Raw genomic sequence first — 62686 nt, 5'->3', positions numbered from 1 at the left:
TGCATCATATCAAGTCAACACCCAAAAAGGACATTTATTTTATTGAAAATCTTGCAAAAATGAATAAAGAACCTTACTCAAAGTTTCTTTTGAAATTAATCTAGCAAAATTAGGGATGTCAATAGATTAGGTCATGATGGATTTTTGTTTGCTTTGAATTCAATCCGTTTTATATCCATAAAACTCAAACTCGACCCGATTCGAAGATTTTTTATTTTTTAATACCAAAACTCGATTCGATCCAATATTATATAAATCGTATCTGATTCAATCAGACTCGAAATTAATAAAATATTATTTTATAAAATATAAAATATTATTTTTTAATATAAATATATATAATTAAATAATTAATTAAAAAATATTTTTTTTATATATATCAAGTCGGTAAGCAAACCAGACCCTGAACCTTTTCTTATTATTATTCGACTCAAAACCTAATTTTTTTAAAAAAAAAAACTTGATCATATAAAATCATATCAAATCGAAACCCACCAGAGATGAGTTGAGCTACCAACCCTAAGCAAAATACATTTTTTAACTTCAAATAATAATTCTTTTCTTTTGATGAATGAGATCATTTATTTTTAAGCATATGATATTTTGATTTATGAAATTTAACAAAAAAAACATTAAAAAAAATTTTGCATTATGATACATCTTGCTTTCTTAGATTAAAAATCTCCCACAATAAAGGCTTTAGTTTATTTCTTTAGAGTTTTAATTAGACAAATGCTTTCCACAACATGTTAATTGAACATGATGAACACAATACTACACCACACTTTTAGCTAATTTTTATTTTATGATAGATTTCTAACTTAATGATTTTTTTTTTAAATTGAAAGTATCAAAATTTTTCTCTAGTTTAAACTGAACTTTGAAGTTTTTCTTTTCTAAGAATATAAGATGTGATGGAGATTTTTGAATTTACAAACATTTAGAATATTATCGTGTGACTTTTATTTATCATATTAATCTATTAATTATTATCAGATGTTATGGAAGAGATAATTTATTAATTATTATTAATATTTCATAATAAAATATGTAATAATCATCTCACTCCCTTAGCTATGTTTAATATTTGCTTAATATGTTTGTAAATGGTGAGGAGGATTGTTTTTATAATGCATTAACATATGAAATTTTGAAATTTTAAAAAATTTTAAAATGCTAGCATTTAAAAATGTATCAATTTAAGATAACATAATTTATAATTGTATTGTTTGAATAATTACTTTTTAGAAAAAAAAAAATTAAATATTGAAATTTGATAAAATAAAAAAATAATTATAATAGATAAATAACAATGATATTACAAATAGAAAAAGTAAAATATTAAAATAATAAAAAATTATTTGATATACTAACAGTGTTTTTTTTATCTCTATAAATGAAATTAAAATGGTGACATATGTCTACTTCTTTTTCAAATTAATTTTTTAAATTTTTTAAATGATATGTGCCGCCATTTTTAATCAACTTGTAAAGTTAAAAAACTTCACTGGTAGTGTATTTGACAATTTCTCTAAAAAAAAATAATATGGGTGTCATTAGATTTGTAAAAATATATAAATATTACTAACAATATAAAAATAAAAAAATTATATAATGAGTTTTTTAGTTAAAATTGAAGAAAATGAAACATAATAAATATTGACTTCTTATCATAAAATCAAGGAATTTCACAAATTCCACCTCCTTAATGGAATTTGAAAAGAGAATTTCATAAATTTTTACTATAAAATCAATAAATTTCATAAAATTCACCTCATTTGGTGGAATTTGAGAAAAGAATTTAAGCTATCCAAAATTCTAATTTTTTAAATTTGAGCTATTCAAATTTTAAGAATTTTGACAATTCTAATTTTTAATTTTTCAAATAGAATAATTTCATTTTAAAATTTTAAAAGTCTATCTATAAATAAAATCCCTCATCAAAATTTTTCATCTAAATACACTCTGATAAGATAATTAATTCACTCATAAAATCATAGTTTTGATACATGACAAGACAATTATCTTAAGTATATTTGGTAAACTAAAAACTATTTATATAAGAAAAATAAGATTAAAAATAAAAACTAATAGATTAGTAACATAAAATATAAAAAAAAAAAATTAACAAGTTTTATGTTATTGCTTTTCAATCAAGTTTTATTGATCTATCAATTTTTATTTTCAATTTTGCTTTTCTTTTAATACATTTTTTTATTATGAACTTCACAAATTGACATAAAAATTTACATGAATGATAAGCACTAAAATATTATTAAACTCAACTGTGAATTTTTTAAAATATTATTCATATATAATAATATAAACATGACACTTGCATTATAGAGGTGATTTTTTTATGTAGAAATCTTAGGCAGGAAGGAAGGGAAAAAAAAAAAGCAAATGAAGAAAACAAGAAATTATTCTCCCAACTCTCCAAAATGTTGAAACCAAATAGGGCACAGTGATTAGACCAAAAGAGATGAAAAAGTTTGATTTCTATTGTTGCACGAATGTCATGGAAAGAGCCGCACAATTGTCGAAGCCAAAGACAAAAGTGGAAAGTGGTGACACAAATTCATGGGCTTTGGATTAGGATGACACATGTATTTTTCCTTTTGTACAATCAGCTTCTCTTTTCAATATTTCATTTTTTTAATTAAATGCAAGGTATAGCAAAATCAATGTTTAATATTAATCTTAAGTTTAATCCAAGATTCATAAATGAATATTAAAATATTATAATTAAATAAATTGATTGACATAATTATTCAGACAGATATAATTAATAAACGACAGCAATCATAATCTTATAGATAGATTAAGTTTTTTTTTTTTTATAAACGATTTTCAATAGATAGATACCATTAATTAGAAGTGAAAAGAAGATCTTAGTCAATTTTATTAAAAAACCTAAAAGCCTTTTCGTCATAAATTTATTAGGCCAAAGATCTACATAATCGTCAAACCACACAAACTTAATAAGATGACAATGTCTACACATAAGTGATCATAATTATATTACTTGGTCTCTCTTACATGTCTCGTATCGGGACTAAATTTATTGGTCAATTTTATTAAACTATAAAATCACTAATTAATAGTAACTCACTTATTAAAAAATTCTTATATTTTCTCACTTGAATAATATTAATTAGGTTATTTGATTTTAAGAAAACATAATTTAGAAAACAAAACTTTAGCCTAATTAGCTTTACTTTGATGTGGCCATAGTTAAAAAAATAATTTGGCCCTTGATATAATATCTTAATAATTCTTTCCAAAAAAATCATCCAATATCAAATCATAACAACCATTATGCATCTTGTTGACATAAGACCAATCAATAATAATAAGTACCAAAATTCTATCGATAATGGATCTCAATATGGTTATATAAAAAGAAAATAACACTTAAATATGACTTCAATATATTATTTTTATTGCTAGTTCTCTTGCCAATTTCTCTAAACTTGTTGAGAAATCTTTATGGCATCCAAATGTACATGTATGTCTCTTTCTTATCCTCGAATTTACTTGATGGTACTATTTATGAGACATATCTAAGTGACAACATAATTATACTTAAGATAGACACCAAATCTTAAAATTTTATAATATGACATGTCAATATGAGACGTACACATGCAATTATATATATACATTAAAAACAATTATAATGAATGTATAAAAAAAATTATGTCCATTTAACTTTATGGTATCTTATGGACTAATTCATTTCGAGCTATATCTTATAAGAAAGTAATCACATGTGATGTGTTTGATAAAGTAAAGAAACCTAAGACAATAGTTGTTTCAAAATCAAATTTACAATGCATCTATTACCATAACTAACCCAAAACCTTAACAAGTTGTATCTTTCATACCTACAGATATTCATATTACAAACTAAGTAATACCATAATCCTTACAAAGATAAAATATGTCATCATATAATCAAATCACAATGACTCCCACTAATCTAATGAATCATAAACATGCTCCAATCAAATCTTGAATAATGAACAATAAGCACAATAACAAATGGAGTCATAACAAAATTATGTATTATTTGCCATCATACCAAATATGATAACTACTACATTCTTAGATTTTCATAATATCACTTTAATAAACCACTAACAAAATTACAAACATATTATGAACAAAATTTTATATTCATATGCTCATATAATTCAAAATGCTTAATATCTCAACATGAAAACATTTTCAACTAATTTGAATTTCGCGTATTATCAAACTTTTATGTCCAAAATGTGCCCAATCAATAACTTATTAGTTTTCACTGACCTTAACATATATGATATTTCCAAAACAATAACTTTAAAGCATTTATGAGTTCTCACTACTTGAAAATATATACGCAAAAGAACTTCCACTAATTTTTTATTTCCTTTAAATGATTACTTTTGACTTTAATAATAATAATAATAATTCAAAACCTTTATATTATTATTCATTGTAATAACTTTCGAAATTACTTCATATATAGTTCAAAACAAAGAAAGTGAAATAAGAAAAAATTATAAAATTCTTATTCTCTCTCAAAAGTAAACCAACAAAATTCGAGAAAAATTAAAGAAAAAATTAAACTAATAAAAACAAAACAAATACTTTTCTTACTTACACAAAATTTATTCCTTGAAACTTTCACACATATGGTAAGTATAAACAATATTCTCCACCTTACTTGTGAGTTACTTAAAAGAAAATATTTAATTTCTTTTAAAACATATTGTCAATAAAAATAATAATATTTTTTTAAAAATTGATAACTACTAGATTTGATAATATTAACTACGATGATCAAACCAATATCTTAATTGAGAGTTAAACCACCAAAATAAATATTTGTCAAATGAAATTATATTTCAACAACTTCAATTTTACTTAAAATAAATTAAGATATCATAACAAGTCTAAATCTTTCTTATGTGGAAGCTAACTATCTTAATTATCATAAGACATTATACAACAAATATATATCTAGATATAATAAATTAAAATGATTAATAATTAATACATTTATTATATTGTACTAAACTATAAGGACTTATCACTAATAGCAGACATTAACTTATGATAACAATTATCTAAATAAATTGAAATTAGGAAAAAAAAAATACTCATTGACCCAAACAGATGATATTATAATTAAGTTAGTATCTATATTAGTCTTATTAATAATAACCAATGTGCCATATCAAAAATTATTCTTAGACCCTCTTTTCATTTCATAAAAATGGTTTATAATTATTTCTAAATTAAAAATATGTAACCACCCCTTTAAGCAAATAATCGTATATAGCAACTTAGAGATAACCCCATAACAACATAAGAAATTTTATAATATTTATTGTTCTATTGATTTTCTTATATCCATTGATATATATGATCACTCCAAGTAATAAATTAATCTAAATGTACCTTTATGGATCACTAAAAGTTATTACTTATATGTTTAATACCATTTTAAACACCTTAAAAAATTTTAAGTCATGTTTTATAATCATGCTATCAATCAACAAAAACATTTAGGATACCATATTACCAAATAGATTATCTTAGCAATTAATAATATTCTTATTATGGCATCATAATATTTAAAGCATGATTACAAAAAATTTCTAAGTTAAAATATGATTAGCCTCAAAATATCTACCAATATAAATACTTTATACTTACATGAGATTTAACAAATTTCATAATTTATACCATAAATCCCAACATAATAGCATATGATGAATATCAATAACACATATTTGCAAGACAATCATATACACATAATAATTATGTGTAAACCAATTTCATATTCATAATCATATTTATATGAGGAATACAACGTTTTCATTATCACCAAACATAAGTTGTTGTTATTAATTAAACAGTGATAAGTCTTTGTAGTTTAGTAAGCCTTAATAACAATACATTTTAATCAAAATCTTGAAATTTGTAAACTAATTTTTTTTTTTACTCTTATAAACTAAAACTTTTACTCATAACCATTTTACTTTCACAACTCATTTTCTTTATTTATTACCCAGAATCTTTATGATAATATTGATCAAGTTTCATGATACCAAAAACATGTCATAAATATTTACTAAGAAATAAATTTTTACTTGTTGCTCTCTCTAAATATTATATTATCATAATTATAAAACAATGAATATCTTATGAAAGAATACTTGATCTAGTAAGTATTTTGTAAAAGTTAAAAGATTTTGAAATCTAGTATAACAATTTATATGAAACAAAATCACTATACAATTATTTAATACATGTTATTTCCATTAACCTAATTGTATCATTTTAACAGTAAAACTCTTTCACTATTTCAACAGACAGTATAAAATCTAAATGCCTTTTATGAATCATTATAACCAATATATATTGTTTCATAAGTCCATGAAAAATAAGTTTCTAAAATATATCATACTATGCATTTTATTAGGCTTCAAACTCGATGTCTAAAATTCCATATCATAATTATGTTAAATATATATATAATTATGTTAGCTTAAGTATAGATAATAATATGAGAGGGAGTGAATTAGATTATCTCCAAATTTTTTCCTAAAATTAGGTTTCAATTAAATTGAATGGAAAATTAAAATCAATATAATAATTAATGAAAATATGATGCAATAAACAATAATTAATGAATTTGAAACAAATATAAACAACAATGAAACTAAAATGAGTAGGGATAAAGAAATCAAATAATAATTTATAGAGGTTCAACCATTTTTCAAAGGTACCTACATCTTTTCCCTTAGTTATCTTAGCCAAGCATAATTCCCTATATGTTAAATCTTACAAATAACATATCCAAGGCTAAAAGTATAACAAACCAAAAACCTTCAATGGTTTTTTCTCAAAATCTCACAAATATACTCAAGGGTTTCACTTCCCTTGAGCCTATAATCTCAAATAAGATACAAGTATTTTTGCAAACTAAATAATCTCATAAAGGTTGGGTGTTTGCCAAGTAAGTGTAAGAAGAGATTAAATGGATAAAAATGGATATTGAATACAAGGATAAAGAATTTAAGCTCTAAACACTTTATTTTTCTTGAATTGCTTGAAAAAATTGAATGATGCTTTTTGGATATTGTCTCTTAACTTGCATGTGTTGAAAGAGTCCTTTTTATAAAGAAAATATATTTGGAGCCTACGGGGATTGTTTAGAAAAGAAAAATGCAAGTTTATCTTTTAAAAAACTATCTATTGAATGCTATTAGAGATGAAAGTATCGATCAGGTACATTAATGGATCACTTTGATATTGAATTTCATTTAAATTTCAATTGTTACAGGATAATGGATTGATCCTTTTTTATAAGGGATCAATCTATTTTCGTAATGATCATTGTTTATTGCTGATCTTTAATTAGAGGTGATTCTAGATAAATAATGCAGTCGACTACCTTAAACTACATTATATTTTGCATTCCATTTACTAATTTTATCATATTTTAAGTTATACAACTCCAAATCAAGATTCGTTTAAAGATTTAGAAATTAAACTTAAAAGGTTTTCTATTAATATAAAATTCATAATCTAACTCATTATATAAAAATTATAGTAATTTCTAAAATATACCCCTTATGCAGTTATTGGACAACTTGCATAGTCATTAGTAAAAATTCAACTTTTTTTCTTATAAACTTTGGATTTTAATTTTGTTTGATCCATTAGAAAGTAAACTCAAATAGGTTTCCAACAATATGTAATTCAAATATTAAAACTTTGTAAATCAATACAAAAAAAAAAAAACAAATTCAATATTAGAAAGTCTTATTCTTATAAAGCATCTTTCTCTAGTTAATCCATTTTTAAAAACTAATATTATTAAAATTATATTGATTCCAAGATGAATGAATTCACTTTAAAAACAACAATTAGAATCTTATTTAAACTCAAATAAATAATCTTTAAAGAGTATTTTTTGTTTGAGAAATACAAAACATAAAGTAAGGTTTTAAACTTTATAAAAACATTTTTCAAATCAAATAATATTTTTGAAAGACATAATTTTATTTAATATCAAAATAATAAATCATAAGAATTATGTTTTCATAATACATAAATCATAAGAATCATAATACATAAATCTTTTCAAAATCCAAAACTTTTTTCAAAATATTTCTCATTTCAAATATCACAAGTGTTTATTTAGTACTTAAAACAATACAATTTAAGAACATTTACTAAATAAATTTTTGCTAAAATCTTAATCAAGCTTATTTAGCTTAATGTTTTATCATTTTAAAATAAGAATCAATTTGAAGCTAACAAATTAAAACATTTTAAGTGCGTTATATATATTTATGCTTAAGAGAATTGTTCATCAATATCAGAGTAATAGCATTGGAATTTAAAAATTTTTCAATTCTCTGAAGTCAAAATCAATCAACAAGATCATGCAAATATGATAAGTAAGTTTTCTTTTACCAATTTTTTATCACTAAGCAAGAGATCATCAATTATGTTTGTGTCAAGCTAAGAGCTGTCCAATCATCCAATCTCTAATGGTGATTCATACTAATAAGTATGAAAAAGCTTTCTCAAGGAATGGAAAAAATTAAATCGATCTCTAGCCAGTGAGTATTATGAAACCTCTTTTTTTTTCTCTTAAGTTTGTTCTCAACAAATGAGATGAAAGTATATATATTATCTTTTTCATGAGAGAGTTGGCTTGTGTTTCTTATATAAAGAAAAGGTTGGCCACTTTAGAGTTAGCATAGAGCAACTCAATTTTTAATTAGTTCTTATACATGTCAATTACTATTACAATGAGATGTTGAATCCTTGTTAATTCCCCTACCTTTGGGCTTAACCTAATCCAAATTAAGTCCAACTTAATTTGTCCTAATTTTAGTCTTTCATAATTGTCCTATTGTGTGTGACTTATTAGATTTTCTCCAACATCTTGGCAATAAACACAAATGTTGTAATCATTTAGTTTGGATTTAAATGAATCAAACCTTTTGATTTCATCACTAATTCTCTACTTAACCAACCTCATGTTTATAGATCATGGTCAATGCTAGTTATATTGTGATGACCCCTAACTGCTTAAGAAAGTCAATAGCTTGATAACCTATCTATGAATGATCTTGATGCATAACTAATATCCTTTCATCACCAAGCATCTTAGTTTAACATTGAGTATAGATTAATATCTACTTAATCATGTTTAATTATATTAAGTTTTATTGTTTACATTAACTCACAAATAAGCTTTAGAATAATTTTGAACTCTTATTTCACTTTGGCCAATGATTTCTTAAGTTAATTCAATCAATATTAATTGAGATACTCTCTTGATCACATAAGGTGGTAATTTTATCTTAATTACTTCATGCATCTTCATACGCTTCATGTTAAAACCAACTATCCTTGATTGAGCAATAATGATTAGAACCATGAGTAACAAAAGTAAAAGTATAACACTTATCATATATGATCATAAGTATTCTCAACTCAAATGATCATTTATATAATAGTCATATGAGAATATTGCTATAGATATTATATGAACTACCATATAGTATTCTCATATCGAGTCATGTTTAGTTACCTTGTTACTATAACAAGTACCTACATGTTAGCTTAAGTTTAACCTAACTTCAACCTATGAGATCAGTTACTTATTTAATGAGAAAAACCATAATCATGTGCTAATCTCAACAGCTTTTATTAATGTCTTTTTATTGATAAAGCATTAATTTTAAACATTTAGGAATATAGCTTTTATTAATTACAATCTCATTATATATTTTTATATTTCAAAGATTTTCTCATGTAAGCATCAATAACAATTATATATATAAGTTCAATGATAAAATAATTATGATCTTTATAAGATATCAAATATTACAATATGTCAATGTTTTCACTAAAATCGATTTGGCTTGTAGGGCATAAACAATCTCTCACTTGCATTAAAACCAATCACTTATATATCTAACACCATATTTGACTACACATCTATCATATTTCTACTAGGACAGTGGCTTAGTTAGAAGATTAGCAATATTATTCTTAATGAGTGCTTGTTCAATTTTAACATCACTTTTAAAAATAAAATCCCTAATGAGATCACATCGCCTAAATACATGTTTGAATTTCTAATGAGATCTTAATTCCTTGGCTTGAGCTATTGCCTTATTATTGTCACAATAGATGATTATTGAATCAATAATGTTAGGAATAACACTTAGTTTAATTAAGAACTTCTTGATCCAAATAGCCTTTTTTGCAACCTTAATTGTAAAGATATATTCGACTTTCATTGTAGAATCAATAGTTGTGCTCTGTTTGAAATTTGTTAACTTATTACTCCATCATTCATAATAAAAATATAACCACTTTGAGATTTGCTATCATTTTTATCAAATTAAAAGCTTACATCACAATAACTCTTAATTTAGAGTTCACCTCCACCACAGGCATGAAACATATCCTTAGCTCTTCTCAAGTACTTAAAGATTATTTTCATAGCCTTCTAATGGCATTCACTTGATTTGTTTGATATCTATTTGTTATACTCAAGGCATATAAGACATTAGATCTTATGTAAAACATTGCATACATGACAGATTCCATTGCATATGGTATCTTATCCATGCAATCTTTCTCAATTTGTATTTAAATCACATGTTTTTAAAAAATTTTATGCCATGCAACATTAGTAAGAATCATCTTTTAAAATCTTTTATGCTAAACCTTTTTAGCATTTTGTCTATATATCCAAAATGTAAGAGACTAAGCAATCTTTTTATTTTTCTTTCTGGATTTTTATTCCTAACACATGTTATTTTTCCTAAATCTTTCATTGAGAACTTCTTTGATAATAACATCTTAATAGATTGTAACATAAGTATAGCATTTCCTATAAGCAATATGTCATCAATATATAGCACTATGAAAATGATTGTACTCTCATTAGTCTTCTTGAATACATAAAGTTTATTTATATTTTTTTACGAAACTTAATTCTTTAATTACTTCATCAAAAAGTATGTTTCAACTTCTTGATGCTTGCTTGAGTCCATAGATGAAACTTTAAAACTTGCACACTTTGTTGGCATTATCTTTGGATTCAAAACCCTCAGGTTGTTTTATATACATTTTCTCTCACAAATTCCTATTAAAGAATGCAGTTTTGACATCCATTTTTCATATATCATAGCCATGGCATGCAACTATTGTAGGTAAAATCTTAATGAATTTTATCATGGTTACAAGTGAAAAATTTTCATTAAAATCAACTCTTTATTTTTTATTATATCATTTTGTAATTAACCTGGCTTTGTACGTTTGTACATTGCCCTCCATGTCTATTTTTTTCTTGAAAATACATTTGCACCCTTTGAGTTTTATCCCTTTGGGCAGTTTTACCAAACTTTAAACTTGGTTTGAATACATGAATTTTATTTCGAATTTTATAACTTCATGCTATTTTTCAAAATTAGCCTAACATTATTTCTTGATAGGTGGTAAGATTATCATCTATGATCAACTCATCCAAATCCATGAGAAATTCATACTCTCAATAGTTTATTGAGTCCTACTTGACCTACAAAGTTCTTGTGTATTTTGAGCTTTGGGCTATGCATTTGTTACTTTAAGCCACTGGTTTAAGTTCCCTGCTTGTGTCAATTTGTGTTTTTTGAACTTCTTTAAGTTTTACTTTACTATTATTATTTTCTTTAAGTATAGACTCATTTTCAAAAAAAATAACATGTCTAAAAATAAGCACATTTTGTTCCTTAGAATTGTAGAAGTAATATCCTTTTGTTTCTTTTGGATATCCCATAAATTTATAGTTGATTGGTTAAGTTCTAAGCTTATTACCTAATACATGTTTTTTATAAGCATCACAACCTAAAATCCTTATGTGTGATAAGTTAGGTTTTTTATCTTTTCATATCTCATATGTTTTCTTCTTCATGGATTTAAATGAAACTCGATTAAGAAGATAAGTGGTTGTTTTAAATGCGTAACCCCATAAAGATATAAGAATATTTAAATTGCTCATCATAGATCGAACTATGTCTAACAAGGCTCTGTTTCTCCGTTCAAAAACTCCATTGTGTTATGGTGTTCATGGTGGAGTCTATTGTGTGAAAATCCCATTTTCTTTTAAATAACCTTAAAACTTATAACTCAAGTATTTTCCTCCTCTATCAGATTTGAGTGTCAAGATACTCTTACCAGTTTGCTTTGTAATCTTTCTTCTAAATTCTTTGAACTTTTCAAATTATTCAAATTTTATGTTTCATTAGATACACATAACCATATCTTAAATGATTATCAGTGAATGTAATAAAATAAGAGTACCCTTTTTTAACATTTGTATTTATTGAACCACATACATCTGAATACACAAATCAAAGAGCTACATTGGCTCTTTCTTTTTTTCCAATAAAAAGTGATTTGGTATTTTTACCAAGTAAATATGATTCACAAGTCCCATAATTCATAATCAAAAAGATCAAAGTATCATTATTTATATAACTTGATGACTCTTCCTATAATGCCACAAGTAAGATTAATTTGGTTTATCTAATTTAAGTTTCTTAACATTTATGTTGAGAACATCATTATTTAATATAAGAACATAAAAACCATTATCAATCATTCCCATGCCATAAAAGATATCATTTAAATAAAAATGAGCAACTATTGCCCTTAATATTAAATTAAAAATTATCATTTATACTTAAACAAGAAATTAAAATGATATTTCTAGTAATAATTGGAACATAAAAATAATATTTGAATTCTAAAATTAAGCTAGAAGGTAAAGGCAAATAATAAATACCCACAGCATAGGCAACAACACTTGCTCCATTTCTAACCCGTAATGAGACATCTCGTTTCTTTAAGGATTTACTTTTCTTTAGCTCATGTATTTCATTACATAAGCGATAACCACATCCAGTATCTAATACCCATGAAGATTTGATAAAAAAATATAGATTGATCTCAATCATAAACATTCTCAAAGTAAAAATCTTTTTAGACTTTTTGTCCTTCAAGCTTGCCAAGTAGACCTTACAATTCCTCTTTCAATAACCTTCCTTACCACTGTGGTGACAAGCACCTTTATCCTTCTTGATGTTGCCAGTAAGCTTGATAGTCTTGTTTAATTCCCTTTCTTATCAAGCCTTTTACTTTTCTTTCTTTTAACCAATTTTTTCTTGGTTTTATATAAAGAACTTAAAAGAGCCTCAAGCTTTTTGATTCTTTATGAATTTTCTCATGAGTGTCTAACATATTCATCAATTATGGTAAAAATACTTTCATATGATGCATGTTAAAGTTCATCACAAATTGTGAAAAGCTACTAAAAAAAGATGATAAAATCAAGTCAACATTTAACTCATGATCCATCATAAAATCCTAATTGCCCAAATTTCTCAATCCAATTGATCATCTTGAGACAATGCACTGTAATCGAAGTGCTCTCAAACATCATTGTTCAGAATAATTTCTTAAACGTTTAAAACCTCTAAATCCACTATTGTTTGTCAGAAAATTCTTTAAGGTGCAGAATGATTGTTGGAGCATCCATATTCTCATACTACCTTTGCAATTTGGGAACCATGCCCTCACCATGATACATGCAACTTGATCAATATGGTCTTTATAGGTTTCATAAACTTGTCACACCGTCTTATCAGCACTAAAATCTGATTTTTTAGGAATCGACTCATCAAGAACATAAAACATTTTTTCTTGCCTCAGAAAAAGCTTAAAATTACGATACCAATCACTGAAGTTAAATCCTGTGAACTTATAAAAATAAGAAAAAAATTACCAGAATAAAAAACTCACTTTAGAACAATACCAAACAAATTTAAGTCCACATGCTTTTACGGCTTAATAAGAACAATGAAACAATTATTAGTTCTATTAAGTAGCAAATAAAATTCTATCTTTAACTTTTCATATATTACTAATTTGAAATGAGTAAAAAACTCATCTAACATCTTTTCTATACAGCTAAGTTAATTGATCAAATAACTTGGTCAGTCTGGCAAAAACAAAAAGAAATGGATGAATGACCACTCAAACTTATCATCATGCGGTGGTTTTGAGTATCATTGGTGACTTTTGGCATGATTATGAAACGTAAAAAGAGATATAAGTGCTTCTGGTAAAGGTATAGAGCTCAAGCGATAACAAGAGATGAGCAAGAAATAAAGTTTAAAAGAGAAGAAATGGGTTTTAAATTTTAAGGAAGAAAAGACATAAAAAATTGAAAAAGACATCTAGAAAGGATTAGTCAAATAAAAATTTTAGATTATAACCCTTCGTAAATAGATTCTAAAGTAAAGGTAAATGAATATTTTTATTAAACACTTAATTATTAAAAGTCTACTTTTTAGTTTAATCGATTTTTATATATATTTAAAATTGTCAATTATATATTAAATAGTATAAACCAACCCTTAAAATAAATTAATTAAACCCTTAAAATAAACTAATTAAACAATCTAAACTATATGATTTAATTAAAAATTCAATTTTAAATCGATTTAACCCAACTAATGCTCTCGCAAAGATATTTTAATGTTTGTGTACACACTTGACTGCCGAAAAGTGTTGGAACGCCGCCGTTTTTCTCCAATGCCCCTAGCATTCCTCTTTTATATACCCAAATAAAACCCTAAAAATTAAACAACTCATCAAAAACTCGAAAAGAAAAACCGAAAATTTTAGAGAAAAAAAGCATGGAAGGAACAGATGAGCTAAGCATAGAAGAGTTGGCTTCAAATCTTTCTACATACAAGGAACAGCTTCAGCAGGTTTCGATTTTTCTTTCTTTCTTTTGAGTTTTTAACTTAATATTCGCAATTAGCTTTAATTTGTAACCATTTTTTTGTCAAATCTCTCTACATGTTTTTCGATTGAATAATTTGGGTTTAGGGTTTTCTTGCTTGCTGAGAAAGTGGAGGAATTGTATGTTTTCTGGTTATTTCATTTAACAGGACTTGCAAAAATACGACTAATTAGTTGATTTTGGTGAAAATCAGGTTAGACAGCTTCTAGGTGATGATCCTGGAAACCTTGAATATGTGGACATGGAAAAGGAGCTCGCAGAGGTGATCCTTGATTACGATTATTTTCTTTGTGTTTATTCTTTCATGTTATTTTTCATTATTGCTTTTTCTTCGTTCCTTGTTTGCTCTTTTCTCTGGCTTGTCATGTCGTGGTTAAAATACGGTTATTCTGTTGAGAAATGGAACCAACCTATTACCCGGCACCAAAAAGTGATCAAAATATCAGTTTTAGTTTGTGGGTATTATTTTTTTTTCTAGATGTCAAATTTTTCGATAAGGTGATGAAGATATCATTTCTCTTCCTTCCCTCTTTTGAAGGAATCAACATGTTGCTCAAACAAGCAACATCAATTAACTGCTAATGGTAATGGCCCTGCTGGAAGTTTGTTTTCATTTCAGGGTTCAAAAGGTGAGGAACGGTTCATACATTAAAGAAGTTCACAGCTGCAAAAATGTGAACTATAGGGAGAAAAAGAAATTTTGTGAAAATATAGAGTTTTGGCAAGATGCCCATCACTTTGATCTTGATTCCTTTGCAGGTGTGCTATGTGTCGTGATGGCCAGCCTGCTTCTCATTCACCTGATTTGGATGTTCACCCTGAGACTCTAAGTTCGAAATATGATGACAATTCACCCTTTATTATTTTACTAAATGTATAGCTTTGTTTTAGATGTAGACTTGTGCTGAACTTTTGGGGTGCAGGTGATTGCTCTGACAGAGGAACTGCTTGCAGCTGCAAAGCAAAATGAGATTTCTGGATCAGCTATTGGAGCTAGTGTTAGTGCACCCCCTGCACAATCGAAGGTGATTAAAATGGATAATTAGATCTTTGATTTATTTTTGTTTGTCAGAATTGGTGCTTCAATCACAAAGGCAACATTCCGAATTGAAATGGGAAACTTTTACATTTTTTTTACAATTTTGTAGAAATTTATGCATATGAGATGTGGCAGCCTACATTGTTTCTTTTATCCAATTTGTCACATAACCCGCTGAGCCTGTCTTATGTATGTGTTTTAAATATTTGATGCAAGAAGTTCTTGCTCGGCATTATATTTTTAGCATATGATAAGGTAATTGGGGCAGGTAGTTAAATAACACAATTTTTTACTGCAATAATATTTTGTTTTCATAATCTCCAACTGTTGCCTTGGTTTAACTTTTATTCTTTTGTAAAAGTTGATAGGCAACATTAATCTTTTTCCTTTTGTTCATTGCATACTTACAATGGAAAATGCATTTTGGTAAAGCAGGAGATATGAATTGTTCTTTCAATGTGTATTTTTGTTGGTGCAGCTCTCTCTCATTATTCTTTTAGGTATTCACACTAATGTTTTTTTCTTATCTAGGAATCGGTGAAAGCATCAGATTATGGGGATAATTTTCCTGCTGGCACAAAAGTTCAGGCTGTTTGGAGTGAAGATGGAGAGTGGTATGTAAAGGAACAAGGATGTCTAATTTTAGCCATTTGTTTCTTTTCCCTCCCCATTTCTTTTACCTTCTTTTCCTTTGTGTGTTTGATTAGTTGAATATTCAGGTATGATGCAACTATTGAGGCAATTACTCCAAATGGGTATTATGTCTGCTTTGACGGATGGGGAAACAAGGAAGAGGTACCATTCTGGTTGCCACATGAGATTCTTATACAGATACATCTATCTACTACTTTTATTTTCTATTACTTCTGCTAAAATACTAGGTCTTTGCTTTTTTTAGCATTATGTGGCCTTTTCTATTGTTTGAAGATACATGCTGATGAGTTTTGATTTGAAAAAAGTAGAGAAGTTCAAATTATCATTGTAAATATATAATTCTCTTTCTTCATCTTTTCAAACTTCTATCTTTTGCTTTTCATCTTTGTATTCTTTCTATAAAAGAAAATTGAAAAACCCTAATTGCTTTTATGCACATATATTGTGTGTTTTCAGGTGTCTATATACACAAACATGCATATACTTGATTTGAAATTATTGAATGGGTTTGGCTCTTGAGTGGCAAGAGCTATGAGTGCTAGACCTCCTTAACAAAGGAAAGAGGGAAAAGGGGGAGGGGGAGCATAGAGGTGTAATGAACATAGCCAAGCCAAGCCTGGCTTTGATCCAACTCGACTCATTTTTATTGGAAACTGAGCTTGACTTTGACCCCATTCAAGTCTTCATTGTTTTGTTTGAGCTTGGCTTGATGGTAGCCCTTGAGCTAAGTTGGAACTTGTTTGCATCATACAAAATCATGAAGTCAAAATTATTACAAACAACAAAATTCAAAAATTTATTTGAAGCAAGAAAACATAGAAGAAATTGAAAAAAAAAAAAAGTTTTTGCTTGGAGATAAGGTAAAAAATGACTTGGGAGTGAAGGAAAGCTTGAAAGATGGGAATTGATTGCTTGAAAGTCTTGAAGAGAAAATGAAGAAAATTTGGCGCCAAGGAATGAGGCATTAAGGAATGGGTGAGAAAATATTCAAAAAGAAGCAAGAGTTGTGCATGGGGAAAATAAAAGCAAAATTTGTTGTGGTGATGATGTGTTTAGGTTGGAGTTACTGGTAGAGAAAAGAAGAATGTGAGAGAGAAGAGAGTGGGCAAGAAGTTGGCTACATTGTTGAGAAAGATAAAGGAAGAAAGCCAGAGACTGGAAGCTTAGGCTTTCAAAATGGAGTTTAAAATTTTGGATCCAATGTTAATAAATTAATCATTGAGTTAAAATGTCTCACATTGTTTGAGGTATAGTTGCAATTTTAAAAGATAGTGGCTTTTAATAAAAATTCTAGAAGATAGCTAAAATAAATTTGTGTATAAATTTAAAAAGCAAAAAAAATATAGAACAGATTGTTTATGAACATAAATGAGTTGAGCTCACCCATGTTCAAGCTTGGTTCGATGATTAAACAAGCTTGTAAATTTTGTTCAACCTTGTTTATTTAATTAGTAAACAAAAATAAACAAGCTTAAACTGAGCTCGTTCATGAGCTGTTCAGTGAAGTTTTAGTTCACTTACAACCTTAGTGTCAAGAAATGATTAGAATGTTTTTGGATGCTAAAAATGCCCTTGTAGGTTTTTTGAGACTCATGAAAAGTAAAGGATATTTTATTTCATTAAACTTGCATGTTGTGCTAATCTATATGTAGCTAACAACACAACACCTTCCCCACCCAAAAAAATGTCATTCTTCCCCTGCTTTACTTTAAATACTTTGAGGGGAGAGTAGTGTGCAAGATATATAAGTATCCATAAATGTAGTGTTTTAGTGTTTGGTGCAAGTTGATGTTGAAACTTTGCATTTTAGATTTAATGAAAATCATTAAGTTGGTGCTGTTTAGTATTTACTATTTAGGAATATGAACCACATCCCTTTGAATTTAGAAGATGGTAATGAGATACCCTTGCTTGGTATGCGACATTTCTACAGCTTTACCTCGGACATGTCATTCCCACCAGAGGAAGAATTGTTCTTTTCATGCAGTGAGATACCTAATAAGAGAAAAGAGAGATGCAGGAAAGTGGGAAAAAGAAAAGCAGAAGACATTCAGTGGGACAAAATGAGTGAAGTGCCCTCTGTGTCTGTTTTGTCAGTTGGGCGTTTGATCTTTTCATCTCAAAAGACTATTTTGCTTAGTCAATAAATGGTTTGATTAATAGGGCTTAACAATCAAGCAGGGAATGTGATAAGCGTTTACCACTGTCTCCTAGGGTTTTGCATTTGTTCAAGTTTGCTTCCCTGCAGTTTCTTTTTCTTTTCTTTCGGGTCTCATTTTACGTGATTAAGGTGGTATTTCTTGACAAGACATCATTTCATTTCAATGCTAAGCCAGCATCGCTGTTGCCACAGGTGCATTGCAGATTTTTATTTCCTTATCCCCGTTTCTATTAGGTGAATATATCCTAGAATACTGTTAAAGAACCCTTATTTGAGAGTCCTTTTTTCCTTGCGTTTCTGTTTGGCCATTGATAGAAATGTGTTCAGAGACAACTTATGTTTTCTGTGACTTGCTGTTAATCCCCTTTGGTGCCTGCTGAACTCCTTTCACCATATGAAATTTCAATCCCAGGTGGATCCTGCCAATGTCAGGGCGATTGAACACAATGCTTTGCTTGAAGCTGAAAAGGATGCTGAGGCTACAAAACAAGCTATCAAACGTAAGATTGCTCAAGCTGCTTCTGTTGACTTTCAATCTCGAAGTTTACCAGCAAAGCTTCGAATAGCTGATGATGACCCCGAGGATGTGGTAAGATGCTCTGTACAGCATTTCTTTAGAACTTTTAGATTTTTGCTGTGGGGAATCTGAACTTCATTTGATGTTCCTAAAACTAATGTCATCCCAGGTCCAATTAAGATGTAAGTTTATAGATGATGGTGCTTGGTTTTCCTATTTGGACTGATTTTAAACATATGGTTTGCATCTGAAATAGGACCTATAGTTGACACTTTTGAAAATTTCTCAGCTAGTAATGTATTTATTTTCTACTGGTGATTTTTCAATGTGTATTTTTTTAGTCAAATCCTTTTTCTTGTACAACTGCCAATTAATTTCTATTTTTTATTAGATAAAAATGTTGGTAGAAATTTGTTTTCTACTAATTTTGTGATTTGTTGCCTGTGATTCCACAGAAAGCTGCCAAGCGAAAGAAGATACATGCTTTCAAGTCAAAGATGCGACTTGAACAACTTGAAATGGCACAAAATAAGCGGCAGAATGCTTGGCAGCAGTTTCAGACGACCAAAGGCAAGACTAAAAAGGTCAGTCTAGCAAGCATTTTTTCACAATGTGCTTTTATAGTATTTCTCCAATTATAGACGACTATAATCAATGGCCTTTTTGGTAGATAAGGAAAAAAAAAAGGTAAAAATCGATAAAGGAGGCTTTTGTTTTTCCTCCGAAGGATGATACCCTTTTTCATGTCTCTTTTTGGTTTCTCATTTGGTAGTGTTTGAATGCATCAGTTATTGTTAAAAGCAATTAAGCATGATTTTCTTGATGATGGAAACTTAACGTGGGAATAGGATATAAATATTATCAGATGATGTATGATTATAGTATACCCTTCTCAACTTTACTTGCTTGCTGTGAATAGGAAGGCAATTGTTTAGAAGCATAGGAACTAGACTCGTACAAAATCTTAGCTTAGTTTATAACTTTTTTGCATTTACCGAGTTGTTATTTCTTCCTTTACAAGGTTGGTTTTTTCTCGGGGCGCAAGCGCGAGAGCATCTTCAAGTCTCCAGATGATCCTCATGGTAAGGTTGGTGTGACAGGAAGTGGAAAGGGCTTGACAGATTTCCAGAAAAGAGAGAAGCACTTGCATCTCAAAGGAGGAAATGTTGAGATAACTGATGACTAGGCTAGCCTGATATGTTTTGCTGGTTGTTTGAGCAGAGTTGTATTCAAGGGGTGTTGTAAACATGAAGTGTTGAAACATGAAAATTCCATTATGCTCCTTTGCAAGGATTTGCTACTTTTTTACACAAGTTATTAATGATATTACATTGGAAAAAAAAAAAAAACTCACAATCGATGTTACTGTACTTTTTCTTTTTTCATAGTTGAGGTTACTGAGATTTGATATCGAACTATTGAAATTGAGAATCTACTTTTCTACCAACAAATGTTTTATTACTCTTATTTGATTTTTTATTGGATTTAATAGTTTATAAACTGTTATTTAAGAATTTATTTTGCGTTTATATTGCTTTGTTTAGCAATAGTAGAATAATAATAGTTTTTTTCTTATAATTTAAATTGACTTTAAGAAAAGATATTATTAAAAATAATAATTTACTAAGAATATTTTATCAAATTATCCATTTCTTCTTTATGAATATTATTTATTCGTAAATTATTATTTATAATAACATATAAAATCAATTAAAATTATAAATTTAAATTTCTTTAAAATCACTATTATTATGTGTAGATAAAAAAAAGTTTACACAATGCAAAAAATATTAAACCCAGTATAGAAAATTAAAGTAAAAAAAAATTTATTAAATTAATATAAAAGAACCCTAAATGTAAAAAATAAAAATAAAAATTATTTATTTTGGTTAATAAGCCACCCATTTTTAGCATATGCGAGTCAAACTTTAAAAACAACAAATGCGGTAAAATTAGAAGATATTTTTTAACAAAATAGTTTTGTACATTTAAATTACCACGTCACCAACTTACAGTCGGCTTAGTTGATGTTAACTAATATAAAAGGGTTTTTTGGGATAATGTTGAAGATCTGTAGCTGCAGTATAGAAGACAATCTAATTGGTATAAATTGAATTATTAAATTTTTAAAGAAATTTTAAATTATGTCAAATAGACGAATTACGCAAAAGTGAAATTATAAAAACAATTTAAATCAAAGTAATATGCAAGTAAACTAAATGAAGCATAGGATAAGAAAAGCAATCAAATCGATATAAAGATTTGACCATTCTCCAATAAGATGTCTATATCCTTTCTCCCAACTTTTTTAACGGAGCCCAATTTGCTTCCGTTTTTTCCTTTTCTTTTTCTGTAACAAGTTTCGTTCAAAATTAAGGTATTGTACATAAAATTCTTCAAAGAGGTCCAACGACTCTAAACTTTCTTGAACAGTGTCAGTTATTCCAGCAAATTAAATGAATTGCGAATGTTTTAAAAGCCAAAGCCAAGCTATTGCATTTAAACAGCAGATCCACAAATCAAACCAGACTAATACATCCATTTTCACTGCATTTTTCAGTTGTAAGATTTCAAACATAAGGAATCAAGTGTTGAGAATTATGCATACACGTTGATCTATGTTAAGAGAGAGTTCGCCTGTTAAAAGACTCCACTGTGAGATTAGCAGTGAAAGCTGGGATCGAATTCAACTTCCGAACAAATATATCAACCTGCCGAAAACACAAGCACACATTAACGTTCCTTAATACAACTCATAACTCTCTTGGGAAACACCTCAAATACATTTATCAATTTTTCAGTGCAGTATCTATTCCAGCTGCATTAATCTGCTCGAGCTTGGCACCATATTGTGTTAGTTTGATTATTACCCCCTAGTTATGCACATGTTGTACATACTAGAGCCTCTAGCAATGTCACTATTCTCCTATTGGTCCTTGAATTCGAGATTCGCTAATCTTCCTAACATTGCACTCGTAAACATTTACTTGACAAGGCAAAAACATAAAGCCACATGTCCACACTTTTTCACAAGTTCCTTTCACTTCCTGTTCTAGTTTTCCTATACCCAGCACAAATCAAAGCATCGAAGGAAAAGTTTATACTTGTTACCTGATGGGATATCTCAGGCTGTGCGGTATAATCATTTGCCTGTGGGATCATTAAGCAACGTTAGTTTAAATATTTTTTCGTCGTCCTATGATCAATTTAAATAGAACATGAAGATGCATTTGCATGGCCTCTGGAAATGCAACTGCAATTTCTCCCTTTTAATGTCCTAAAGGAAGCAATCAATCCTTTTAACACAGTAAACTAAAGCTTAAAAGATATGTTCACGTGAAAGTGGAATGTGAAATAAAACTATCAGTATTCATATTTAGTTTTCACACCCCAATAATCCCATTCCACTACTCGGCTTACCAAAATGTTAGTATTCCCAGATTCATACTCAAATTCAAGCTTCTCATCATCACTTTGAGCATAAATTGATTGAAGGGTAAAATGAGTCACAGGGATTCCATTAGGACGCTGGTGCTCATCCATTACAATCTGCAGATCATCAAATGGAAACCATGAAGTAGTGTGATGCATAAAAACACACAATGATACAAATTAAGCTCAAATTGGTGAGGTTTTCAACCTTTCACAAATTAAAAATGATACCAAATCTAGTTGAATTGGTTTCTAAGCTAAAACCAAAGCAAACACTAACTTACAAAACTGATTCCATTTCCATTTGTTTTATCAGTTATGAAAAAAAATTCCAATTCTCTAATTAACCACTCCACACACTCAGATATGTTATATACCAAATTCTTGCAGATTGATTACATCTATTATTGAACACTTTATCAACCTTCAATCTTCTGAACAGAAATTTTAAGAGCTGATGATTCATATTTAAACCAAAAAAAAAATGAAAAATGAAAAACATCTTGGAATAAATATATGTAGTCAGATCAATAACCAAAATTCGGTTGCTGCAAGGAGTATTGGTGGCTATGAGAAGGAACCATGAGAGAGATAAGTGGATCACCCATTCAGCATAGAGCTTAGTACTTGGTTTTGGTGAGGAAAATTTGGTACACAACATGAATTTCACTCAATTATCTCATCTATCGAAAGACTAGCCAAAAGGCTTTAGAGAAACACATTATTTCAAAAACAGAGCCCCAAGCAGTAGTGCTAATAAGAATTGATGCAAAATCCAAATTGCTCAAACTCAAGTAAGCAATATCCCATACAATCTCTGGGGTGGTTTCATGTCAACACACAGGTGCAGGAAGTCTAAACGCAAAAACACACACAAACATAACCAACCAAACCAAAAATTTAGTATTTCAACATGTTAAAAATGTGAAAATCTAATCTTCATTATTACTTGATTAAATTGACTTTGTCTATTTTAGTCAAGTCTCTTATTTTTAGAATAAAGAATGATTTGGGTAATTACACCAAATCCATTAGATATTTTCCATTATGTGTAGAGAGTAAATTACTCCTTTGATGAGCTGTTTTTAACGCATGAAAATCTTAGGTTTTAAGGTTGAGAATATTCAATCTTTAGCCTATATATTTTCATGCAATTCTAGCATTGTAATGAAAAATATATATAGAAAAATAAAATAGTTTTATTCTAGAGATTTCTTCATGGTATCAAAGCACGATTTGAATTTTTGAAATTTTCACTCAAAGTCCAGCATAGCCAATGGAAGGAAGAGCCCGACATCGGAGGTTACCTCTAACCCTAGAGCTAGCATTTCCCAATCACTACAGAACATTACCACTCCTATTCGAACAGGTTCTTTTGCACAAAAAGGTAATTTTTAACGTGCCTTGAGTGTAAAACTAGAGAAATCAAATTCATGAATTGTAGATTCAGGAGCTTCAACCATATGACTGGGGATGCATCAGTGTTTAATAAATACAACCCATGTCATGAAAACTTCACAGTTCGAATTGTTGATGGGTCACTTTCAAAAGTAGCCGATACAAATTCTGTTATTATTTCCAAAAAGATAACACTTAATTCTATTCTGTTTGTCCCAAATCTAAGTTGCAATCTACTATCTATAAGCAAACTTACAAGAGACGTTAAGTGTGTTACTAAATTTCTTCCAAATATGTGTGAACTTCAGGATTTGGACTCAAAGAAGATAACTGGCAATGCTAAGATGTGTGCAAGACTCTATATCCTAAGAGCTAATTATTCTAAAAGACAATTTCAGAATACCCCTTGTGCAGTTTCATCCTCCAATAATAATAAAAATAGTACTATCATGTTGTGGCACTATCGGTTAGGTCATCCAAATTTTTTGTAACTTAAAAGGTTGTTTCACTCATTATTCAATAAAAATCATAGCAACTTTCAATGTGAAGTTTGACACCTATCCAAACATACTTGTACCACATATCCTAATCAGCCTTACAAATCATCTCATTCTTTTTCAATGATATACAGTGACATTTGGGTCCCTCCAAAGTAAATAACATTATTGGCTCCAAATGGTTTGTCACATTTATTGATGATCACACTAGGATTACTTAGGTATTCCTTATGAAGGAAAAATCAAAAGTGGGCCAGCTATTCCAAAACTTCAACAATATGATCCAAACTCAATTCAAAACCAAAATCCAAAAGTTGAGAATGACAATGGGAGAGAATACTACAATTCAATCCTCGAATCATATCTAATGAAGCATGGTATAATTCATCAAAGCTCATATGTCGATACTTCTCAACAAAATGGCGTTGTTGAAAGAAAGAATCGACACTTGTTAAAAGTTGCAAGATACCTTATGATGGCTGCATTTTTTGGGTGAGGTTGTTTTTACCGCAACATATCTTATAAACAAAATGCCTTCTCAAGCACTGAAATTTCAAAGCCATTGCCAATCCCTTCTCAGTTTCTATCCTCACCTTCGAATCATCTTGTCTATTCCCATTAAAGTGTTTGGATGCACTGCATTTGTTTTGACCAGCCAACAAAACCAAAGCAAATTAGATCCCAAATCCATCAAGTGCATATTTCTTGGATACTCCCCGAATAAAAAAGGATACAAGTGTTACTCACCAGTAACAAAGATATTCTACCATTCCATGAATGTTACCTTTTTTGAAAATCAAAACTACCATTCAAGGGGAGAACCCAACAACACGGGAATATTAGCTTTGGGAAAATCCTATTACTGAACCACCAAACATTTCTCAAACTCCCTTTTACATCCAAAACATCCAACTAAATCCTACAACTCCCTTTCAAGTCCAAAACATCCAACCAAATCCTTTAACTCCGTTTCAAGTCCAAAACATCCAATCATATCCTCCAAGCTCGAAGTCCACACAAGTATAAACAAACAAAGAATTGATTGTCTATTCAAGAAGACATAAAACTCAAAAGGATCTAGGAGAATGTACACCTTCAACGTGAAACCAACTCAAGAGATACTTGAAACCAACACAAGTAACACTCTTACTGAATCTAATTCGATTGAATCTTTTGGTGATCTTGATCAACCGATTGCTCTAAGGAAATATGTGAGATCATGTACTCAACACCCAACCTGTAATGTGATTTTTTATGAAGGTTTATCGCCTAGTAATCAGGCTTTTGTTACCACACTAAACAATATGCAAATTCCCAATAATATTCATGAAGCACTCATGCAACCAAAATGGAAGATGGTTGTTTTGGAATAAATCAAGGCCCTAGAAAAGAACAAAACATGGGAGATTTCAAAACTACTCAAAAGAAAAAATCTAATTGGGTGCAAATGGAATTTTACTACCACACACAATGCAAATGAAAGTATTAACAGATTCAAAACTCGCCTTGTTGCAAAAAGATTTACTCAATCTTATGGTGTTGACCATAAGGAGACATTTGCTTCGAGTGCTAAACTTAATTCAATCTAGGTGTTATTATCAAGGGCAACAAATCTAGATTGGCCACTCCACCAACTAGATGTCAAAAATACATTTCTTAATGACGACCTAGAAGAAGAAGTTTACATGGAAATCCCTCCAAGATTCAAAAACTAGGACAATTCTGGCAAAGTATGTAAACTTCAAAAGTCTTTATATGGTCTCAAACATTCCCTACGTGCATGGTTTGATAGACTAACAAAAGTGGTAAAGAAGTAAGGTTTTTCACAATGCTAGATCAATCACACCATATTTGTCAAACATTCACCTGAAGGAAAATAGCCATTCTTATTGTCTATGTGGATGACATTATTCTTACTGGAGACTATATCGAAGAAATTAGCAACCTTAAGAACATCCTAGCCAAAGAATTTGAAATCAAATATTTTGGACGCCTCATATTTTTCTTGGCGTGAAGGTAGCTCGCTCAAGAAATGGCATATCTGTTTCACAACATAAGCATGTCCTAGACTTACTAAAGGAAACTGGAATGCTTGGATGCGAACCTGCTAACACCCCTATGGACAGAATGAATAACGTAGGAATGGAAGCAGTCCACCACCAGAAAAGGGCAACTATCAAAGACTTATAGGGAAACTCATCTATCTCTCTCATACAAGACCAGATATCAGTTTTTCGGTTAGCATGGTAAGCAGATTCATGAACAATCAAATCGAGGAACACTTGAGAATTGTGTATTGAATCTTATAGTACCTAGAGAAGAATCCTCACAAAGGGTTATTTTTAAGAAGACATCAGGCCGAAATGTTGAAATTTACATTGATGTTGATTGGGCTAGATCCGTTACTGACCAAAGATCAACTACTAGTTATTATACTTATGTGTGGGGAAATTTGGTTACTTGGTGAAGCAAGAAGCAATCAGTGGTGGATAGAAGTAGAACGGAAGGTGGTGAATAGAAGTAGCATGAAAGCTAGCATATGGGAGGGAATTTGGCTGAAAAGGTTGGTAGGGGAGTTAAAGGTCTCTGTAGAAAAATCCATGAAGATATACTGAGACAACAAAGCTGCCATAAGTATAGCAAAAAATCCTATTCATCATGATAAGACTAAACATGTGGAGATTGATTGTCACTTCATCAAAAGGAAAATAAAGAAAGGCATTGTTGGATTAGTTTATACTCCCACATGCCTCCAAACTATAGACATACTCATTAAAGCTCTCTCTCGAAACAACTTCGAGAATCTAAAGTCCAAGCCGGGCATGATTGACATCTACCACCCAGCTTGACGGGAAGTGTGAAAATCTAATCTTTATTATTACTTGATTAATTGACTTTGTCTATTTTAGTTAAGTCTTTTATTTTTAGAATAAAGAGTAACTTGGGTAATTACACCAAATCCATTAGATATTTTCCCATTATGTGTAGAGAGTAAATTACTCCTTTGATTAGTTGTATTTAATGCATAAAAATCTTGAGTTTTAAGGCTGAAAATATCTAGTCTTTAGCCTATATATTTTCATACAATTCTAGCATTATAATAAAAAAAATATAGAAAAATAAAATAGTTTTGTTTTAGAGATTTCTTCACAAAACATAACATGGGTAAGAGATAGCTTAGGAAATTCTAAAATGTAAAATTCCATATATTATACCTTGTAACCGAAGAGCTCACAACATGCCCTCCTAAAAACTGAAATTCTATCTGCAAAAACAGTCTTGTATCTGTTTCAAGAGCACATTTTTATAATATCAGCAATAACAAATCCAAGTCATGAAAAATAAATAGAACTATAACAATGTTTCCACCACTCACCTCTCTTCACGTTTTTCAAGTGTTGCAATTTGTTCTTTTAGTCTCATTATCTTCTCAGATATAAAGGAGTCAACCAGCTTCCCAGTATCACCTATACAGTTAACTAGTCAGAGAATGGATAACCTCATTATGTCAATGCTGCATTTGAAACAATTGGCTATATGGATCAATAAATCACTCCCACAACCAAGCACCAGAGCTAGCACCTTGTTAGGTTTTATTACAATAGAGGAATTGATTCATAAAGAATAGAAGATATATTCCCCTAAATCCAACAAGTGTAGAAACTGTCACTTAGAAAGATCACAGCTCTTAAAAGAGAACCTCAAAAAATTTTGTACTTTTATGGGCCAGATGAGATAATGGCAGCAGATGAACGGGTCATGCAGGGCAGTGATTGATGAAGTGTCACATATATATGACATCAAGGTTTATATGCCTCTAATAAAGAAATTGCAAATGTTCTTAGGATCCAGGGAAATAGTATCCTATGTGTTCCTAGAGAACATATCCAGAATGAACTGCCATAAACTGCTTGCTGCTCTCTTCAATTTCTCACTTTTCATCTCTTCAACAGACTACAAAGATATGTTCAGCTCCAATCTGCATGTTTTAACTTATTTCATAGAAAATCATTTCGTAGTTTTTGAAAACTAAAGGGAATCTCTTCACTAAGATTTTCAAAAAGAAAAAAGCATGTTGATGCTATTGGGGTGATATTTGATTTAAAAAAAAAAAAACACTAAGAACCAACCAAGCCAATAAAATAAAATTCAGATAAAGTTGCTGGAAATCACATGAAACTCTGACACTAGTATAACCTAAACATAATACAAGTTCATTTCTACAAAATATAGTTTTACAGCGAACAGAAAGAAATCAAAGAAACAAAAAGGTTCAACTAGTAATCCCACAAATCAAATCTGAAATTTATAACAAGAAATTAGGGGGAAATTAAAAAAATAAAATAAAAGAGCTCAACTATAAAAAAATTTGCAACAAGAACCACAAGAAAGAAATGAAACATGTAACCACAATTATGAATCTAGAAATTTTGCAATCAAATAACAATGCTTGATACCTGATTGACTTTTCAATTCTTCAAGAGCTTGTAACTTCTCCTTTGTCTTTTGTAACTCAGTTTGTAAAGCCTCAATAGTTTGTTTTGCCTCGTTATCAACAGCAAGAGTATTTACCATTCGCAAAACTTTTGTATTTGCAGCAGAATAATCGCCATGACCCAGCTATGAAAAGAAAATGCATTGGTATTACCACTTTTCATGAACAAAAGAAAAATCAAGCATATTTAACAGTTGACCCTATATGTACAACATATTCAAAAAAATCACCCTCCTAATTTATTCATGTTGTTGAGAAACCAAGGCATGCAAGAGTTTGCATGTGTGTGGCTATACAAAGACTGCAAGGATATCTATGTAAGACAAACCAGAATAACAATAATGCATAAGTTGTTTTATTTTAGCTAAATTATGCATTGCCCCAATGAATAGAAATTAAATTGAAACTGTTTGAAATATCAAAAGATAATGAAACTGTTTGCACTGGTCAAATTCTGCAAAAGGTCCCTTTAATATGGTCAAATGTTTGCTCCCTCTTAAATAATATCATCAAGCAGAGGCCCCTTAATACTATGAACTGTGAAAACAAGGAAAGTTGGTAGCTCTAATTAAATGTAACTGATAAAACTTAACTCAACCTACATGTTATGTTTTTAATTATGCATGACATTTTTGCCTTGTGGTGACATGTGAGAAAATTGGTTGAACTTTAACCGCCATTCTTGCTACAGTGGTAAGCAATTAAAAGCAGACTTGGCAATTCGTGTTTCTGCGTTGTGTTTCGTGTGTATTTGACACGTGTAATGACATGAATTATTAAAATACGAACACGACACGAATTACGACACGAATTATAAAATGTGTTAAATGTTACATGCAATATGACACGATTAACACGTATGCAATTAATTCATTTAAACACGACACAAATAAACATAAATGATATAGATATACATAAATAAACACGACTAACACGAATATATACGAATAGACACGAGTAACACAAATATATACAATAATACGACTAAAATAATAAATAACTATAAACTATTCATCATTTATACCTTAATAAATTAACATATTAATAATATAAAAAAGTATTTACATATTAAAAAAAAATTAATACTCATTTAATATGTATTTAATATATATATATATATATACATTTAAATTTTAGTTTATATGACATAACTATATTAATTTTTAGTATCAAATTCAAAATAATAAATTATTAAAAATTAAAAAATAAACTAATAATGCATAAGACTAATATTAATATTTTATTGTATTTATATTATTAATATAAAAAAATAATTTTATAATAATTATTAAATGAGTATCATAATTAAATGTTTGAAATAATTTTTATATGATATTAAATAGCTAATTAAGTATTATAATTAAAAGATTAAAAATTAAAATAATCTTTATATGTTTATATTAAATTAAAATAAATATAAAAAATGTATTAAACGTGTTAAACATATTAAACATGTACTTGTTTGACAAGATTAAATTAAACGTGTTATTTGTGTCATGTCAGGTGTTTAGACAAGTCAACACATATACGATACGAATTGTATTTTGTAAAAATTCGTATCAACACAAATAAACATGAAATACATTTTTTAAAAAAACATACGATTTTTTTCGTATCATTTTCGTATCATATCATCATGTCGTATTTGAAATTATCAGGTCTTAAAAATTATAAATAAATAGATGATAGAGAAATATATATATATATATATAAATAAATAGATGATGGAGAAATATATAGAGATATTCATAGAGAGTTTCCAATGCAAAAAGGAGGATTCAACCTAAGTTTTTGGCTATGACAACAGCAGCAAACCCCACAAGATCAGATGAGATTCAAGGAGAAACAAGTCAGAGCTATAATGCATAATCAATTCTCCTATAGAAAATCTGATTCTGGCACTAAATATCTTAATAGAGTATTTGCTACCTAAAAATTACTAGGTTCTTCCAAACTACTTGCAAAACCATAACATATATAGGAAAAATACCATATGTGACCTAAATGCCTAAATAATTCCATTTATAGTTATATACTAACCAATTTACAATTGAAACCATAAAATTTTATAAAATTAACAAAACAAATCTCTAGCAATCAATTCCTTCTATAGGCATGATCTTGTCAAACATCAACACATAAGAGACATGGCCTAAATATTTAAAAAAAAACCTTGAACTAAAATTCAATAATCATCGTTTTATTATAATCAATTAGGCACTCAAACATCTGTTTTTACAAAATTGAGCCCTTAATTGGAAAGAACTTGGTTACGGACCGTCATAATCAAGTAGCCCAAGTGACCAATTTTTGTTGAGGGCTCAACTGAGTAAAAATGAATGTTTAAGGAGTCAATTAATTGCAATTCAATGATGGGAGCTTAGATGATCATTTAACTTTAGTTCAGGAGCGTTTTATATTTAAGCCCAAAAACATTCAAGCCAACCCCTTTTTTATAAAGCATCTAATTTTTTTCAAATGATTGAACAATAATAATAATAATAATAATAATAATAATAATAATAATAATAATAGAAATAAAAATAAAGAAGCAAAAGCATAATTGATCAATCATGGTTCCTAAAATCATTTAGAAATCTTAGCTACATACCTTTGATTCCAGTAGCGAAAGCTCTGAACGAAGTCGATCAGTCTCCCTTTCTAGTGATTTTATTCTTCTTGCTTCATTATTTAGCCTATCATGAAGCAATTTAATCTCATTATGTTGACGATCATTAACATCTTTTTGTTCATGTAAACTACTCTCTAATTCTTTAATACATGATTCCTTCTTTGCAAGAGATGATTCAAGCTCCTGCACATTAAAACCAGGGAACAAAAAGTCCAAAACAATCAGGAAAGACGAAACATTTAGGAGTGAAGGATAGTTTGTACATTTATTTTGGTTCTGGGAAGAAAGAGGGGGGGCTTGGCTTGAAAGTAATGAAACAGCATAGAATTTCAAGACCTGAACAACAGTTCCACTGGCCACTTCATCACCTGCTTCTCCATTCTTAGGCCTCTTTAATTCATTAATAACATTTCTCAACCTATCTCTCTCTTCAGTAACCATAGAAAGCTGCAATATAACAGTTTACCTTTTAAAAAATAAACAATAAATAAACCAAAGATTAAATGTGTTAGGCATCGGAATTAGTAGAAAAGCCCACATTCATCACCCCAGCAGGTCTTTGTTATGCAGGTACAACCAACAATTAATTCCATAAATATACATTTAGAATCATTTGCTTAATATCAATCACCCATACAACTATAAATGCCAATAAGCTATACTAGCTCAACTAATATAATCAAATCTAGACCTGGCGATTCATACATTTATGTCTTGTAAAATACTAACAATTCTTATATTCACGCTGTGTTTTGTACAAAAATTACATGTCACAATTCATGTTGACACGAAAACATATAAAACATTTTTTTGGTTTTTTTAAACCCATACATGGTTTTTGCTAAAATTTTAAACCATGTCTCCTTTATATCCTTTATTCGTATTATTTTCATGTCATATCACCGTATTGTGTTTTAGATTGCCAACTTTATTCAAAACCTATCTGTTCACTTATTTAAAAATGTATTCTCTTTGCATTTCTCGGATATGCTATATTTACCTGGTATCAGCAAAGAAGGAAGTTACAAGCATTGAAAGTTTATAAACATGATCAAAAGATCAATATTCAATGACAAAAGTTATATTAAACAACCAAATTTACTAAGCCTTCATTGTAGCCACATCATGCATCCTTACAAATTATCCTTACAAATTAAAAAACGGCAAATTGCATGCAACAACCATTCAACTTGTTCTACAGAAAGATTAAATCAAGGGAACTCATGGACTCTTCCCTACCCCTTAACCAAAATAGAAAATAAATAAATAAAATAACTAAACAAAAGGGACTGAGGGCAAATTTGCCACTATACTCTATCTCAATGTTGAATTTTGCCACTCTACTTTAATTTGATTAAATTTGCTACTAAAACTTTTATTTTTTATTGAATTTTGCCACTAAACTTTGATTTTGGATGATTTAAGAAAAATTTTAACAAAAAGAGTATTCTTTTTTAATAATTAACAATACTAAATTAATTAATGCAAAATATTAAAAAATAAAAAACTAACATAGAATTTTTATTTTATAAAAAGTAAAAAAATTTTCTCTTCTTCTTTTCTTTCTTTTTCCTTTTTTTTTTTTAATATTTTTCAAGCCATAGGTGACTAGTGATGGCATCAGTTAGTAGTGATGCTCTAAAGCCAAATTTGGCAGACCAAATCTAGTATATCTCTTCCATAATGTCATTTTTCTAAACTTTTTTATCATTTTTGTATTTTTCTTCTTTGCATATCATTTTTTAATTTTTAATTTGATACAAACAAAATATTTTGCATTTTCCTTCTTTGACACATCATTTTTTATTTTCTTAATTTTTAATTTGGTAAAATAAAGAGAATACTTTATTGAATATTCCATTCTTGTTAAATTTCAGAAAAACAAAACCAACATGAAAAAAATTAAACTAATGACATTGTAGAAGAGACATGTCAAATTTGGTGTTCGAAGACCAAATTTGACTTAGAGGATAACTACAAGCTACTGTCATTATTGCTTACCAGTGACTTGAAGAATAAAAGAAAGACTGAAAAAAAAAATTTAAGCTTTAGTTTTTCATAAAATTCTATGTAAGTTTTTTTATTTTCTAATATTTTTATTAATTAGTTTATTATTGTTAATTATTAAAAAGAAATATTTTGAAGGATTTTTTTTTTGTTAGATTTTGTCTTAAAATCATTCAAAATCAAAGTTTAAAGGCAAAATTCAATCAAAAATCAAAGGTTAGTAGTAAAATTCAATCAAAATAAAGTAGTGGCAGAATTCAATTTTGAGGTATAGGGGCAAATTTGCCCTTAACCCGTTAAAAAAATAATCCCTTCGTCTTGTAGTTAGTTTTACATGCTTCCAGGTGAAAAACAAAGTGAACTGCTCTACTGCAATTTGATTAGATCTTCATATGCTACTATCTTTTATTTTCTTAGCCATTTAAGCCATTATATTACTAGTGTTCTCAAGTTTAACCCCCTATAAATTAGGGTAACTATAATGAACCCCAAGTTACAAATGTAATTTCCCTCGGATTCTTGTCGTAGAAAGTGTTAGCAATCAATGGAAAGCCAAAGAATTATAACATCCAGAAAATGGCATCTATCTACCGCATATAACACTTACCATGAATTCAATCCGCTTGACCTCTGATTTCAAGACTTCTGCCTGCTCTTTAGCCAACACAGCATCAGCTTCAGCATTCGTTTTAGCAAGTTGTGCAGCATCCAGTCCTACCTCAATTTGCTTCAAGCGTGCATTTGCCTCACCTATCTTAATTGTACTGTCAATCACTTCCCTGCATGGAAAAGGAAATCTCAACATAAGCAAAATAAGACATAACTAACAAAACACAAGAAACAACAATAGCTTCATTGATAAAAGATTCAGGCATGAATACATAATATCTAAGTAACTTCAAAATTGCATAAGCATGTATTTCATTATATCGTTCTATAAGACACAGTGATTATAAAACTAAGAACCCCATGTATCAGATCCTTCCAAAAGGAATAGTAATGAGGAAAATAAACAAATAATTTCAGGGGAAAAGATCATAGCATAACTATTTTTAAGAAAATGGGCTGTTAAAAGGAAAGGGCAATTTCAAGTGGTCCCAGCCGGGACAGGAAAAAAAAATGAAAAGGAGGCAGATGAAGACATATTGCAAAATGATTATTACAACATGCTTTCACTCATCCTAGAGGACTCCAACCTACAACCAACAAGTAAAACTATCTTTCTGATTTCAGAAATCAAAAACTTACTAACAAAAAATAATAGAAAAATACTCTATTTCATCTCCTTCAGCAACACCCAACCTAATGCAATGGAGAAAGTTATAAGATCATATTAACAATTACACATTCAAAATTTAGGGGGAGCAAAAAAAAAAAAAAAAAAAAACCTCTAACAACTTTGTCACTGCTTTTGTATATTTGGCTAATCAGATAGGCCATAATATTTAAACCAAGAGAGTTCAAAATAAGCTGCTAGCATACTTTTGTAACGTTGCAAACTTGACAAGTATATCTTCAGGACATGACACGCCAGGTATGTCCATCATCATCAGCTTCCAAGATGACAACTCATTCTCCAAGTTGTTCAAAATTATCATTTGCTCTTGCAACCTAGATAGCTCTGATTCTACTCTCTCTCTGCGGCCTTTCTCTTCCAGTAATTTTGCCTTCAATAACTCAATGTCCTCATGAGATGATTTCAACTTTCTTGCCTCTCGTACTTCAGACTCCTGATGAAATTTGAACCCAAAAACAAAAGAGTAAGGAAAGCACTTGTGAAAAACTGTCACTTCACAACTAAATATGAAATCAACAATAGAAGTCATTTTCTGAAAATTTAACTTGCAATTTTCAATTCCAAACAACAAAAAGTACTTCATGATACCATTCAATCATCTTGCATATTCTGCAGTTGTAGTTGAGTTTGTCCCAAAATCTTTTATACTAAAGAAAAAAATAAAGACACTATATCCAATCAAACCAATACTTATAGCAATTATTTGTTACCCATACTGAACAAGAAGCTGCAGAATGTCGTGTATGTTGAACCATAAGAGTGACACAATATTAAAAATTGATGAAAAGAACAAAGAATTATTGACATGAGAACTATGTTAATGCAATATAATATTAATTACTGCTTGAGTTAAAATACAATCAATGTATAAATGAGAAAGAAATAAGGAATAATATGTACATAGTTTATTGGTTTATACTTTGACATGGACACAAATATGAAACGGGGTGGAAATGTTTTCTAACAAGAGTGAAACTGTCTTGCAGCAAGGCTTTGCAATAGGACCCCCAGTAATCAAGGTCGGAAACCTTCCCCTTGCCACTACCCCAGTTAAAGGCCCCTTTCTCCAGAATTTTGAAAAGAACTGGTCAGTTCTCTTTAGTTTTCTCCAAGGCATCAACATTTTAGTTGAATCACGAATCTAGGCAACTGCAAAAAGGCATATAAAGAGAGAACAATATGCCATACAGGAATTAAGACTATCATGCAAAAGTGATAAATGAAATGAGCAGTCTGAGTTAGCCTTTAGAAACATCGCTTATATTTACACTCCAAACCTTTTATACTACTTATTTTATTTAGCTTTTCCAAGATTAATTCAACAAAATTATCAGCAACAAAGGAGATAAGAACAAAGCCTTACGCAAATTGTGGACTAAGAGATCAAAGAGAAAATATACATGTATCAAGCAGTAGACAACCCAGAGCATCCTCCACTCATGCAAATGATCAGTAGAGAAGCAGAATTTCTCTGATTAATTCACAGACATACATGTACATGTTTTTGAATGTGAAATGCCAAACCACTCAGTACATTCAAATTTGCAGTGTGTGTATTTTAACATAGATATGGCTAAATTTGTACACAAATAAGAAAATTTATCATAAAGGATTTAAAAGAATGACAACGATCATTGAACAAGGACTAAAAAGTATGCCCGGAAAACAAAAACTTACATAGTTTCTAAGCTCCTCTTGCAAATGCTTAATCAAAATATTACTCTCGGTGGAAGAAACTTCTTGAAAGGTGAAACTTGACAACTTCTTCTCTACTTCACTCTTTTGATGTAAGCACTGCAAAACCACAAAATTGACAGGTTCATTAAAATAAATATAAAATAAAATAAATTTCCAAGCTACACCCAGCAGAATATGCACAGTTTGCATCTTGAATAATAAGACTTCACAAATCTAACATTCAATCATAAAATAAAGTCATGACAACAGCAACAATTTTAAGTAATTCACCAAAAACAAAAAAGAATAAAAAAGTTGAGTTATGACAATGGGAAACACAACAAGCTCTAAATTGCAAGAGGTGCATTCAAAGTCCAAGTACAAAAATCAATTAATGTGTAAAATTGTAAGTAATCAGGACACGAGAAAAACCTCATTAAATTGTTTCTTAAGATCCTCCAGCTGCTCTTTCAAAAGCTCTGATTCCTTCTCAGCATTATTAGCTCTAAATTCCATTCTTTCAAGCTACAAACCAGACAAAGTATGGATTAGACTAACATAAATGCTAATGATGTTCTTTTATCAATTAAATAAACAAGTTTAGGTAATGACATCAGCACTTATTCTGGAAACAGAAAGCTTTGATTCTCCTTTCAGCTGAGTAAGCTCATTGTGAAGTCGCTTTTTCTCCCTTTCTATGCTTTGAGAAAGTTGATTATGTTTTCCCTCTAAACCAGTTGCTTTCTCTTCGGCAGATGCTGCAGAGGACTCAGCTCTTTTGCGAAGGTTAATCTCATTTTGCAGCTTCCCCTGTTACATAAAACAAATGGTAAGAATATTGAGAACATGCCTTCAAAGACAGCAGACTTACACACTGAAAATAAATAAGCATAAACCATTTTTCAAAAATGAGAAAAACCAACAGCTATATATGAGGCAAGTGCAACAAAATACTAATACGCCAATACAAAAAAATTTTAAATCTTAGGAAATGACACTGCTGAGGAGGTCAATTGAAAATCTCACAATCAAACACAAAAACAATAGCTTTGCCTACGGCATCAACAACACACGCTAAGAATTCAGTTAGGACAAGTGAACCAATTAAAATGAGGTCAACTCATCTATGGTACAAACACACAATCAAGATAATAAAGCACGTTACTATAGTATCGATAAAGGTCATTCTAATATAATTAGTTTTTCTAATTTACAAAGCATTAACAAGTCACCCCTCATCCTCAAAAAACCTGGGCCCTAACTAGGCATATAAGGGTTACTTAGGCTTTTAAAGTCTACTAGCATTTTCTAGTAACTGGAATGAAAATGTAGAAAATAATACTCGGCGCGCTCATTTATGAATTAATACCTGGAAAGCCCATTTCGTAATTCAAAAAACAAAGGCTTGTTCAAATTTGGTTCTTTCTTGTTCCATTTGATTCTTTTCATAAATGGAAAGCATGACTATAGCTGCTTCTAGCAAGACCATGTAATCTTGCAAAAGGATGCCTTGTTAGCATACTTTTTAACTGCAAAAAACAGGTTATACCTGAATCACAATTAGCAACAGTATCGTAACTTGCTGTGCTTTCCAATCAGTAGATCGGTTTTATATGTTCTAAAAGGCTTCTTAGTTTATGTTATTCATAATTAAAGCAAAAGGTAATTAAACATTCAAAAAAGAATAGATATCTCAATCAGTCTCATAAAAGTAGGTAATTAAACATTCAAAAAGGAATCGATATCTCAATCATTCTCATAAAAGTAAGTTAAAAATGGAACCTGAAGCGCATTGTGCGATTCTAATTGTTTTTTGAATCTTTCTTGTGAATTATTGACTTCCTTCAAGAGCTGATCATGCAGCTTTTGCTCACGTCCTTTTGCAGCAGCTAGCTCTTGTTCTGCATAGAGGAATTGATCCCTAAACTTTTTCCTCTCTGCTTCTGTAAAGATTAGAATTACTTCAGCTAAAATTATGAAAACCAATACAAACATAAATTTAAAGGATTCAGACAATACCCGGGAAAATAATGCATCATGCCAGATTTAACATCAAATAATCAAACATCAATAATATATATCACAACAAGAAGCTCCACTTTTACCATTTTTCAAAGAGTATGGGCTCAAATAAGCTAAATTTCCATTAAAATTCAAAAGCAACACCTATAAAGAATTTGAACATAAATATAAGTAGATAAATCTGGGCAGAATTTAGTTGCTCATTACCGTATAACTTTTCAGAGTAAAGTTTTGAACCTTACCATAAAAATAATAATGGGGCTAACCACAACTAGTTGGGAATAGGCTTATTAAAATTGAGTTGACAATCTATGTTAAGATGTTTAAAACCTAACCCAACCTCATAATTTATCCCCTTTCTCCTGAAGGAAACACTTCATAATAAAGAATGGAGGAAAAAGAAATATTAATGGGAACAACCACAACTAGTTTGTGATTAGGCTTATCATAGTTGACTTCAGCATCTATGTTAAGATGCTCAAAACCCATCCCCATCCTTATATTTTTTCCTCTTTCCCCTCGTGGAAGTTCTATAAGCGTTTGACACTATAGAAAAACTGGTAAAAGAAAAATGAATATGAATTATAAATTACTATGGATGATTGTTGCTTTTACTATTTTCTTTTTACTTCTGGAAGCAAGAAGCAAAAAGAAAAAAGCAAAGGTGCTTGGAAATTTTTGAATAATTAAAATTCCGTTTTTCTTATGAGGACAAAATGAATGTATGATTTTACTTTTGTATGTTAGAATTGGTGTTGCTTTCGTTCAATTGTTCATTTTTAATTAATTATAATTTTGCTTTTCAGCAATATCTCAGAAAGCAAATGAAGCATAAATGTTTCACGCATGGAAAGTCATGTGATAACAGAACAGTTGCTGAGTAAAACTTAAAATACACAAAATTTGCACACACCCATACAAATATAAGTACTTAAATGATATTTTAGAGCAAAGTGTAGAAATAAGCTACCAGCTTTGGAAAAGTTTTCATTTAATGCCTCTAGTTTGGACTGATAATCACGTATTTGCTTCTCTGCATTGCTCAAGGCATCTAGAAAATCTGCTTTAACCTAAGAAAACAAAACAATAAGATTTAAAAAAAAAAAAAAGCAAAATGAAAAAAAAAAATCGAATATGAATGCTGAATGCTGCATAAACTAACACCACGTTACCATCTGGCGGCATTGATAAGTACAGAGGAGGTGATCGGAGGGCTGGTGAGATGATTCCTGCGGAGGCGCAGCCGGAGGGTTGTCTTCGTAGATAACAAGGCGTCCCTCAGAGGCGGCCACCGCTGATGGACTGTCCTGAACTATGGGTTCGGCCCTTTGCCTCTTGGATGGTGGAGTCCTCAGTATCATATTGTCTCCCCCTTCCCCCCAAATTCAAAATTCTAGGGTTTCTCTCTCTCACCGATTCAGAACGAAATCTGAAAGAGAGGACAATGGCGCATATATTTTCAAACAATGACAGACATCACACTTATATATAGCCCTGCCAGCCCAACTGAGTGCGCCACCTTTAATTTTTTGATAAAAATATGCCAAAACTTAGCGTTCTTTGGATGAGCTTTAACATCGGTTCCTTATATTAAAAACTAGTTTGAGTATTTCAAAAAATAAACGACGGTACATTTAACAATAATCTTTTTTAAATTTATTCTTCCTCCATTCTAAAATATTTACCATGCATTAATTTTTACATCATTTAAAAAAAATTTTGATTTTAATATATTTAATATTAAATTTTAAATTTTTTTATAAAATTAAATTTTTCTAATTTTTAATATTAAAAAATAAAAAAATCATAAAAAATAATTTTAAAATATAAAATAATATAATATAATTTTAAAATATCTTAAAATATATATATAATAGAAGGGATAGTTGTCCAACAAATTAACAAATGTTGTGCTCTTTAGGCAACAAAAGCGTTTTATCATAAGTACTAGTGTTGTAACTTCGTTTGGTTTGAGATTAATTGAGATTAATAATTTTTTTAAAGTGTATTGTAAAAATAGAATTAAAGATATTTAAATGTATTGTATTTGTTTTTATATATTAAATAAAAAATTGAAAGTTAGACATATAAAAAAAATATTACAATTTACTAAAAGGGAATAATTATCCAACAAATTACTACGTGTCATATTTTTAGTGTTATAATCTTATTTTGTCTAAGATTGATTGAGATCAATAATTTTTCTAAAGTGTATTATAAAAATAGAATTAAAGATATTTAAATGTATTATATTTGCATTTATATATCAAATAAAAAATTAAAAGTTAGACATATAAAAGAAGTATTACAATTTAGTGAGAGAATAAAAAATAATAGTACAATTTTGCTTTATGTATTAAATAAAACAAAAATATGAAACAAATTCATATACAAAAGTAAACTCCCTCAAACAAAATCCAACCAAAAAAGTAAGTTCTATTTTCTCACATCCAAAAACCCATTAAACTTTTAAAAATGGACTGTTCCATTTCCTCACACCCAAAAACCCATTAAACCTAAAAAAATGAATAACTATTATGTGTAAAAAACTTATACAACAACAAATTTTTTGAAAATCCAACCTATAAACAACTTATATTCTCTCATACCTCAAAGCCCACTAAACCAAAAGAATAATAGTTGTCATGTCTAGAAGACTTATCCATATTCTCTTGCATCCTAAAACCCACTAAATCCCAAAAAATAATAATAATAATAATTATTATTATTATTATTATTATTATCATGTGTAAAAGGCTTACGGGATTCTTTTTATAGATAGTATAAATAGTAGTATAGATGCCTCTTGGATTTTTTTTCTTACTTTTAGAATTTCTTTTTATTCGTTCATTTATTAAGTCTTAAAAAACAAGATTCCTCATTTTAGCACCATAACGTTAAGGTTTTCAATACCTTTGGTCTCTTTTATCATAAAATTTAATTTTGTAAGTATTTTTTTAGGATTTTCTTCATTAACAAACCAATTCATTCATGAAGATGAAGGAAAAGGTTTCCATGATTAAATTCAAAATGACCAAATATTTCTCTTCCTTTTTCTTATCCCATCATTTTTGTTTCTCAATCGATTATTCATTCAGTAATGCATGATTTCAATCTTCCAAAAGCTTTTATGAGAAAATGAAACAAAAAAAAAAAAGAATTTGATTCAAAAGTTTGCATTTTATTGTTGCATATTCTCACTGATTTACCATTTTTTTCTTTTATAGAATCCTTTGTTGACAAAACCTAAAGTACAAAGTCATAAAAAATTTTAAGAATTCAATTCAAGAGTCTTTGATTCATTCCTTCAAATTTACACGGATTTTCAACTTTAATTAAAAGTATATATTCGACTAATACTTATATCAAGTTTTCAAATGTCTTTTTAATTCAGTATGGAAACAATTTTATAAGAAGCTTTCAACATAACATTGTTATTTAATTTCTTAAAATAGTCTAAAATTTTGAATGCAATATCAAAAAATAATTAAACACTATTCCTGTTAATTTATTTGTAAAATTACATGTTTTGTGTAAAATTCTTTTGTGAATTACTTAATACAAGGACCATTATTGTTAAGTTAGTTTGCATTTCAAAAAATTATTATAAACTATTTCTATTTATTTTCTTTAAATGTTAACTTTCATATGTAAGGCATTCTGTTATGATTTGCTTACTAAAAAGATCATTGATGTTGTGTGATCTTTTAAAGACAAATAACAAGATCATATGCATTACTTTTTTATTAATTAACAATTATTCTATATTAGATGTTTTGATTTTTATGCGTACATAGAAATTGTTTACTTAAAAATTCCTTCAATTATGATAATAGATTTGTCAAATTGGTTGTTTACAAAGTTTAATATTTACAAAAAATTGAGTTAACAAGTATGTCACTTCTATTATTCTACTTATTTTGCATAATAATATTAACAATTTATGTGATGTTAACAATTTTTTTGTTGTTTTTATACTTTGATTGATGTTATGCAAATTCTTTATTATTTTCTTTAAAATGGATTGACAACTATAATGAATGCAAATAGAATTAAAAAAATCCATTAGGATAATCAAAATAGCTATAACATATTATTATTTTTTTACTAGAGATGCTTTTATAAGAATTTTGTTAAAGGATTCCTAAGTCAAAGGATCATAATTTAAAAAGTAAAAAATTACGTTTATAAAAGAGAAAAAGAAATATTTCAATAACACTTAAAATGCTAAAGCCATCTACCAACATTTTGATCAGATTTAGAAATAGGCATATGCCAATAAAGTGGATAATCAGGTTGCCAATCATATTGGATATTGAGCCAAGAAGCATCACCTCAGTTATTGAATTTATGGTGGTGGACGTACCCTTAGCCTTTAACATGATTCTAGGTTGATATTACGTTTATAAAAGAGAAAAAGAAATATTTCAATAACACTTAAAATGCTAAAGCCATCTACCAACATTTTGATCAGTTTTAAAAATGGGCATATGCCAATAAAGTGGATAATCAGGCTGCCAATCACATTGGATATTGAGCCAAGAAGCATCACCTCAGTTATTGAATTTATGGTGATGGACGTACCCTTAACCTTCAACATGATTCTAGGCTGATATAACGAGTCTGTTATGTAGTTAATTGGCTCAACTTCTCACTTAAAGATCAAGTTTTTAACACCAAACAAAATTGAAGAGGTCAAAGGAGATCAATCCATGATGAGACAATGCTATTTTCATGACGATTAAGTATAAAACTAAGAAGCAGATTGATAGTTTGACCAAAGAAAAAAGCCAAAAAAGACAAAGGTGACCAACGTGAAGATTAAAGAAGTGAAAAAAGCAAAGCAAAACAACTTTGTAAGAAGTAATAAAAAACCAACAAAAAAGAAACACGCTTTTAAGTCATTCTGAGTTCTTAAACTCTATACTTATATAAGCCACAAACTTTTACAAATTTTGAACAAATTTATAGAAGCCAAGCTCTCAAGCTAGCATACATATTTGTTAACATGACTGAGCTATTAAGCTGGCCATAAAAAAATTTAAAATAGAAATCTACATTTTGACTCAGTTTTACTTTTTTATTACACCCCATTTTACTAACAACCAAAAACTAACTATTATGTTAGGACTTGTCTTTCTTGTAGGAAACAGTCCTGACTAGAAAGAAATAATTTATCAGAAACCTAAAATCAATGACAACATATTAGAACCAATACATGACTTCATCTCTATACTATTTTATAAGAATAATCCTGAAAAATGTGTGTAAATCGGGGTCAAGCTTGACTATAAAGGACAACTAATTCAACTATTAGGAAATAAAGTTGACCTGTTTGCATGGATGTCATCAGATGTGTTGAGGATTAATCCTAATGTGATAGTCCATATGTTACAGACTGACCCAAACATGAAGTCAGTTTGATAAAAAAAATAGACTTTTAACCCAGAGAGGCAAAAAGCTATCGAGGAAGAGGTCGATAAACTTATACAAACATATTTCATCAGGAAAGCATGTTACCGCGATTGGATAGCTAATATGATCATGATGAAAAAGTACAGTGAAAAATAGAGAATTTACGTCAATTTTATTGACCTCAACAAAACTTACCCAAAAGATACTTTTTTTCCTTCCCAACATAAATTGGCTAGTTGATGATAACATCAAGCATGGCCTGTTCAGTTTCATAGATGCCTACTCAAGCTATAATTAAATCAAAATATTGAAAGAAAATGAGAAAAAAAAGCCTTTATTACTGAAAAAGGTTTATAATGCAAATCCTTGAGTTTTTTTTCAAAATTTACTTTGAAGCTATGATACTTGAACAAAACACAACGATCCTGCTTAGATTATAGCTTGAAGAAAAAATAAAAAAAAACTCATCATATAAATGATAATATGTGGCATTCATAGGAAACAAGCATTGACGAAAGTAGTAAAAAAGGAAATAAGAGAATAGAGTTAAAAAGAAAAATATGCAATACCATAAAAGAAGAGAGCAAAAAATTAGAGTTTGAAATGATACGAAAATAATGAATAAAGGAAAGTAAAAGGGATTTCAAGTTTCAAACTTTGAAGCAAATTGCTCACTTCCTTTACTCTACAATCACTGCTTCTCAACCCCTGACCTCTTGATTTTGAACTCGCTAAAAATTGTATTTTCTTCACTTACCATTCCTTGATTTTGCACACCTTTAACCTTCATTTAAAAAAAAATAATTTAGAATTCCAAGAATTTATTTATTCAACTCTATCATATTAATTAATATAATAAATAATTAAATTTATATAAAAACTATTCAAAATATAACAAATAGCATAAATTAGAATTTTTAAAAATAATGTTGTGAATAGTTGTAATTGAGAAATTACTTTCAATATTATTATTTAGATGTTTAGATAAGGAAAAGCATTTATGACCATTTTTTAGGGATATTATGACTCAAATTTTAATCACATGATAATAATTTTATTTTTTTTAAATAAATCACATGATAAATAGATTTGGTAATTTCATAATCAATTAAGAGGTGACAAAAAGATTGTATTTATTTTTAAATTAGATTTTATTCACTCTATCTTTTTTATTATAAGTAATTTTTTTACATGATGATTATAATAAAATTTTATATTTAATATATTGTCAATGAACAGAATTATCAAATAATAAAATTTCATTAATAAATAAATATTAATCTTTAAAAAAATATAAAATATTAATATTTAAAAAAATTTATTTATTAATAAAATAATATCATATAATTTATATCATTAATAAAATAATATCCTTTCATAATAAATCAAATATAAAGCCCTAATACCTAACTCTTTAATTCTTTTTAATGTGCATTTATTGTAAAATATTTAAATCCCGTGGGAGAAATTGGTAACTTCCAACGGATTTTTTTACTAGTTACTCGTAAGTAGGAGAGTAGGAAAATATAAGCCTCAAATCAATTTGTTAAGACCGTATTACAAGGCTATGATTTATTATTATTAATTAAATAATAATAAATTATTTATTTAATTAAAATAAGAAACGAATAAGGTAAATTAATGGGGAGTTGTTGCGCGTTAACGGAGGGACAAGACAGCCCAATGACGCTGTGGGAATTTGAACGGCAGCCGCTGTTCTATTTTTCATTTGTTTTTACAATAAAAATAATAATTAAAATAAAATTTTAAAGACAAACAACAATGTAATAAAATGGAAGTATAGGATTTTTTTAATTTTTATTTTATTAGAGTATTTGAAATTAGGACTGTAATCGAGTCGAGTCGAGTCAAGTTAAATAGTGAGAAATTTGAGCTTGAGTTCGACTCACAATTCGAGGCTCGATACTTGATTCGAGCTCGATCGAATTTTATTTTTTAAGTTCGAGTTCAATTCGTGATCGAATTCGAGTTACTCGAGCTCGCTCGATTAAACTCGATATATAAAAATAAGCTCGATTCGTATACTCGATAAGAGTTCGATTATTTATACTTGAACTCGAACTCGAATTCGAAATATTTTATTAATTAAAATAATAAAATATATTTAAATATAAAAATTCGATTAGACTTGCGAGTTACTCGAATGAAATATAAAAATATTTGAATTCGGTTCGATCGATAAGTCGAGCTATTCGAGTTCAAGCTCGATAATAATCGAACTGAATTCAAGTTTTCTTCGAATCGAACTGAATTCAAATTTTCTTCAAATCGAATTCGAATAGCTTGTGAATATTAATGTATCATTTACACCTTTATTTTGAATGTGAAAGAGAGAAGAAACAATATAAAAACAAAAACAAAAGAAAAAACGTAGAGAGAGAAAAAGAACAGAAATAGAGGCAGCCATAGCCGATAGAGGTCGTGTCAGCTGTGACCGAACATTAACACACATTCCAACTGTTTGCCTTCTCTCTTTCTTCTTTTTTCTTTTCAATTTCTTTGCGCATTTTTGGATCTGCTTTCTTTTTCAGGCCCTAATTTTTCTCTCTTTGGATCCTTCCAATTGAACAGTGAGTACTCAAAGGTATGCTTTTTTTTTTTTTCTTTTAAGTTAATATTTTTTTTGTGTACTTTGGTTGATAAGAATTGAAGAAAAGAGGGGAAGAAATGCTGATTCATGATTGCACTGCAAGACTGAAAATTTTGCTTACTACTGACCCAATTAGTTTTCTTCACTGTTCCTCTTTATTTTTTTTTGATATTTTTATTAGATCCCAATTCATTTTAATTCCTTTTATAAAAAACCTATTTTCATTATATTCTCTCTTTGTCATGTATATGATAATTATGCATAATTATTGTGATTTCCGTAATTGCACAATTGTTGGGGTTGATCCCATTTTCGGTTTCAGTTTTCATGTTTAGAAATCTAAATTTTGGGTTTCTTTTTATAGTAAAGAACAATTTGGATCGTTGCACAATTATTGGGTTTCTTTTCATATTATATTTGTTTTGTTTTAGGGTTCATTTAAGGCGCAAAGTAGAGGAGACTGACACATAGGTAGTAATAAAGGCTTTTGATCAGTCTGCTTTGTAGTATAATCAGAAGAAACCATAAAGTAATAGTAAATGCAATCTTAATTAATGGTTTTTCTCTTTTTTGGTGGGGAAATTAATTTATGTATAAATCCAGTTTTGTCTCCTTTAATACAGCCATTGTTCTATCACAGCACAGGGTTTCCATATATTGATTGCTTTGTGGTGGTGTTTCTATGGCATTTGCGGCTTCAAATCTTCCATCTGCTGAACAACAAACAGGTTTGTGATTGTAGCTTTTCTTCTTGCAACTTAAATGAACAGAATTTTGAGCTGAGTAAATGTTTATGACATGGTGTACATGTTTTTCCATGTTTTTAATATAGAGAGAAAATTCGCAGTGGTTGATAGTTAACATTGTAGTTTAAATGAAAATTCATGATAGGGATTGGATTGAGCTGATTGCAACCATAATGATATTTGCATGAAATGCTACACAATACTACATTAAATTCGAAAGGGATGCTGCATTATGTTTCAAGCTGAACTGTTGGTTCACAAGCATAGCAGATATATTTCTTGGTATTAAAGAATATTATGGTGACTTCAATTTATTTTGTCATCTTTGTCTACACATTTTAGGTGTCATAGATGATTCTTTGTATCGGGAACTATGGCATGCCTGTGCTGGACCACTTGTCACACTTCCTCGTGATGGGGAGCGTGTTTATTACTTTCCACAAGGTCACATGGAACAGGTATGTCAACTGTACATCTAATAAATTTTTTAAATTGGTTATATTTCATAAGTTAAAATGTTAATCTGCTTCGAGTTGTGCTTGTTAAAACCTTGGTTGGATGGGTTTGTAAACCCTTACCTTTTTGTTCTTATTTTGAGTTGCCTTCTGTCAATATTCTTTTCATATTAGTTAATCCAATTAGCATTTACTATTTGCAAGCATGATTCTTGGTTCTTGGTTATCTTGGGCTAGAAATTATCTGGTATTGATATTGGGCATTGATTTTTTTGAATTTTGGTATGATTCTCTCTTTTTGGTGAATCACTAATAATAATATGTGCGAGGGAAAAAAATGAACTTCTTATGCATTGCCTTGAAACCTTATTAACTTATATTGTTCTAACATATTTGAGAATTGCTATCAATTCATATGATGCAATGAACTTTTGAAGGTTTATAGATAGATATAATTTCCTCGATGTATAGATTGTGTAATAATATATATCTGTTATGTATGTATATCTGCAAATGTTTGTATGCCATGCAATTTGCTTGCAATATCTTTCTGTGTGTCAGTTGCCTGATGGTTACAGTCAAGTTCATGTTTGTTATATATTTGGATGATTAATTAGAATGCCTTTGTGTTTGATTGAGTTTTTCTAATAAAACTCCATGGTATCTATTGAAGATTTCTATCCCTAATTATTAGTCATTATTCATTTTTGTGTTTAGGTTTTATAGTTTTACACATGTTCCTTCTATTTATCTCTAGTAGTTCTCTTTTTTTTCTTTCTTTTTGTTCTCTATATACAGCTTGAGGCATCAATGCATCAGGGGTTAGAACATCAAATGCCTTCATTCAATCTGCCATCTAAAATACTTTGCAAAGTGGCATCCGTTCAGCTTAAGGTAAGTTATTCATACTTATTGGTTTTACTTTCTTTTGAGTTATACTACTTCATTTCCTTGTGCTAAGGACTTTTACTTTCAAGAGCAGGCTGAACCTGATACAGATGAAGTTTATGGGCAAATAACTCTAGTACCTGAAGCAGATGTGAGCTCTCTCCTCACCTTGTCTTTTTTCCTCCCTCTCTTTCATCATAACATGTAGCTGATGTTCAAAAGCTACATTTAGTTTCTAGAATCTCTTGTTGTAATTACTTTGAATGAGTAGTATATATCTCTCTGTACATTTTGGCTGTCCTGACTTATTTGTTTTCTCCAATATGGTCCAGCAAAGCGAGGTTACAAGCCCGGATGACCCACTTCCAGCACCAGAAAGGTGCATAGTCCATTCATTTTGCAAGACTCTTACTGCTTCTGACACAAGCACCCATGGTGGATTCTCAGTTTTGCGTCGGCATGCTGATGATTGTCTGCCCCCACTGGTCAGCTTAAACACATTGGTTGTATTTCCTTCATTTTGATATACTCCATATGTTAGAAATTTTCTGAATTTTCTATGTGGTTCCTTTTTTCCCAGGATATGACCCAGCAGCCACCTTGGCAGGAATTGGTTGCAACTGATCTGCATGGCAATGAGTGGCATTTTCGGCATATTTTTCGAGGTTATATATCATTGTCTTTTAGGCTGATGTTTTACTAAGTTGCCTTAGTGAGAGCTACAAAATTTTCAAGCATCTTGGCTGAAAGCTTGTTCAAAGTTGTTTTGTATTTTACGCTATCTGGTTACTTGGCACTTCTTTTACAGTGCTTAGCACATTTAGAACTTTTAATGTTTGAATTTTGATAAACTTTTATGAATATGGAGTTAAAGACAAATAAGTTCCAAGCATCTTATGACCTTGAATCAAGTATCTTGAAATTATATAGGTCATAGTTTGTTAGAATTAGGGAAGAGCCTTTTAGGCACTTGTTGGTTGCCACTAAAATTTCATGGAGTTGGAATCAATAGCAATGTGGGGACAACTGGCTCTTTTCAGTGGGATAACTTATTAGAAAAAATGTTGAAGTATTTATTTGTTTCAGTGGCATGCTTCTTCACATGTCATCTTCAAATGGTTAAGTTAATATTAGTTTTTTAAGTAGATTGGTGTCTTTCATGAATCATGAAATTGATACTTATAGAAACTGGAAGAATTGATTTTCTAAAGTGAAAACTCAGGAAGTTAAATGAAAATTTGTTTTAGGTTGATCCCTTTATAAAGAACTATGGGCTTTTGAAAGGTGAATCATCATGCTTGCGAACATCTAGCTGTTTTTGTTTCTGAACAGAATGTGTTCACTGTTTTTGCACCGTTATCATAATTCAGAGCCGTCTGATGGGTTCTTCAATTTTTCTATTTTTTTTCAATCTCTCTAATTTGCGGGTACTCATTTACAGTTGAAAAATTAAAAGTATTATTTATAGTTTATCTTTTCAGGCATCTCTTACTTCTCTGATGTGCAGTGATTTGAAGGTAATATTATCAGTTCTTACCATTAGCATGTTAACTTTTATTTGCAGGGCAACCTAGGCGCCATTTACTCACTACTGGGTGGAGTGTCTTTGTTAGTTCCAAAAAATTAGTAGCTGGTGATGCATTCATATTCCTGAGGCAAGATCTGTCTTTCTTGGCAAACAAGATATCTATTCTCTTTTGTTTCTTTTATTTAATCCACTGACCTATGTATTCATATTTACTGCTTTCCAGGGGTGCAAATGGGGAGCTGCGTGTTGGAGTGAGGAGGCTTATGAGACAACAGGCAAACATGCCATCTTCTGTTATATCTAGTCATAGCATGCATCTCGGGGTGCTTGCCACTGCATCTCATGCCATTGCTACCCGAAGTATGTTTTCTGTCTTCTACAAGCCCAGGTTTGTAACATCTTGCAGAGTGAACCAATTCCACCCCTATGTCATCCTCTGTCCTTTTATCAATTGTATTAGCTATTTTTGTTGTTATTTTTATCATTATCATCATCATCATCATGATTTTTATGTTATTTACTATTTGGTTAAAAATTAGAAATCAGATTTTGCAGATTTTGTGTTAGTGCATATTTGTACATTTTATGTATTTGTCTTTCTTGTTTGACCCTGAATTTGATTCTTTTGGATTGAGGCTATATGCATCTTTTTATCTGTTCTGCGGTCATAATTTATTTTTCCTTCAGCGTGTATTAAAGATACTCTTCCTGAGGGATGAGGTGCATTAGACTTAGGAATATATCCTCAGATGCAAACAAATGAAAGAGTTTGATCCAATACTTTAGGAAGGTGATATTAATTGTGACAGAATATATACAATGGCATAGGGTATGGTATTATTTGCCCGTACATGTCTTTCTTTTTCCTTTTTCTTCTTATTTTGTGGCATTTTATTGGGGTCCACTAAATCAATGATCTTTTTAGGTCTCCATTTGTTTAGACTTCTGAATATTTTTTATAGCCCTGATCATTCTAAAGTTGAGTAATTCGTGTGTTTTCTTTTTGTATATATTCGAAGAGGATATTTGTTCTAACAAGCATTAATGTTTATCAGAACAAGTCGGTCTGAGTTCATCGTGAGTGTAAATAAATATCTTGAATCTCGAAACAGTAAGCCATCTGTTGGGATGAGGTTCAAAATGAGATTTGAGGGTGAAGAGGTTCCTGAAAGAAGGTATCCTTCTGACTGCATTGTTTTCCTTGGAGTATGAAATTGTTAGTGCTTGTTAACCAGTTACCTTTACATGCCTGTAGATTCAGTGGCACAATTGTTGGCGTTGGGGATAATAAATCAACTGGATGGGCTGATTCTGAGTGGAGATCTCTAAAGGTTAGCCAATTTCTTCTGTCTTGTCTTATTTGTTCTCCATTGAGACAAGAAACACTTTTGGGATATTTGACTTGTGAAACTCTTGTTATAATTTTGGCTATTTCCAGGTTCAATGGGATGAACCTTCATCAATCCTGCGTCCTGATAGGGTGTCCCCATGGGAATTGGAGCTACTTGTCGCAACTAATACGTCTTCAAACTCACCACCTGCTCAAAGGAACAAGCGGGCTCGACCTTCCGTTCTACCTTCATCATCTTCAGATCTTTCTTCACTTGGTACAATTGTTTACTTGTCAGTACCTGTGTTTTAACTCTTACTTGAGATGTTAACTGAACACTTTATGCAGTAGGTATGCGGAAATCACCGGTTGAGTCTTCTGCTTTCTCATATTGTGAAGCACAACGTGGACAGCCATCACCTAAATTCTCCTCTGCTGGAAAGCCTAACTCTGTTAGCTTCAGTGGGAATGGTTCACTGGCAGCAGCTTCTAGCAACTTAACATATTGGTCTAACCGAGTGGAGAGTGTTAGAGAATCTTTTGCACCAGTTGTTAGCAAAGAATCTTATGAAAGAAAGCAGGGCACTGGGAATGGCTGCAGGCTGTTTGGTATTCAGTTACTTGACAATGTGAACATGGAAGAAAATTCCCCTGTGGCTACAGTTTCTGGGACTGGGGGAGATGACCGGCCTGTTCCGTCACTAGATGCTGACTCTGACCAGCACTCTGATCCATCAAATCTTAACCGGTCTAATCTTCCTTCTATAAGTTGTGATCCTGAGAAGTCATGCATGAGATCTCCTCAGGAGTGGCAGAGCAAGCAAATTCGTAGCTGCACAAAGGTCATTCAATCACATTTTTTTTTGTTTCCTAGTAAGAAAATACCTTAGAATCCCCTTGAAAGATTGCAATTCCTTTGGTTGTCTAATTATTCATAACTTTATGATTTTTTTGTCAAGATCTATTTGCATTTTAGTTGAAAATTGTCTTCACGCTAGAGGAAACATTATGGAAAACCTTCTAAAAAGATTGATTTACATCTTAGTGAACTTCTTTTGTGTATTGATGCAGCACTTTAAATGTGCAGAGGTATTTCGTTAAATTTTTTTTTTCTCTCTAAATTTCCATAGAAGGATGTGGTGCATGTTACAAACATTGTAGAATTTTATGAAGCGTGTCTTTTTCAGGTTCATATGCAAGGTATGGCAGTTGGAAGGGCCGTTGATTTGACGCGATTTGATTGTTTCAAGGACTTGCTAGGGAAGCTGGAGGAGATGTTTGACATCAGAGGTCAGCTTTGTGGATCTGCTAAAAATTGGCAGGTTGTCTATACTGATGATGAAGAAGACATAATGATGGTTGGGGATGATCCCTGGAAGTAAGTTCAGCCTTCCTATCTCTTTCACTGGTTCTATATTCTTGGTGCAGGATATTCCTAAATCCATCACTTATTTGATTCTTAGGATCCAACCATTAAAATGTTGTGTAATGTCTATTGATTAGTTAGTTATTTTGATTTTTTGTACATTCTCCACTTATTAAAATGATGGGCAATATAAATGGTAAAAGGACACAAATCGCACCACTTGGCTTTTAGCCCAAGTGAGAAAGGTATAATATCTTAAGAAATAAGCTTCAGTTGTTTTCTTTCATCTTTGACAATTCATCAGACAAAATTTTATTGTTCTTTTGAGAATGAGTGATTGAAATAAAATTCTTGGAAAGTTTGAAAATATCTAATTGAGATTTTATGCTACAGTGTGAATCCGAGCTCAGTGGTGGTTCAGCTACTGATTCCATTTTATCCCATTGAACTTCTTTTGCAGTGAGTTTTGCAACATGGTGAGGAAAATTTTTATCTATACATCAGATGAAGTCAAAAAGCTATCACCCAAGATAAAACTTCTGGTCAATGATGATAGCATACCACCGAGGCCTGGTGGTGATGCAGTTGTCAACCCTGATGACCGTTCATCAGTTGTTGGTCCTGGGTGCTAAGGTACCTGGGCCTTTATACAACGCAGGAAAATAGTGCTTTGATAAAAGAGGTTGAGAAAAATGGAATATAATGCTCAAGATTTTGTCTATATCTGGATTTACCCAGATGATATACCACCATTGACATGGCCATTCCGAAATGGCTTAGTATGGCATCCATATCTAGGAGCTTGCTGCTCTGTCAACAAATTCATCTGGAGAGTGAGGCGTGCCTCAAAGATATGGTTAGGTCTTCTTATATAGTTAGAGTTTCTTGTTTCACTTTTCCCCTTAAATATTTTTGTGAAGCACTTCTCATTGTGATTGTTCATTCAGATTTTAAAGTAGGCTCAAAAGTTTATTTCTCCTTCCCGTGCTTCAATGGAAGTTGTCCTCCACCTCCTCCATCATCTTCGCCACCTTTTTTTTTTCTTTTAACCTTGTTTTTCTGTCAATTTATTTTTGTGATATAATATACAACATGTCACATTGGTCCTTTGTCTATAAATACATATAGCATTGCTACCTTTTGGTTACCTGCTGATTTATATATATATATATATATATATATATATATATTTTGGTTGCCTTTTTATTTTTTTCATTTTGTTGTGTTAAAACAGTTGGCAATTTAAGGGGGGTTTATGAATTTTTTTTTTCTTTTCTGCAGCCTAATAAAGTAGGATTTATGTCAAACAACTTGGTGTTTTCAAGCAGGGTATGTTCATTTGCTTGCTGACCCAAGATGCTGCTCTATGGCCTGCTTATTGTGCAGGCAGCTGTAAGAGGAAGATCCGCTGGGTTTTTTTGGCTGTGTTATCGATCCGATCCGATATTTCTATCCATTTTCTCACGTTAATCCGATGAATTGAAGAAGTTCATAGGTAATCATGAAGCCGCCAATTTTCTTACGTTTTACGACTTTTAAGAGACCTAGACTTTCCTTTGTCTGTCACTTCAACTAAAGGTGTTTTATTATTATTATTGTTACTAAGTCTTTGTAAGTAGACTGATTTTTTTTCCTTTCTTTTTGTTAATTTAGCGGTGAATGAAATGAGTCATTTGTGATCTTATCTATGCTGCTTCATTTTCAAATGATAATATTTTTTTCACAATTTGAGGATAAAATATAACCGTACGTTTATTTATTTATTTATTTATATATATATATATATCCGTGCATTTAATTTTATTAGTTTTGAAAAAAAATTTTACCATTTCTTAGTTCCTAAATGTGTCATCATTTTATCATGATATATGAGCAAAATATTCTCCAAAAAAAATTGCAAAATATAGTATTAAAATAAAATTATTTATTAATTAATGCTAATTAATAAAAAATAATTAATTAAAATATTATTGAATTAATTAGTAAAAGCATCAGTTTTTTCCAAAAATATTAAAATTTTAATTAATAAAAAATGTAATTATTTTTTTATCTTAATATTTAATTGAATATAAAATTATAATATTTATCCAAAAACATATTATATGTATGCTTAATAAAAAATAAAAATTACCTTATAGTATATGTATGTCAGTAACTCTAAGAAATTATAAGAGAATGTATATTTAAAAATTATGTTTTAAGATTTAAGCTACTATACTCTATCTCATTCTAAGGTATATATAAGAATATATATTTTATTATTTGTTCAATTTATATTAATAACATTATTATTTAATATCTAAATTTATTAAAATATAGTATTTATATATAATTAAAATATAATTTATATTAAAAATAATATTTTCATAAATATTATATTATTGAATTTATTTTTTTATTTCGAGTTAGGTATAACTTATAAATTTATATATATATGTTGGATCGAAATTAAGTATAAAATATAATAATCTGATCAGAAGTACATATTAAAACGAGTATAAACTTATCCCTACTTGACTCATTGCTATTTCTAAATATAGGTGCCAACGTGGCATCCCAATTTAGCTTTTTTTTTAATTTTCTTTTCTTGGATGTTTTCCCTTTTTTTAGTTTTTAATTGTTTATTTTAATATTTTTAACTATATTTGTAAAGATAAATTTGAAAGAGTAGATATGAATTTGATTATGTTATATAAATTATAAGAACAAAATACATATATTATCCACAAATTAATTGATAAATTTTTGCTGATTAATAAAATTAAGAGTGTGACTCAGCATGACACTTGATTTATATTCTTTTAGGTTGTGTCATGCTTGACACAATGTCATTCTTTGTGTTGAAACATGTTACGTATAGTTCATTAATAGTTTTTCAAAATTTTTATTATTTTTTACATAATTTTTTTTCTCATTTTTTTCAACTATCCATAAAATTATAAACGAATACTTAAGGCATATAATCTATATGGTCTGACAAAATATCTATTATGAAGAGAGATTAAAAGAATTCACTACAAGAATATGTTGAAATTACGATTATTAATATTTTATTTCTAAATTTCAAAAAAAAAAAAAAAAACACAAATATCATTTGATTTCTTATTCTCACTATTTGATGTTTTAATTATATCATATGTTTTTTTGTCTTATATGGTTTTTTTTAATAACTAATCTTTAAATAATATACATTTCACAATTTCCTTTTCTTTAAAAAGTGATAGATCAAAATGAAAAATTATAATTTTATCTATTAATAGTTTAAATATTTGTAAGTAGATTTAAGGATATAATTTAATTTTTATAAATTGTTAACATAAAATACCAATAAAACAAAAGAACTTTCATTATATAAGAAGAGTTAAACTAAATACGACTTAAGGATCAATGGACTAAACTCATTTATAATAGTTATGGGTTGACATGCGCACAACACATTAGTGCTTGTTTGCCATGTTATATAAGAAATAAGAATTTTAAGAGAATAATTTCTTACTTAGAATTTCTTATTGAATCAAAGAATCATTATATACATATGATGGAGCCTAAATCTAGCCTAAAATTTCTACAATAAGAAAGGGATCAATCAAAATAACAAACAAAACAATAAACTCCTAAAAAACGTAGAAACTACTCCAACATTATCTCCTATATCGACTAATTCAAACTCAAATCTCCAACACTCCCCCTCAAGCTTAGGAATAAATGTTTTTCATTCCAAGCTTGCTAAGAATACTTTCATGACTTGGCTTCAGCATGTTTTTGGTGAGTACATCTGTTTCCTGTGAATAAGTGGGAATGTAGCATAGGTTGATGCCACCTTCTTCAATCTCTCTCTTGATAAAGCTTCGATCGATTCTAACATGCTTCATTCGATCATGTTGAACATGATTGTTTCACAATTCTTATGGTTGATTTACTATCATTGTATAGTTTAGTAGGAGAAGAAACTCATATTTGTAAATCTTTCATCAATCTCTCTAGCCATATAACTTCGCAGATTTCCTGTGCAATTGCTCAAAATTTTGCATCAACATTATTTCTAGCAACTACCAATTGCTTTTAGCTTATCCAAGTAACCAGATTACTCCATAACTTTGTATAGTACCTTGAAGTCGACTTGTAATCTTCATTTCTAGCCCAATCTGCATTGGCATAGCCCTCTATATTCCTCTTGTCACATATTTGAAATATGAGTCCCTTTTCATGAGAGCCCTTGAGATACCTTAGTATATGATTTACTGCCTCCATGTGTCTCTTAGTTGGAGAGTGTGTAAACTGACTTACCACGTTCATGGCATATACAATATTTGGCCTTGTGAGAGAAATAGATCCATTTTCCTACTAGGCATTGATATATTTCTTTATCCACGGTTGGCTCGTCGTCATTAATTTTTCCTTTCTAGTTCTTTTCAAGTGGAGTACTAATAGGTTTACATCTAGCTTTTCGGTTTCTTTAGCAGATCCAAAGTGTATTTTCATTGTGAAGTGAAAATACCTTCTCTACTTCTGACAATTTCCATCCTAAGGAAATACTTCAAGGGCCCCAAGTCTTTGACTTCAAATCCCTTCTTCAACTGATGCTTGAGTTCTTGAATCTCAACACTGTCATCATCTGTGAGTATGATGTCGTCCACATACACAATAAGAATTAATCTTTTTCTTTATTCTTTTTTCTTGATGAAGATAGTGTGGTGAGCCTTTCCTTGGTTGTAATCCAACTGGTTTAGTGTAGTGCTAAACCTTGTAAACCAAGCTCGTGGAGACAGTTTTAACCTACATAAAGATTTTTTCAATTTATAGACTTTTTTTGGTTTCTCGTATGACTCAAAACCAGGTGGAATCTTCATGTACACTTCCTCATCAAGTTCACCATTCAAGAAGGAATTTTTAATGTCAAGTTGATGTAGCTCCCAGTTAAGATTAGTTGTGAGGGAGAGAAGAACCCGAATTGAGTTTGGTTTGGCCATAAGAGCAAATGTCTCCTCATAATCAATCCCATAGGTCTATGTAAAGCCTCATGCCACCAATTGAGCCTTGTATCGTTCTATGTCTCCATTCGCCTTATATTTTATTGTGAACACAAATTTACTACCAACAACCTTCTTATTCTCTAGCAAGTCAACCACTTCCCAAGTGCCATTCTCAAGTAAAGCTCTTATTTCTTCTAGGACTGCTTTTTTCCACTTTGGCTCTTTTAGTGCTTCATAGATACTTTTTGGTATCTCAACACTATCAATTTTTGTAGTAAATGCCCTGTATTCTAGAGATAACTGAGAATAAGCTAAATAATTGGAAATAGAGTATTTAACACATGATCTTCTTCCTTTTTTAAGGGAAATGGGAACATCCAAGTCACTTATCACATTTGCTTCATTAGGAACCAGTTCTGGATTAGGCTCTTGAAAGGTTTGAGGAGCTTAGGCCTTTATAAATAAACTGAAACTAGTTGTTGCTCAATTATCAGTTCTTCCCTTGAAGAAATCACTTCAGTAGTTTGTGGACCATGACTAGAAGAACTCGGATGACTCTACTTGACTCAGATTTGTATAATTTGAAACATCTTGGAGATAGGTAGTGAAATTGTAGGATCCCAATGACTCTTTTCACTTGACTTATCCCGCTAGAGAGAGGAATTGGAGTAGTATGACTTGTTCTGAAAAAAAAGGTGACATTATAAGAGATAAAGAACTTTTTAAAATCTACAAAATAACATTTGTAGCCTTTTGTGTTGGTGAATAGCCTAATATACATTTGATGGCTTTTGATGATGGTTTGCTCGAACTTGGTTCATGATTTAGCACATAGTACAATCGAACACTTTTGGTGGTAGGGAGTCGAGAATTTTTTTGTTTAGGAAATGATCCAAGAGAACACTAACTGGAGTATGAAATTTAAGAAATTTGAAAGGTAGGCGATTGATTAAGTATGATGATGTGAGAATAGCTTCCCCCCAGTATGAATACGGAAGTGAGTTTGTGATCATGATAGAACGTTCAACTTCTAACAAATGATGATTTTTTCTTTCACCTACTCCATTTTGCTTAGAAGTATAAGCATAAGAACTTTGATGATGGATGCCATTGTCTCATAAATATTGGGCAAGTTCTTTTGAAAAATATTCCCCTATTATTTGTGCGAACAATTTAGATTGAGGTTTGAAGGACATTCTGGACATATTTATGGAATTGTTTAACCAATGAGTAAGCTTTGGATTTTTCTTTCATTAGTTAGACACAATAAATCCTTGTGTGATCGTCTGTAATGAACCATCGGGTTCCCGTCAAGGTTACAACTCCTGTTGAGCCCCAAATGTCACTGTGTATAAGATGAAATAGTTTTAAAGGTTTGTACAAATGAGAAGGATAATAATTGCGAGATTGTTTGGTAAGAACATATTGTTCACAATCAAAGGAAACATTTTTATTGGTAAACAAATATGGAAGAAAAGCTTTTAAATAAGGAAAACTAAGATGTCCTAAACGCTTATGCCATAACATCAAATATAATGAGCTAGACGAGACGGAAAGAGACAAACTACTTGATAACTTAACTCTAAAGGAAGTACTGGTTATTGAGAGATAGTAGAGGCCATTTTTCTCCTCAGCATTGCCAATTGTCTTCCCTGAAGATTAGTCTTGAAATTCACATTGAGATGGAAAAAAAAATTGCAATATAGTTCATATCCCTTATCAATTTACTAACAGATAATAAATTATAAGTTAAGTTGGGAACATGAGGAACAACCTTTAACAACAAATTTGAAACACAAACCGTCCCCCTTCTTATAGCAGGGGATATTTTTCCATCCGTTACCCAAACACTAATAGCCCAATCACTCTCTTCATATGTGTCAAGCACATCATACAACTCCATCATATGGTCCGAAGCATCCGTATCAATTATCTAGCATTTTTCATCCATGGCTCTTGATAAAAGAGAGTGGCTCATATTACCTTTTTGGGTTAATGTAGTAATGGGCTTCTGAGAGCTTTGAGACTCGGATTTAGTGGAGGAATTTGGTTGAATTAGTAGTTGTCGAAGCATCTTCACTTGTTCAGCTGTAAGGTTGAACCCACTTAGCTTGGCTAAATCGATTTTTGCCACTTGTGCTGCACGATGTTGCCCCATTGATTTTTGGTTTTTTGGTTTACAGCTCGTCCATAGAGATTTCAGCAATTTTCTTGTGTGTGATTTACTTTGTGACAGTGGTCGCACCATAGTTTTTCTTTGGGTTATGAACCACAGCTACCATTTTGTCTGTTTGCCTCAAGTGCCGAGCTCTGCTGTCAATTGAACCTGATTCTAAATTGAGCTGATGCAACATGACATGTTTTTTAGTCTCTTATCTTTTTACCTCTGCAAACGATTCCCTAAGTGTAGGAAGTGGCTTCATCCCCAGTAATCTCCCACGAACTTCATCCAGATCTGAATTGAGACCTTGTAAGAAATCGATCACACATTCTTGCTTTAGCAGTTTTTTGTATTTTTCAGCATTTGTTGGACAACTGTAGCCCACTTCATAAAAGAGATCCATCTTTTATAGACTTGATAATTTTAGACATGATACGATGATACGATATTAAAATAATATAAAAAAATCATAAGTGTTTTATAAAATGTGTTTTGTGTTTATTCGTGTCAACACGAATTTTGACATTGATACTATTGTGTCTTATACGTTTTGACACGACTAAACACATATAAGATACAAAAAATACGTTTAAATAAAACATGTTACATGAACACGTTTAACATATGACACGATACGAAAATACGTTTAACATATTTTTTATATTTATTTTAATTTAATATAAACATATAAAATTATTTTAATTTTTAATCTTTTAGTTATGATACCTAATTAGCTATTCAATATATCATATAAACATTTAATTATGATATTCATTTAATAATTATTATAAAATTATTTTTTATATTAATAATATAAATCTTAACATATTATATATATATAGTTCTTTGTAACATATTGAATATTTATTATTTTTTATAACTTTTTATAATAAGATTAAAAAAAAATTTATTAAAAAAGAATTAAGAGGAACAATATGCGCTTAATAACATTACTAATATAACATGGAACATCCAACAATATAATCATTGATCAAGCAAATCAATATAATCATTGATCAAGCAAATTAAATTCAAATTACATGAATATACAATAATATATTATAATGCTAATAAATAACATTTATAATGATAATAAATTATATGATAATCTTAATAATATGAATTATGATATGTGATTATTTTAAATATAAGAGTTAAAATAAGCGATTATACATTTGAAATTGAAAATAATACATATTCTAAAGAATATGTATAACAATAAAAACTTATATAATTTATTTTATATTACATGATACGATATTATTAAAACCTAAGTTATAAATTATTATTGTAAATACACATCTCGATGGCCTATTTTAAATACTTTATTCTAAATCACAAGATAAGAGATTATTATTTAAAATTAAACATAACATATTTATTTTAAATAGCATTTATAATGATAAAATATTATATAATTTATATTTCTATATCACATGATAAGATATTATTATAATGTATTGTCTATACTTATGCTCATCTTATGACTTATTTTTTGTAAATTATTTTAAAATTTAAATCGCATCAATGATTTCTATATATAATTATAAGATATTATAAAATTTATTCTAAATCATATGTATATGAGTATACCCATGATAGTTAAAATATATAATTTATTTTAATTATATTATAATGTATAAATATATATTAATTTAATATTTTTCAATAATTTTAATAAGTCATTAGAACCTTTTACAAATAAATCATGCTAATTAAGTAATTATTGAAAATATATAGTAATATTTATATATCAAAAAATAATTCTAGTACTATAAAATTCATAAAATTTTTATTTCTTTTCAACCATTCAACCCCATACCTCTAAACAAACCCTTTTGATAGCTCTTAAATTAATACCCATCAATTTATTAAACCCACTCACCTGCACCTATATAAATTTCTTATTCCATATTTTTTTTTTGGAAAGATTTTATTTCTTTTCAAGCTTTCACCCATTCCCCCGCCCCTTAACAAACCCTTCTGCCATCCCTCATAAACCCTCATACCTCAACGTTTAATCCAATGCCCATATAGTCTAGCATTCATTCCTTTAGAGTCTAGCCTTTATGTTTTTTTTTTTTTACTCTTCTTTTTCTTGTCTTTCTCACAAAGACCCAAACCTTAAAATCAGTAAATCAATAAAATCCTCTATTCTTGACCTCTCTTGATTGAGCTTTCTGACCTCTACCTTTTTTCTCCCCCATCAATTTTGACACCCACATAGCCCATAACCTTTCAGCCTCTCAGTCACAGATCAATTATCAAATTTTTTTCCAACAGCAATTTGTAGTAAGCCAGCAATATTTCAAAATTTTTTTTTAACTTATTCTTAATTTCAAATTACTTGTTTTTCAACATTTGATCTTGATTGAGGTTGAATTTGAGTGAATTGAGTTGATTCAATTGTATTTTTTTACTTTTAAAAATAAAAAAATGAACAAAAAATGGGGATAGCAGCAATAGTGGACCATGTATATCAGTGTTATTCATGTTTATTCATA

At 29.7% G+C, this 62686-nt stretch overlaps 3 protein-coding genes across 39 annotated transcripts; 2 read left to right on the top strand and 1 right to left on the bottom strand.

Moving 5' to 3' along the window:
• Positions 1-14720: 14720 nt before the first annotated feature.
• LOC111278880 (nucleic acid binding/RNA binding protein) lies at positions 14721-20719 on the top strand. The gene is made up of 8 exons (XM_022865595.2): positions 14721-14846; positions 15075-15143; positions 15805-15906; positions 16452-16534; positions 16640-16715; positions 19148-19324; positions 19708-19836; positions 20274-20719. The coding sequence occupies exons 1-8, from the start codon at positions 14772-14774 to the stop codon at positions 20436-20438; spliced, it is 876 nt and encodes a 291-aa protein (XP_022721330.2). The 5' UTR covers positions 14721-14771; the 3' UTR covers positions 20439-20719.
• Positions 20720-21722: 1003 nt separating this feature from the next.
• On the bottom strand, positions 21723-40170 carry MAD1 (mitotic checkpoint family protein). Of its 2 annotated transcripts, XR_016343909.1 has the most exons (17): positions 39882-40170; positions 39680-39779; positions 38470-38630; positions 37300-37497; positions 37120-37212; positions 36688-36804; positions 35196-35443; positions 34321-34492; positions 32043-32153; positions 31686-31889; positions 29037-29199; positions 27956-28046; positions 27795-27864; positions 25049-25215; positions 22673-22801; positions 22364-22402; positions 21723-21963 (listed from the first exon to the last, which is right to left on the bottom strand). XR_016343909.1 is itself a non-coding variant. In XM_022865589.2 (16 exons), exons 1-16 carry the CDS (start codon positions 40068-40070, stop codon positions 21874-21876), a joined length of 2175 nt encoding a protein of 724 aa, XP_022721324.1. In that variant the 5' UTR covers positions 40071-40170; the 3' UTR covers positions 21723-21873. The 2 variants fall into 2 exon arrangements, 1 of the variants encoding a protein (XP_022721324.1); XM_022865589.2 differs by lacking the exon at positions 25049-25215.
• A 6348-nt stretch (positions 40171-46518) lies between these two features.
• Positions 46519-54732, top strand: LOC111278878 (auxin response factor 1-like). 36 transcript variants are annotated; one of them, XR_016343914.1, is made up of 18 exons: positions 46519-46563; positions 46717-46729; positions 47167-47206; positions 47376-47463; positions 47824-47939; positions 48735-48830; positions 48919-48975; positions 49157-49309; positions 49405-49489; positions 50389-50479; positions 50576-50740; positions 51408-51527; positions 51608-51683; positions 51791-51959; positions 52031-52524; positions 52870-53060; positions 53509-53904; positions 54330-54732. XR_016343914.1 is itself a non-coding variant. In XM_089764482.1 (15 exons), exons 2-15 carry the CDS (start codon positions 47418-47420, stop codon positions 53678-53680), a joined length of 2028 nt encoding a protein of 675 aa, XP_089620608.1. In that variant the 5' UTR covers positions 46519-46604; positions 47359-47417; the 3' UTR covers positions 53681-54195. The 36 variants fall into 36 exon arrangements, 9 of the variants coding, with proteins under 9 accessions (XP_089620608.1, XP_089620605.1, XP_089620607.1 ...); XR_016343915.1 differs by having other exon boundaries at positions 46519-46604; positions 47381-47463; XR_016343913.1 differs by having other exon boundaries at positions 46519-46604.
• The last annotated feature ends 7954 nt before the right edge of the window (positions 54733-62686 follow it).

The sequence above is a fragment of the Durio zibethinus genome, chromosome 8 (genome assembly GCF_047325235.1).
Source record: "Durio zibethinus cultivar Kanyao isolate XHJ-2024 chromosome 8, ASM4732523v1, whole genome shotgun sequence".
Taxonomy (NCBI): Eukaryota; Viridiplantae; Streptophyta; class Magnoliopsida; order Malvales; family Malvaceae; genus Durio; species Durio zibethinus.
Note: the sequence above shows the minus strand (reverse complement) of the source record. Positions and strands in the feature narration are given on the sequence as shown.

Excerpts from the sequence above, each read along its gene's own strand:
- LOC111278880 (XM_022865595.2), top strand. The coding sequence starts at position 14,772 with ATGGAAGGAACAGATGAGCTAAGCATAGAAGAGTTGGCTTCAAATCTT. Across the intron at positions 16,535-16,639 it reads TGGAGTGAAGATGGAGAGTG|GTATGATGCAACTATTGAGG; the intron begins GTATGTAAAGGA and ends TTGAATATTCAG. Across the intron at positions 19,325-19,707 it reads ATGATGACCCCGAGGATGTG|AAAGCTGCCAAGCGAAAGAA; the intron begins GTAAGATGCTCT and ends GTGATTCCACAG.
- MAD1 (XM_022865589.2), bottom strand. The coding sequence starts at position 40,070 with ATGATACTGAGGACTCCACCATCCAAGAGGCAAAGGGCCGAACCCATA. Across the intron at positions 22,802-27,794 it reads GTGAGCTCTTCGGTTACAAG|ATTGTAATGGATGAGCACCA; the intron begins GTATAATATATG and ends GATGATCTGCAG. Across the intron at positions 22,403-22,672 it reads CTGGGAATACTAACATTTTG|GCAAATGATTATACCGCACA; the intron begins GTAAGCCGAGTA and ends ATGATCCCACAG.
- LOC111278878 (XM_089764479.1), top strand. The coding sequence starts at position 47,418 with ATGGCATTTGCGGCTTCAAATCTTCCATCTGCTGAACAACAAACAG. Across the intron at positions 47,464-47,823 it reads ATCTGCTGAACAACAAACAG|GTGTCATAGATGATTCTTTG; the intron begins GTTTGTGATTGT and ends TACACATTTTAG. Across the intron at positions 49,490-50,388 it reads TTTTCGGCATATTTTTCGAG|GGCAACCTAGGCGCCATTTA; the intron begins GTTATATATCAT and ends TTTTATTTGCAG.